The sequence below is a fragment of the Quercus robur genome, chromosome 5, assembly GCF_932294415.1.
Source record: "Quercus robur chromosome 5, dhQueRobu3.1, whole genome shotgun sequence".
NCBI lineage: Eukaryota > Viridiplantae > Streptophyta > Magnoliopsida > Fagales > Fagaceae > Quercus > Quercus robur.
The window spans coordinates 23676396-23748484 of NC_065538.1; the positions used below are offsets into that span (position 1 = coordinate 23676396).

At 33.7% G+C, this 72089-nt stretch overlaps 3 protein-coding genes, 1 long non-coding RNA gene, 1 other non-coding gene and 2 pseudogenes across 15 annotated transcripts; 3 read left to right on the forward strand and 4 right to left on the reverse strand.

The window, feature by feature from the left end:
- Window positions 1-3103: 3103 nt before the first annotated feature.
- LOC126727997 (probable disease resistance protein At5g63020) lies at window positions 3104-8882 on the reverse strand (annotated as a pseudogene).
- LOC126725556 (uncharacterized) lies at window positions 6305-8047 on the forward strand. Its single transcript, XR_007655501.1, has 3 exons — window positions 6305-6475; window positions 7083-7134; window positions 7603-8047. It is a non-coding gene; the product is annotated as an uncharacterized LOC126725556 (long non-coding RNA).
- Window positions 8874-26865, forward strand: LOC126725555 (uncharacterized). Of its 4 annotated transcripts, none has more exons than XR_007655499.1 (4): window positions 8874-11628; window positions 16215-16279; window positions 25981-26089; window positions 26664-26865. XR_007655499.1 is itself a non-coding variant. In XM_050430338.1 (3 exons), exons 1-2 carry the CDS (start codon window positions 10161-10163, stop codon window positions 16247-16249), a joined length of 1503 nt encoding a protein of 500 aa, XP_050286295.1. In that variant the 5' UTR covers window positions 8874-10160; the 3' UTR covers window positions 16250-16279; window positions 19245-19541. The 4 variants fall into 4 exon arrangements, 2 of the variants coding, with proteins under 2 accessions (XP_050286295.1, XP_050286294.1); XR_007655500.1 differs by having other exon boundaries at window positions 26667-26865; XM_050430338.1 differs by lacking the exons at window positions 25981-26089; window positions 26664-26865 and adding an exon at window positions 19245-19541.
- Window positions 20233-23217, forward strand: LOC126727998 (probable disease resistance protein At5g43730). The gene is made up of 3 exons (XM_050433887.1): window positions 20233-20371; window positions 20488-21709; window positions 22771-23217. Exons 1-2 carry the CDS (start codon window positions 20233-20235, stop codon window positions 21387-21389), a joined length of 1041 nt encoding a protein of 346 aa, XP_050289844.1. The 3' UTR covers window positions 21390-21709; window positions 22771-23217.
- Window positions 26866-29730: 2865 nt separating the features above from the next.
- On the reverse strand, window positions 29731-31162 carry LOC126727999 (F-box/kelch-repeat protein At1g15670-like; annotated as a pseudogene).
- A 2698-nt stretch (window positions 31163-33860) lies between these two features.
- On the reverse strand, window positions 33861-33932 carry TRNAW-CCA (transfer RNA tryptophan (anticodon CCA)). The gene has a single exon. It is a non-coding gene; the product is annotated as a tRNA-Trp (tRNA).
- Window positions 33933-39142: 5210 nt separating this feature from the next.
- Window positions 39143-52014, reverse strand: LOC126725557 (pentatricopeptide repeat-containing protein At5g01110-like). Of its 8 annotated transcripts, none has more exons than XM_050430344.1 (7): window positions 49379-52013; window positions 48274-48369; window positions 48042-48176; window positions 41291-41461; window positions 40721-40761; window positions 40313-40383; window positions 39143-39364 (listed from the first exon to the last, which is right to left on the reverse strand). In XM_050430344.1, exon 1 carries the CDS (start codon window positions 51648-51650, stop codon window positions 49413-49415), a length of 2238 nt encoding a protein of 745 aa, XP_050286301.1. In that variant the 5' UTR covers window positions 51651-52013; the 3' UTR covers window positions 39143-39364; window positions 40313-40383; window positions 40721-40761; window positions 41291-41461; window positions 48042-48176; window positions 48274-48369; window positions 49379-49412. The 8 variants fall into 8 exon arrangements, with proteins under 8 accessions (XP_050286301.1, XP_050286296.1, XP_050286304.1 ...); XM_050430339.1 differs by having other exon boundaries at window positions 41264-41461; XM_050430341.1 differs by lacking the exon at window positions 39143-39364 and adding an exon at window positions 42206-42274 and having other exon boundaries at window positions 39947-40383; window positions 41264-41461.
- Window positions 52015-72089: the final 20075 nt, after the last annotated feature.

Here is a 72089-nt window from a genome sequence, read left to right on the forward strand (position 1 = left end):
TAATGGCTGTTTATTACTTTTAGTTTACAATGTCGTTATTTTTCTTCCTTTTTGAAAATGTATGTCTTTAATAACTGGTTATGATTGTGACGAACTGACTCAACAAACAATTTCGGTAGGCAACTGCTTGAAGATTGATTCAGGAAGATGGCTTGCAAAATGCTGAAGTATTGGATGATGTGTTCAACAATAAAAGAAGAAAATGGATGAATGTTTGTGTGAATAAGTGTTAAGCTTTCTTCTCATGAATTTGTTTTTGGTTTTTCCATTTGACCATTCCGTCTTTTTGTTTTTCATTTTACTTTTTTGCCAGTCGTGAATTGTATTGTATTTGTTGGTGTTTTTTCTTCTCATGCAATCAGATTTTTTTTTTTTTTTTTTTTTTTTTTTTTTTTGCTTTACTCACATATGACATTTTTATTTTTATTTTTATACTAGATAAAAATTCTACTCTAGCCTAATCTAAGTATATATGTGTGTGTGAAGCTCCTTTCTAGAGACTTGAACTCCGGCCCTTACCCTCCATACCCTACAAGCACTTATACTTGTGAAGTGATTATCGCACTAAGGGTGTGCGGTTATATGATGATGATATTAAGAATATATTAATTGATTTTAAACTAATAACTTGATGTGAAAAAATACTATGTGATGAATACTTAAGAATATTGATTTTGTAATAATAATAATAATTTTCACTGTAATTCCGAAACAGTACGTCGAATTAGACTAATACCAGAATATATTTTTTTAATAGACATACCAAAACTTTCACTGAAACAAAATTGACAACTTTAATAAGTAGTTATAGATAAGTGAGTAGTGCTCCCAATTAGTTAGTTTGTTAGAGTTTTTACTGATTAGTTACTAGTTGGTCTCTACATTGGTCACGACATTGCAAAGAACTATTCTTTAAATACCTATAGTGCAATGCTGGCATATAAGAAATCTAATGCAAATTTCCTTTCCTTCTCTCTTCCCTTATCTACTTTCAACATTCTTTGAGGGTGACTACCTCAAAACCAGTTTAATCTTAAATACTTCATCTTCCATTGTCACCATTCTCTAAACACTTAACACCTCAAAATCGTCCATTCCTTATTAGCACAAGAAGGTTCACTTCAGAAATCCGTATTTCCACTGAGAATGCCAATTCCACTCAATGATTATTGAAATTTGAAATCGCATAACGACAGTGTTTAAGAGAAATGTTACCCATAATGTACGTAGACTTGAATTTCTTGAAGTATCATTGTATCAACCCCATCGTTCAGAAGAATGGAACATCTTGAAGTCATTTATTGTGAAGCATACTCAAGAACTAGCAAAAAATCAAAGTGAAAACAAATACACAATACAGTCCAAAAAAAAAAAAAAAAAAAATACAAATACAAATACAAATACATGGAAAGGCAACAGGTCAGAACACCTTTACAAGATCGATAACATAACATTCATTCAAACAAACATTCTTTACTTCACTTATTGTGAAACACAACACTCGTACTTCAACACTTCACAAGCAATTTTCTTCAACAATCTTTGAGCACTTTTCCTACAAAAATTTCATAGCTCATCATATTTACAATCAGTTATCAAAACACGCGAATATTTCATAAAGGGAAAAAATAATAATAATAAAAAAAAAAAAAAAACTAAAAGTTAAAACAAAATAATAATAATAATAATAATAATAATAAAATGCATATTTCCAAATTATGTGTAGCTGAATACAAGTAAATACAATACCAAATCAACTGCAAAATTTGCATGGATATCAAAACAAGCTCACAATCTGTTGGAACTGATACAGTTGCACAAGAACTTGAGGACAATGGCAAAAGAGAGCAACAAATAAAAGGGGAAACGACAGCAGTTAGATGGAAGGAACAGAATGAAATTAAGAAGAAAACGGCAGCGTATTGTTTAATGAAGGCACGTGAAGATCATGTGAGTTGCTGCAAGTCAAATTCAGTTAAAAGGATTCCAGGTGTCGCACATCCAACGGTGCAGTTGAAAGTCCTTTAGATTAGGAAGTTAGTTAGGACTGTTACAGTTTCCCGCCTCTGTTTTGTGTATCTATAGGAACAGAGCTTAATTATTTGTACACTTTTCATTCTTCAATTTTATGAATCAATAAGAATTTTCTTTCTCTTCCAGAATCTTCATTCTTTTACACAATCTAAAGAAAGTAAATCTCCATTCAGCAAGGTTTCCATGGATATCAAAACAACTCAAGAAAAATACCAAAATTATGAGCAGCCAGAACGTAAAGATCGATCGTCCTCTAGGCACCCTCACAAGCTAGACATGCAAGCAGCTCATGTCAATAAGATATACTGATACGCAAGCAACAGAAGATTTGCTAAAGAATCTAGTAAGTAGTCTACATTCTACAACACAGGTTTAGCCTAGGGAGAAATAAAATCAAATAACTCGATATAAGGTGAGATATAATTATAATAGTGATATTATAGTAAATGAATAATTGTTTCGAGACAAATTATATTCCCTTGGGAGTTGGAAAATAAAACAATGTCAAGTAACTAGGAGATACCAATTTTCAAGCTCAATCATCACCAAGAAAGAGAGAATAAGTGATCCTTCACAAAACAGAATCATGCTCAAAAGGCAGGTGTATCGTCGCATTAATCTTAATAAGAACTGAAGAACATTTACGATTTATAGTATGATGTCTTGTGTATTGGGCCCCAAAAAGGAGCACAGTAACAAAATGTATAGTCATCAACATTTACAACCCCCATTATGAAAACCTCCACAATCCACCAAAATCTCCGTAACAATATTTCCCTTTCTGTGCCCCTAAGGAGTATCGTAAATATAATATGGCCAATATTAAAAAACTGATACAATTCACCTATTGGGCATTGTGGGCCAATGCAAAAAAATGAAGAAAATTGTAAGGTAAGTGTGAGGTTACAAAAGCGTAAACAACTGAAATTGAGGAAAGAGTAAGTTCATAGCTGTATAAGCAGTCAACAACATATGAGATATAGCAAAAGATTGTAAATGAGTATTTAGAGGAGAGCATATTGAACAGTTCTACTTACCTTAAGCTCGTACAAACAAGTGAAATGAAATCTCAGTACGGTGGGCGAAAGTCCCCGTACCTGGAGCAAACAAACACAGCAACGCTTAATATGTGAAATGCCTAAAATGAATTATAATGAAAAAAAAAAAAATCTTATTTTAATATATATATATATATTTTTTATATAAGATAAAAATTCTACTCTAACTTAATCTAAGTATACATGTATAAAATTCTCTCACTTAAAAATTTAAACCTCAATCCTTGTCCCCAGCACCCCACAAGAATTTATATTTGTGAAATGATCACCACATCAAGATGCACGATAGTCATCAATAAATTTCAAAATGATCTTGAACACCAACTTCACAAAGATATGGACAATATAGGGAATTTAAGGCCAAGTCATAAAAATCTCTATTTAGGAAAAGAAGTTTTGAATTTCCCACAAAGCCTATATCAAGAAAAATAAATAAACTGGGGCTCAATTGGAAGTGCAAAATTCCTCCTTCCCAGAACCCTCAGTTAAATAATCCGAAATTTCCTTCCACCTCCCCCAACTACAGGACCTAAAACAGTAATTAGGGACCCAAATTGATCGAGTCAATGAAGTTAGTATTTTGGTCAAGGGTTATTTTCTGGGTTTTTCATCAATTTTATACAATTGTAACAGTACGGATTCAGAATAGACAAACTTCCATTGTAAAATGAATAAACATGGGTATTAGTAAAGGATCTGGTTTAGAGGAGTAGGGCTGTCTTGGTGTAATCTTAGGTAAAAATGATCTTTTCAGAACATAGTTTCTAGTGTTGAAATTGTGTTTTGATTCTTGAATACACGATTTGAAGAAAAATGCTAGATTCACAATACCAAGTTAAATATTTATTATTAAAACAACATTATTTTCCAAATTAGCACCCTTTAATTTGGCTAAGTGTTTTGAGAGTTAAAAAGGACCAGCCCATAAGAGGAGCACAAAATGTTTCAGATACTAGCCTACAACTTGAATTGGAAATTCTTTATTGACTTACCAATCCTTCGGGTTCTGGTCAGGTCTTAACTCTCGAAATTTTGAGCTGAAAAATAGCTTAATGGCTTCATCATCCCAATGCAAGCTTTCCCACCAGCTTTCCTCTCCGCTAATTAGCTTTAGATTGTTCCTTGCACTGTTGGAATCAAATGGCAGCTTCTTAAAAAGTGGGCAATCTTGTACCTCAATCTTTATTAGGAAAGGAAAGGGCAAGGCATGCCGGCATATTCTTTTTAAGGTTGGTAGGGAAACCAAACGTAGAACCAAAAGCCTTGAGAATATCTCCATATTTTCTTCAATTTCTCCAACTCCCAATTCATCTCCTATTATTTCACCCAATGACTCACTCACAGAAAACTAATTCAAGAGTTTGAAGTCTTCGAGCATAAATGAGCCACCTCACATCAGAAAAGGATCTACAACCTTTAATCATTACCTTGCTGAGTTTGTCGAAGTGCCCTGTTCCACGGGTAATCCTCAACTCTCGTAAATTATCACAAGAACGTAACTGAAGATCCTCCATTTTTCTCAACGATGAGGGTGATAGCACAAGGGAGGTTAAATCATTGCAGTCATCGAGTGTGAGTTTTCTTATGCACCCAAGTAACTTCTGCGATTCCAATAATCTTTGCAGGGAAAAAGTGACCTCATGAATGGCGATATAGATTTCTCTTATGTGTTGCAAGCGCTCCAATTCCTGTAACAAATATTGTACGTAACCACCAGGCACCAGGATGTTTGGGTTGAAGAAATTCCAACTTACTAAATACTTCCAGAAACTTAAAGTTTGATATCATTGTCTCTGGAATTTTCTGAAGATTTGTATAATTTAATATCAAACACTGCATTTTTGTCAAATTTTGAAGTGTAGGTGGTAATTCGATCGGGTATAGCAGTATTAGAGAGATTAAGGTATTCCAAGTTGATTAATTGACCAATCTCCGTAGGTAACTCATGTAAGACTGAACTAGTACTAGTAGACAAATCCAAAAGCCTCAGAGCAGACATCAATGGAAAGAATGTAGCATGCAATGTTTTTGACATAGGATCCTTACAAATTAATCATAGTCCGGAGATTGGGTAACTGAGAGATATTTCCAAGGAGATCCTCTATGGATGAATATGGATGCAAGACTTTTGAGAGGAGATTATGATCCCACAACGACATTCTTTCAACTTCATTCCATTTACTCAATCCACATGCAATTTATTAAAAGTGCAATTTTCTCTTGGCATTCCACAAAAGCCATGTCACGTACCATGCCATGCATCCCAATGTACTCTTCTGATTCACCACTTCCTAATAAGCATGCTCGCTTTAAATCTTCAATAATTGGTTCTCCTTTAGGGCGTAATTCACCATTTATATCCGCATCTTCATTATATTTATCTAGAAACCCTTCTCCTATCCAGTATTCAATAAGTTCTTTCCTGATTTCATAGTTTTCTGGAAATAGACAACAATACAAGAAAACAAGACTTATGGTTAATACTCGGCAGTCCTTCATAACTTAACTTCAAAAGCTAAAGAACGTAGTCCATGCCTTGAAATTGTGATGGGGTGTTTCTCAATATGTTCAACCCATATACCCATTCATGACGATGATGCCTACTAGCCATTGTGCCCCCAACAGTTATGAGTGCTAGTGGCAAGCCGTTGCATTTTGCAGCCATATCTTTTGCCAGTTCGGATATTTTTGGATCAGAATTTAGAATGGCTTCACCTACCTTCATCCGAAATAAATGCAATGCTTCATTCGGTGCTAAACATGGAACCTCAATTATATGTTTAGCTTTCATGTTGCCATAAACTTCCTTTGATCGCGTTGTAAATACTACTTTGGACTGATTCTGACCGTTTGGATCAGGAACCCCTACAAGACTAAGATCAAGTTTCTGCCATATATCATCTAACAACAGCAAAAACTTTTTTCTATGTAGCTTATCAGATATCTTCCGAGCGTTAATCTGGTCACTATCTGGATTCCCTTCGTCTCTAGTGAGGCCCAATTTATCCATAATTGTTTTCTGAACCATATCTTGTAACGTCCCAGTTATACAAAAAAAAAAAAAAAAAAAAAAAAAAAAAAAAAAAAAAAAGAAGAAGAAGAAGAGTAGAAAGTCAGATTTTTATGGGTCTCACGTGCTCCCACCTACCCCCACCCTTCCCCACCACTCATTTTTCACTCTATCTCTTTATATCTTTGACCGGCCAAAGCTCCTCACCTCACCTTTCTTTCTTTTTCTTCTTTTTCATTTTCTGTCTCACACTCCTCTCCACTGCCTCACTCTCCCACCGGTATCTCCATACCACATTTTCACCATCATTTTTCCGGCAAGATCACTGGAAAATCCTTAGTAACCTCTAAGCATCTTCATCCCTTTAATTGAGGTAAGAGTTTCTAATCTTTTTAGTGGATTTTACACTTTTGCTTGAGGTTATTTTTATCTAAGTTTTAATAATGATATATACCTATGTAATTTATGAGCATTGGTCGTGATATTTATGTGTTTATATATATGGGTTTTGTATTGGTGGAATTATTTAATGAGTGGGTTTATGGTTTGTACCAATGGTGGTGATCTAAGTGGTGAAGATTTGGAGATCTTGGCTTTTTAATGTGAAATAAATTGTGAATATAATTTTTATTGATTATTTGGAACTAGTCAAAGATTTAGATTATTTGTTTTGGAGGATAGTATGATATGATTTTGATATCATGGATCTCTTGTTGATGTGGTGTAAATATTGTGGGAAGTACTTATAAAATGTTGAGGTTTTGATGTTACAGATAATACCTTGAATGATTCATGAGTATAATGGGAGTCTATGCCTTGTAAATTAATTGGTTGAGAAACTTTGGAAGTGGAAAATATTATTTGTGAGGCTAAATACTAGGCTTGCCTAATTAAGTGATTATTTGACAATTCTTAAATTGTGACTAGATGCAATTTCAAGCTCTATATTTATTGTGATAGGTTTACTTGATATTGTTTAGATTCTAGCTAATCTCCTTGAAGCTTGGAGAATTAGAATTTTGCGGTTACGAGGTAAGTAGCTTTTTAATGGGATTTTGAAAAATAATCATGTTACATAAATGTTGTTTTTGGGTTAGACACACTTTTGGAAACTACCTATGAAAACTATATTTTCCTAAAAATTATTGTGTCGTAACCTTAACGTAGATATATATATATATATATATGATTATATATGAAAATGCATCATATTTGGTATTGCATTTGGGGAAATACACAAATTGTTGATATGGAAAAATGAGCATCTTTTATTTAATCTTTGATAAAAAAATCATTGATTTTATGGTATATTGAAAAGCTTAAAGATGCTTATCTTGTCTTATATTATTTGGAAAATTGATAGAAAATCTTTTGATAAGAATGAAGTTTGAAAACCTTACAAACTTTGTAGAAGTTAGATTATTTAAGGTTTTCTGAAACTACTTGGATATGAACTATGTGTTTCAAAGTAAGGTAACCTGTGAGTTTATGTGATTTTAGCCCTATGCCATGTGTGATTTCCCGGTGATCACCCGATTTAGTTTCAGTAGTCTTTGTGACAACGGAATCAAATTCAGGTCAGTGTCCTTTCACTTTGGATGACGCGTTCTTCCCTGCTGTCCATGGGGGGAAGAGGTTCCTTGATTGTGTGTGGGTGAGGCTGCTGCCCATGGGGCCAAGAGACCACATGCAAGAGAGGTCCTATTTGACGCGCTCTCTCTGCTACCCATTGGGGGAGAGAAAAACCTTAAGGGTATGGGTGAGGCTGCTGTCCATGGGGCCAAGAGTCTGCATACCAGAGAGGACAATATTATGCCAGTTGTGAATGGGTGGATCCCCTGACCGGTTTATCTGGTAGTATGGTAGATTTGTGATAATTTATCTTATGCTAGATATTATGGCCTTGGAAATAATATTATTGATGCTCACAGATTATGGTGTATAATTTCAAGGTATTTACTTTGAGAAATTTTGTGTTTTATTATTAAATCATTCTTGTCATATTATTATTATTGAAGATGAAACTTGCATTTCCCCCACTCCCATTAATTATGCTACTTACTGGGTTTTAGCGCATCCCAATCTTTCATAGTCTTACAGATTAATGAGCTATATCATGGGAATGGAGCTTTCCTTATCAGTAGTGATTGGAGTTTTATGCTGAATTGGGAGACTTACATTACTAAGGGTTGGTGATTCGATCTAGTTGTTTTTAAGGGTGCTTGCAGTAGTTAATTTTATTAGAAGTTGGGCTCTTGAGGCTTGTTAGCCCAAGAGTTTTGTTGGTATTGCATATTTTAGAGAGCTTTGAGACTTTCTATTTAAAGCATCGGAGTTTTGCAATATATTCATGTATTATGTGGAGGCACATGATTTTTAGTTATTATTCGTAAATGTGTTATAGAGCTCTGACTTACTTTAAGAGTATATTCAACGAAATTATTATGATAATTCTTGATCTTGGTACTTGATATGATTTATGTGGATTGGATTGTCAAAAATGAAAAATCTATAGGAACTTTGAGATGTCTTTCTCATGCTTTGGACCCATTTGGGGTTTGGGGCGTGACATATCTACTTTTGGATCTTTTGATACCACAACCAAAATCACTTCATTAAAATCATGTCTTAACTTTGAGGAACTTGTTGTTTATGCTGTAGAGAAGGGTAGTCTTTCCAACGCCCCCAGTTCCGTATAATCCAATAATTCCCAAATTTTGGTCTTCAATACATCCCCAGACATTTTGAAGCATGGAATCTAAACCAACGGTCTCATCCATAGGTATCTTCTAAACTGGAACATGAACCTTCTGAACTACAGCATTGAATTGAATTCCTGTCTTCAGTTTCTCTACTTCTTCGAGCTTTTTACTTGTAATCGCTCCAAGTTTATAGCTCGACAGACAGTTTTTGGGATAAAAACCTCCGAGATACTTGTTCTAGTCTTGTTTCTCACCATCTTTTAGAATTCAACTCACATCTTTTTCCAATTTCAGTACTTGCTCAAGCCAACCAGAAACTTGGATGGTACGCTTCATCTGTGGTTCCTCTTCATTTTCGACCCTTTGCTTCACTTCTTCATAAGTTTCCTTCAGTTGCACCACTGCATCTTTTAAGGAGTCCAGCTTGTCTTCCAGATTGCAAACCTTGTCCACAGGACTTGACACAAAATTCCATAAGCACAAACCAACGTCTTTAATGATTGAATACACCAAAGTCGTTATCGCCGCCGTTGGTTTGTCTGTAAAAACATATTCAAATGAAAATAAAAAATCAGCTAAAAGGAGAAAATGTGGGAAAAAGATAAAGTAAAGTTATTTGTAACAAGTATATGTTTAAATAATTAAATTTATCATATTCTAGTAATTTAAGCTTGTGGACAACATTAACTTAACATGAGAATAGAGCACTGACTAATAACTCTCCCAAGTAGGAGCTTTCTCTCACACATTCCGTGTGGATTCTTCCTCCACCTCTATGTGGTCTCCACCATCTGTGGGTGGGTTTCTCCACCACTGTGTGGACTTTTCTCCACCATTACGTGTGGGTCTTCTCTACCCGTTCTTTTTGTGGTCACTTTACTATTTTTCTGAAAATCCCTAAATCTAAATCCCAAAATCTCAGTTACATATCAACCATCCACCATCCTATATCTTTCTCAATTGTCGCTTATCTTGTCTACTGGTTTTAGTGCGGGCAACACTAGGGAAGAAACTCAATCATTGGATTCAGCAAGGAAGTGGGTCGGCATCTGATTAAACAAATCCCGGTTTTCATTTTAGAGGTTTTCTCTCTCGCCGAATGAGCAAAGTTCTTCTGGAGAGTGGGTCTTCTTGGTCTGGGTGGGTTTTGATCTATTGTTGATCGATACTCGATGGCTTTTCTGTCTGATGCAGCTGCTGCAAAGATCATTTGTAGGGCGATTCACTGGCATTTAAGGGTAATTCTGAATTTGGCGTGATTTGGCCAGAGGCAGTGAGTTGTTTTTATGATTTGTATTTCTTTATTGCTTCTAGGGTCTGAAATTTGGGATTATCTCTTTGTTTGGTTCTGTTTGGATGTTTTGCTTGTTTCAATGGGCATTTTTACTCCTGGTTGGATATGCTTTGTATAGACTAAGATATGAAAAATACAGAAAGGTCACACCACTGAAAACAATGAATTCCCTTTGTTGGAACTGTTGGGGAATTGGGAACCTCCAGACAGTTTATACGCTTCGCGATTATGTGCAACGCTGGAATCCTAATTTAGTTTTCCTTTCGGAAACTAAATCAAAATGCAGACGTATGGAAAAAATAAAATTCAAACTTGGTTTTACAAATGGATTATCTGTATCGAGTAGGGGCCGAAGTGGAGGGCTTGCTCTTCTTTGGTCCAGTGACACAAAGCTGGAGATTAAGAGCTATTCTAACCATCACATTGATGCGATAATTACAGAGGCAGACACTGTTCTTGTTTGGAAATTCCCCGGGTTTTATGGAAACCTGAAGACCCACCTCAGGGAAGAATCCTGGAAACTCCTCTCCTATTTTCATAGTCAATTTAATTTACCTTGGTTTTGCTGTGGTGATTTTAATGAAATCCTTTCAATGACTGAAAAAGCAGGTGGAGCTCAACATTCCCAAAATCAAATGGATGGCTTTCGTCTAATTGTAAATCACTGTGGCTTTAAGGACCTAGGATACTGTGGCCCAGATTATACTTGGTGTAACATGAAGGAAGGGAGTAATAGGATTTCGCTTCGCCTTGACAGAGCTTTTGCTACTAATGAATGGCTCGGACATTTCAAGGACCCTACTGTTCACCATTTGGCTAAATCCACATCCGACCACTACATTCTTGCCATCACAGACTCTCCTCCTCCATCCCGTAGAGGTAAACGTCGTTTCCATTTCGAAGTTATGTGGGTCAAAAGGGAGGATTGTCATGATGTGATTGAGGCTGCATGGCACTCCGATACTCTCTCTGTCACTCCTGAAGGGGTTGCTTCAAATCTCCAAAAATGTGCAAGTGTGTTGGTAAGCTGGAATCAGAATGTAGTAGGCAATATTCCAAAGAAAATAGCTGAGAAAAGAAAAGCTCTTAACTCCATTACAACTATTGATCAGCAAGGCAGCAAATGGGCTAAAATTAATCAGCTTAAAAAGGAAATAAATGACCTTCTGGACAGTGAGGAGACCATTTGGCGACAACGTAGCAAAGTCCATTGGTATAAGGAAGGTGACAAAAATACGAAATTTTTTCACGCCCATGCTTCGGAGAGGAGGAAGAAGAATTCCATTTTGGGGCTTTGGAATGAGGATGGTGTTTGGTGTGAAAGTAAGGAAAGTATCACAGCCACTGCTATAGCTTATTTTGAGAAAATCTACACTACATCTTCTCCCACCGGAATCAATGAAGTCACTAATGCAATCCCTAGGCGTATCACAGATGAAATGAACTCTAAGCTCACCAAAACTTTCACAAGTGAGAAAGTCTTGAAGGCACTTCAGCAGCTCTACCCCACCAAAGCACCTGAGCCTGACGGTATGTCCGCGATCTTTTTTCATAATTATTGGGACATTGTTGGACCTAGCATTATAAACATGGTTTTAAATTTGCTGAATTCAAATCTGCCCGTGACTGAAATAAACAAAACCAACATTTCCCTCATACCAAAAACCAACCAGCCAACCAGAATGACAGAATTCCGCCCCATTAGCCTCTGTAACACCACCTATAAAATCATTTCTAAGGTCCTTGCCAATAGGTTTAAAGACATTCTACCAAACATCATATCCGAAAACCAAAGTGCATTTACCCCTAATCGCCTGATCACGGATAATGTTCTTGTTGCCTTCGAGTTGATGCATTATCTAAACCATAAAAAAGAAGGAAAAGAAAATTACATATCTATTAAATTGGACATGAGCAAGGCTTTTGATAGGGTAGAATAGAGCTTTATTAAAGGTGTGATGGAGAAATTGGGTTTTGTGGAAAAATGGATTGATATTATTATGAATTGTGTCTCTTCTGTTTCTTATTCAGTGCTTATAAATGGGGAAGCTTGTGGGAACATTTCTCCCTCAAGGGGCATTAGACAGGGGGATCCGCTCTCCCCTTGCCTCTTCCTCCTTTGTGCCGAGGGCTTTTCAACTCTTATTCATGAAGCTGCTATGAATCAGCAAATTAATGGATTTTCCATCTGTAAAGGCTGCCCTTTAATTACTCACCTTTTCTTCGCCGATGATAGCCTCTTGTTTTGTAACGCAAAGGAGCAAGAATGTCATACTCTTGTCAGTATCCTCAACAGATATGAAGAGGCTTCAGGGCAGAAAATTAACACTGACAAATCCTCAGTATTCTTTAGCCCGAACACTTCCCAAGAATCAAGGGATGGCATCTTAAACATCCTCGATCCAATGCAAGATTCCAGGCATAACAAGTATTTGGGGCTGCCTTCCATCATTGGGAAATCCAAAGCACAGGTGTTTGCTGAAGTTAAAGACAGAGTGGCAAAAAAGCTTGCTGGTTGGAAGGGTAAACTCCTTTCAATTGGTGGGAGAGAGATCCTAATCAAAGCGGTGGCTCAAGCAGTGCCTACATACAATATGGGTTGCTTCCAACTCCCCAAGACTCTTTGCCAAGACTTAGAAAGTATGATGAGAAACTTTTGGTGGGGGCAAAAGGACAAAGAGAACAAGATTGCGTGGGTTAGTTGGAGGAAGATGTGTCGATCTAAACTCCATGGAGGTATGGGAATCAGAAACATACAAGCCTTTAACCTTGCCATGCTAGCTAAGCAAGGTTGGAGAATTCTCACAATCCCCGACTCCCTAGTGGCTCGAGTTTTCAAAGCAAAATACTTTCCTTTTGATGATGTCCTCAATTCCAAAAAAGGGAGTAACCCCTCATATGCTTGGCGAAGCATCCACAATAGTCTTGAGGTTATTAAAAGGGGCACAAGGTGGAGGGTAGGCAATGGCCGGCGAATCCATATTTGGGATGATAGATGGTTGCCAACACCATCAACCCACAAGGTGATTTCCCCCCAAGCTGACTATGGAGACTTTCCCTGGGTGTCTTCCCTCATAGACAATGACACTAGATGGTGGAAAATTGATGTAATTAATGCCACTTTTCTGCCCCATGAAGCCAGCACCATCCTTAAAATCCCACTAAATTATAATTTGCCCGAAGATTGTCTTATTTGGATAGGCAACAAAAGGGGTGATTTTACAGTTAAAAGTGCATATCATATAGCTTCAGGTATTATGGATTCAATTGAGGAAGGTGAAAGCACCTCAAGCAGCTCAAGGACCCTTTTGTGGAAGCGGATATGGCAGCAAAAAGTCCCTCCGAAGATCAAAATTTTTGCTTGGAGGACTTGTGTCAACGGTCTTCCAACTATGCAAAATCTAAACCACAAAAGTGTTCATTGCTCTAGCTTCTGCCCACTATGTGACAAAGCCATTAAGACCACAGCCCTTGCACTTCTTCATTGCAATCATGCAAAAATGACTTGGGCATTTTGGTACAATTGCCTTGTGGACCTCTCTACTTCTTATTGTGACTTGGTGGATATTGCCTTAGATTTTATTGCAAAAGGCTCCCCGAATGATTTAGAGCTCTTCTTTGCTGTTGCCTGGTCTATTTGGTGGAATCGCAATCAAGCAATCCATGAGGACTCGGGTTCCCCTCCAATTCATGCTTGGGAAATGGCAGGTGGATTCTTGGCCGAATACAAGGCAGCTTGTTCCTGTCCGAGGTTATCTCAGTCCATTCCTCAGTCCAAGTGGAAAGCTCCACCTACGGGATTCATTAAAATTAACACTGATGCAGCAGCTTTTGAAGATGGGAGGAAATCGTGCATCGGTGTAGTCATTCGCGATAACATGGGTGAAGTTCTAGCAGCTTCAAACAAGGTTCTACCTGGGTCATACTCGGCTGAGATCTCAGAAGCTCTGGCCATGCAAGATGGTGTGCTTCTCGCAGCGGAAATGGTAGTCTCTCACGCTATTTTTGAGTCCGACGCCTTATCCATTATTCTAGCAATTAATAGTGGAATCCATGGTGGTGAGCTTGGGCACATAATCAGAAACATTAGAGAAGTGGCTGCTTTGTTTTCTTGGTGTTCTTTTAAACATTTGAAAAGGGAAGGCAATAGAGTTGCCCATGAGCTTGCAAAGGTAGCTGAGAATTCTGGTGTTTCACAGGTTTGGAAAATGTCTTTTCCAAGTTTTCTTAAGCATCTTCTTATTGAGGATCTCTGTTTGTAATGCTCATGCTTTGTCTCTCTTTTGTAATTCATTTTCAGATGAATGAAATTCTCTTATTTCCCATCAAAAAAAAAAAAAAAAACATGAGAATAGAGCAAGCATGTGAAGAAGGATGACTTAAGAAATATGTAGTTAAATAATTAAATTTAATTTTAATTCAGTAACTTTTGGGACAATCGAAAATTAATAAAAGAATTTAGGCAAAAATACATAACTGACCCTCTAACTTTCAATCTTTTTCATTTCAGTCATTTAACTTTTAATTTTTGTCAATGCAAGACTCCATTAGAACTCAGTTAGGAGCTGCTGTTAATTGAGCCAAAACAACGTTGTTTTGGCTATTTTATTTTTTAATAAATTTTGGAATTTAAAGAAAAAAAAAATCTGTTAGAAAAAAAAAAACACAAAACACAAACACAACAATGGTCTCATTAGATCAAAACCTCTTTTCACTACAGCCTCCTAACTCTGTACCTCATAGGGCCCCCAACCTTCATCTCCCTCAAGTTCCTCCGAGCCCCATATGGCAAACACAACCGTCCTAGTTGGGGTCCCACCATGTCCCCCTTTCTTTTCCACTATTTCCACAAAACTTGCATATACCCACTTCGCCTTCACAACAACAACAATAAGAGTAAGACCAACAATGGCAACTTCCCAGTGTTAGTGGCAATGATGGCTTTTGTGTTCAATCTTTTGAATGCTTGCTTACAAGCCAGATGGGTGTCTCAATATAAGGATTATGAAGGTGATGGGTGGTTCTGGTTAAGGTTTTTTGTTGGGTTGGTGATGATTTTAGGTGGTATGGGAATGAATATTTGGTCAGATAGAGTTTTGGTGGCTCAACCGATTCAGGTGATGGAGTTCTAATGGAGTTCGGTGATGGAGTCCTGAATCGATTTCTTTGTTTTGATTTCAAGGGAAGGCCCTTAAATGTTTTCTTCTTCTTCTTCTTCTTTTTCTTTTTTTTTTTTTTCTTTTTTTTTTAACAGATTTTCCTTTTTTCCTTTAAATTTCAATATTTATTAAAAAAAAAAAAAAAAAAGAGCCAAAACGACGTTGTTTTGGCTCAATTAACAGCAACCCCTAACTGAGTTCTAACAAAGTACTGAAATGACAAAATTTGAAAGTTAGAGAACTGAAATGACAAAACTAAAAGTTAGAGGACTGAAATAAAAAATACTAAAAGTTAGAGGGCCAATTTTACATTTTTGCCAAGAATTTATGAGAACAACTAAAAGCAATAGTTGTGTTATAAATTATTTTGGGTTTAGAAATAAGTATGGAATGTATTAAATAAGGGGTAATAAACGAGATGAATTAGAATATTAGCATTAATGATGGTCTTTTTTTTCACTGTTGGATCTACTTGGTTTAAAAAATGTGTAAATCTTTAAAGTTACACAAAGTATAACTTGAACCTATCTCATATATATATAACAGAAAATTATTGTGTACTCTCAGAATACCATAAATGCGTACTCTCTCCTCTCACATGAATAGTAGATCCTACTAATTAAATTCATGGTGAGACCTATCATTTATATAAGAGAAAAAAATACACATTTATAGTACTCCGGAAGTAACTAATAATTTTCCAATAATAGCATCCCAAATAACAATTTTCAAAAGCTAGAGGGCCATGCCCCCCTTCCCCCCTTATCTATTATTAGTGGAAATAATAGATAGGAGACAAATTGGCAGAAAAAGCAAGTTTGAACAACCTGCCAAGCCTAAAGAGAATATACCGTCCTGCATTAACCTTTCTGCCTTTCTGCCTTTCCTTTCATGATACAGATTGAGTTACAGACTACAGAGTAAACAATTAACAGAGCTGCCATTTGATTCCTACAGTGCTAAGAAGAGCAATGGAAGGGTGCATCCACTAATCAAGTTTTCAGTTCAAAATTCGTCCCTTGGTAAGTCAAAAAATTGTTCAAATTCTGATCCTTAGCTTAAACTCTTTGTGCTCCTCTAAACAGTATGCTAACGCCTCTGATTTTTCCCAAAAGTGCTTAATTTTCGATGTAAATTCCTTTCACAATTGAGAGTTGACTAAGTCTTGACAGAAACTATTGAGCTTATTGTTGGAATTTTGGCCAGTTTTGAGTTTATTCATTGACAAAATTGGACTTTTCTTCAAATGAAATTAAGACAGTAAAGAAATTGATGCTTCAATCAAGTAGCTGTGAGTTGTGACTTTTTTCTTTTCTCCAGAAATAGTAGTTGGAACTTGATACCTTTAACTAAAATTGGTTTGAATTTGATTAATTTAAGATTTGACTGCTGATACTAAGGTTAGGCCATTTTGGGGTTTCAATGTTTTTTTTTTTTTTTTGTGATTGGCGCTGATACACGCCAATCTGGGCCAAAATCAACCCAAACCAGCCTAAATCGGCCGAAACTGGCCAAAATCATAGCTGAAATACATGTTAAAAAATTAACAAAAATAAACTTGTGGGTTGTATTCTATTTTATGAATATCATGTTTTAGTTATTATCTGCTATTACTCTTAAATTGGTATATATTTACAATTATATAAAAAAAAAAAAAAAAAAAAAAGTATGCTTAGCAATATATAGAAAATATAAATAAAAATATTTTTAATAATTTTTTTATCGCCGCACCCGCACCCGAATCCAGAAACGCATCCATGCTTCATAGGTTCTGGGATCTTTGGATTTTATCCCAAATTCAGAAACTTCAATGTGTAAAATCTAAACACCTCCAAACTTTAAGCAATTAATCCAAACACCCCTAAATTTTAGAGGATAAAATCCAAATTCTAAAATATTAAGATGTAAAATACAAATACTCTCTAAATTCAAGGGGTAAAATCTAAAATTTGAAAATTCAAGGGGTAAAATCTAAAATTTGAAAATTCAAGGTGTAAAATTTAAACACTCCCAAACTTTAGGGATGTAGTTTGCAATTCACCCAAAAATTTTAGATGAGATGAATAAACATATTGAAAAAAAAAATGAAATGAGAGTGCAAAAATTAGTTGTGGAGTACTCATCAAAAAAAAAAAATAGTATAACGGATTTTCTCTTTGGTTTTCGGTTGTTATTTTGTGTGCTCTCTTTTTTTGAGAAACATCTTTGTGTGCTATATGGGGACTTTAGTTGCAACAACAGTACCATCTTTGGCGGGAAACTCAATTTTGTGATTATTTATATTTTTTTTTTAATATAAAATCATAATTCAATTGTTACAAAAAAAAAAAAAAAAAAAAAAAGGGAATTTAAAGCCTGAATCTCCTTATAGAGGAGATCAAGCAATGCCGCTCTACAATGAATAGGTTCATAATGCTATGTTTTTATCATACTTTGCATTATATGCTTTACCCCTTTTGATAAGTAGTACACCCCTTTCAATTCCTTTGATTATTGGTTAAATCACATGATTGATGATTGATGTTTGATTACATGGATATAACTTGATGGTGCTTGCTTGAATTTATGCTTAAAATCTCCAATCTACCTACTCTTGCATGGCTTACCCATTGTTGCATGGCCAATCTACATTCTGTCCTTACCCATTGTGATGTCTACCTCATATATTTTGTCCTTGAAGCATATAATTGAATAATATGACTATATGAACATGGTGATGTATATTTCATTAAATCTATGCTTGTACTATTTGGAGAACATAATGCATATGTCTTTAATTAGCATAGGATTTTTACATGATAATTGGTTATGTTGTCGGGATTATATTACTACTGTTCATGTGGTTATATATATATATATATATATATATATTTTTTTTTTTTTTAATTTTGTCCTTGAATAAAAATGGGTTTTCATGTGCTTGCTAGCTAACATTGTAAATTTATAACCCTAAAACAAAATGGCTTTGTGTAACCATCGTTTGCAATAATTTCAATAAAATTTTCAAAAAAAAGTTATTTCAATTTTTTCTTTTTCAAAATGGTTTCCACCAATAGAAAAAAGTGTTTCCATTGTTTTCAAAAGAGCTTTCCAAAAAATAGATCCATAAAGTCTCATTTTCAAAACCCATATGAATTTTTCAGTAAAAATCCCTAAGGGAAATTTTCCATCCAAAACTCATGAAATTTTTATTAAAATCCCTTTATGAAATTTTTCCACAAAAAATTCATGAGTTTTTTTTTTTTTTTATTACCCTAAGGGAATTTATCTCCAAAAAAAAATCATGATATTTTTATTAAAACACTCATTTTCCAAAAACAAAAATCTTTTTTTTTTTGTTTTTTCAAAATAAATCTTCATTAAGCCAATGGACCTATGGTTTTAAAAATCGAACTGATCAATAAACCGGACCTTGGGCGATTTTACCGGACTGAACTAATACTTGATTTTTGGTCTAATTTTTAAAACCAAGGATAGACCATGCAATGAAGCCAAGAAAATTCCTCCCTCCCCAAAAAAATAACTGTTTACTTTATTGTCTATTTTGCACGAGTATTTACATGGGATTCAATTTAAATTGATGTCTTTTTATAAATAAATAAAAAAGTGAGTTAAACCACACTTGACTTCAGGCGTGCTTAATTCCTTTAAAATGTACTATAAAGTTATATTATATCCACGCACTTTAGATGTCATTTCCTAAAATAAGTTATAGATACTCACATGCTCTTAAAAACTATAATTTCAAAATAGTGAAATTTAGGATTAATTTCAAAATAGCATATCTTCTTAGAATCTTGGTATCTAAACAGTCAGTACTAGCCTCGAGTTAATCTGCAAAAAGAGAGGGGGGAAAAAAGAAAAGAAAAGAAAAAAGTAAGCATCTCTTCTATTCACAGCAACCCTTTTTCAGTCTCTTTTCGGTTTCTTTTCTCATTTTCCACCTCCTTTTAGCTGACCATTTTTCCTTAAAATTTGTTTTCGTAGTCACCCATAGCCATGACTTGTGGCATGTTCGTGATCCCAGTCATTAAAGAAATTGGGTTGTGCCTATGGCATTCTGGGTTCAAGCGTGCAGTCCTCATTTGCAATTTGAAAGAAAATCTCAATTCCTTGCGAGTTACTATGGAGCAACTCATGCAAATCTATAACGATGTGCAGCAAAGGGTCCAAACTGAAGAGTTATTACTACTCACGAAGCCTACCAACCTATGAAGCACGGGTGCGTTTCGAGACTCGGGTGCGGGTGCGGGACTCGGCAATTTTTAAAAAAGGTGGGTGCGGGTGCGGCAGGACTCGGCGATTAAAAAATTATTAAAAAAAATTTTATTTATATTTTTAATATATTGCTAAGAATATTTTTTCACATTATATAAACATATACCAAATTTAAGAGTAATAGTAAATAATAACTAAAACATGATATTCTTAAATTTTTAATATATTACTAAGCATACTTTTTTTGTACTTTTTTTTATTAATAATTTTATATACATATATTTCTTTATATATTATTGGTCAAAATTTATATAATTTATTGAGAGTCTTAAAACTATAAGTCCAAATTTCAGATAATTTATCAATTTCAAGTCTAAATATCTATCCAATAATTATAATAATACTATTAAAACAATTTTACTATTAAAATATTCTTTAAAAAATTACTATTAAAAACGCAATATAAAAGCTCAAGTTAAATATTAAAATAATTTTATTAATCATATATTACGTGTGGCCCGTAAAAATAAAGTTTTGTCAAATCTCTTTATCATTTCTAACATCCACTCACGTGCTAAGTTCACAAACATAAAACAAGGCAAGGTCCACTCACGTGCTAAGTTCACAAAACAAAAAGAAAACATAAAACAAGGCAAGGAAAATTTAAAATAGAACTGAAAGGGACAGACAAAACGAAGAAAGGAGAAGAAGAAGAACGAGCGAACAAAACGAAGAAGAAGCAGCCGCCGCCTCTGCCATGCCGGAAGAAGAAGAACAAAAAGAAGAAGCAGCAGCCGCCGTCTCTACCATGCCGATTTCGCCTCTGCCATGGCCTGAATCGGCCGTTTCGCCCGATACGGCCCGATTCAGCGCGAATCGGGCCAAGTCTAAGCCGCGTCGGCTAAAAAAAAAGAAAAGACACGTGGCCGGACGCGCGGGCAGCAGCGTCGCTCACGCGTTGCCGCGTCGGACGCGGGTACGGCTCCCCTAGAACCGCGTCCGTGCTTTCCAGCTACCAACAAAGTGGCTGGCTGGTTTGACGAGGTACAGAAACTGAAAGAAGATGTGAGCAAAACTCTTCAAGATGTTGAGGAACAAGAGCAGAACAAGTGTCTCGCAAGTTGTTGTCCCAAAAACTGTTGGCGAAGCTACAAGCTAGGAAACAGAGTAAGCAAAATGCTCGATGAAGTAGAAAAGCTGAAGAATAAAGGTCGATTCGACGTTGTGGTTGCAAAGATGCATAATTCCGTTAGCAAGAAGCCTATGGATGAGACCGTGGGTTTAGATCCCAAGCTTCAAATCGTCCAGAGATGCATTGATGACAAGAGTCTGAGAATCATTGGCTTATATGGAATTGGGGGTGTCGGAAAGACTGCCCTCCTTGAAAGAATAAACAATCTGTTCTTGAGCCGAAGCCATGATTTTGATGAAGTTATTTTGGTTCCTGTATCAAAACAACCAGACGTGAAAAAAATTCAGAGAACAATTTTACAAAAATTAGGTCTCGAAGAAAGACTTCGTTTGGTTTCTATGGGGTATAATGCCTTACAAATATATGAGAGGCTAGAAGAGAGAAAATTTTTGTTATTGTTATATGATGTATGGGAACGGCTTGATCTCAACCGTGTAGGAATTCCTCTTCCAAATGATCAGAATGAGTCCAAAGTAATATTTACAACCCGATCAGAGGAAGTTTGTGGCCTTATGGGAACTCAGCAAAATATCAAGGTAGAGTGTTTAAAACAAGAAGAAGCCTTATGTTTGTTTCGGATGAAGGTGGGTGAAAACACTTTTAATTATGATCCACGTATACCGAAGCTTGCAGAAGTTATGGCTACAGAATGCAAAGGCTTGCCGCTAGCTCTGGTCACTGTTGGGCGTGCAATGGCTAGTAGGAAGGATCCAGCTGACTAGGAGTCTGAAATAGCCGCATTGAGGAACACTCCTTCAGAGTTTCCAGGCATGGATTCCGTTCTGCTTCCTTTGAAGTTTAGTTTCGAAAAACTGCAGAATGCTACCCATAAGTCTTGTTTCTTGTATTGTTGTCTATTCCCTGATGGATATAACATCAGTATAGAAGAACTCATTGAATATTGGAGAGCAGAAAGGTTTCTAGATGAATATGACCGTGACGGAGAATATATAATCAGAAGTTTGAAGCGTGCATGTTTACTAGAGAGTGGTGAATCAGAAAAGTTCGTTAGGATGCACAGTTTGATCCGTGACATGGCGTGGTGGGAATCTATGAAGCACGGGTGCGTTTCGGGACTCGAGTGCGGGTGTGGGTGCGGGTGCGAGACTCAACAATTTTTGAAAAAGGTGGGTGCGGGTGCGGCAAGACTCGGCGATTGAAAAATTATTAAAAATATTTTTATTTATATTTTTAATATATTGCTAAGAATATTTTTTCACATTATATAAACATGTACCAAATTTAAGAGCAATAGTAACTAATAACTAAAACATGATGTTCTTAAATTTTTAATATATTACTAAGCATACTTTTTTTTGTACTTTTTTTATTAATAATTTTATATACATATATTTCTTTATATATTATTGGTCAAAATTTATATAATTTATTGAGAGTCTTAAAACTATAAGTCCAAATTTCAGATAATTTATCAATTTCAAGTCTAAATATCTATCCAATAATTATAATAATACTATTAAAACAATTTTACTATTAAAATATTCTTTAAAAAAATTACTATTAAAAACGCAATATAAAAGCTCAAGTTAAATATTAAAATAATTTTATTAATCATATATTACGTGTGGCCCGTAAAAATAAAGTTTTGTCAAATCTCTTTATCATTTCTAACATCCACTCATGTGCTAAGTTCACAAACATAAAACAAGGCAAGGTCCACTCACGTGCTAAGTTCACAAAACAAAAAGAAAACATAAAACAAGGCAAGGAAAATTTAAAATAGAACTGAAAGGGACGGACAAAACGAAGAAAGGAGAAGAAGAAAAACGAGCGGACAAAACGAAGAAGAAGCAGCTGCCACCTCTGCCATGCCGGAAGAAGAAGAACAAAAAGAAGAAGCAGCAGCCGCCGTCTCTACCATGCCGGTTTTGCCTCTGCCATGGCCTAAATCGGCCGTTTCACCCGATACGGCCCGATTCAGCGCGAATCGGGCCGAGTCTAAGCCGCGTCGGCACGAGTCGGCTAAAAAAAAGAAAAGACACGTGGCCGGATGTGGTCGGACGCGCGGGCAGCGGTGTCGCTCACGCGTCGCCGCGTCGGACGCAGGTATGGCTCCTCTAGAGACGCGTCCGTGCTTTCCAGGTGGGAATGTAAAGACAAGGTTGCAAAATTCATCAAAAGAGATGTTGAGTCAGATGAATAATGCGAATTAAGAATATGGAATGAAGTAGAAAGGTTGTCTTTGTGGGATTATAGTATAGATGATGTCCTCATAAATTCTTCACCGTCATGCATAGAACATTTCTGCGAAAATGTCACGCAGTTACCGAATCTCCGTACTATGATTTGTAAGGTTCCAATGTTAACAACATTTCTAGCTGGTTTCTTCCCTTTGATGTCTGCTTTGACACTATTGGATTTGTCAAATAGTTTTCTCTTACGTGAGTTACCCCAGGAGATTGGTAAATTAATCAACTTGGAATATCTTAATGTCTCTGAAACTGCTATCACTGAATTGCCGGCTGAAATTCAACGTTCGGAAAATTAAGATGCTTGATATTAAATGGAACAAAAATTTGGGAAATACAAAGGGGATTGATATCAAGCTGGAAAGCACGGACGCGGCTCCAGAGGAGCCGTACTCGCATCCGACGAGGCCGGACGCGGCGATGCGCGAGCGACGCCGCTGCCCGCGCGTCCGACCGCATCCAGCCACGTGTCTTTTCTTTTTTTTTAGCCGACTCGCGCCGACGCGGCTCAGACTTGGCCCGATTCACGCTGAATCGGGCCGTATCGGGCGAAACGGCCGATTCAAGCCATGGCAGAGACGGCGGCTGCTGCTTCTTCTTTTTGTTCTTCTTCTTCCGACATGGCAGAGGCGGTGGCTGCTTCTTCTTCGTTTTGTCCGTCCCTTTCAGTTCTATTTTAAATTTTCCTTGCCTTGTTTTATGTTTTCTTTTTGTTTTGTGAACTTAGCACGTGAGTGGACCTTGCCTTGTTTTATGTTTGTGAACTTAGCACGTGAGTGGATGTTAGAAATGATAAAGAGATTTGACAAAACTTTATTTTTACGGGCCACACGTAATATATGATTAATAAAATTATTCTAATATTTAATTTGAGCTTTTATATTGCGTTTTTAATAGTAACTTTTTTAAAGAATATTTTAATAGTAAAATTGTTTTAATAGTATTATTATAATTATTGGATAGATATTTAGACTTGAAATTGATAAATTATCTGAAATTTGGACTTATAGTTTTAAGACTCTCAATAAATTATATAAATTTTGACCAATAATATATAAAGAATTATATGTATATAAAATTATTAATAAAAAAAAGTACAAAAAAAAGTATGCTTAGTAATATATTAAAAATTTAAGAACATCATGTTTTAGTTATTATTTACTATTGCTCTTAAATTTGGTATATGTTTATATAATGTGAAAAAATATTCTTAGCAATATATTAAAAATATAAATAAAAATATTTTTATTAATTTTTTAATCGCCGAGTCCCGCCGCACCCGCACCCACCTTTTTCAAAAATTGTCGAGTCCCGCACCCGCACCCGAGTCCCGAAACACACCCGTGCTTCATAGGTTGTGCTCTTCTAGTTCTAAACCATATGCTGTCAGTTCAAAATTGTTTGTGAAATTAGGGTTTATGAATTGACAATTTGGTATTTTCTTAAAATTAAATGATCTGTTTTAATCAAATTCATGCTTCATCTAAGTAGTTGAGACTTGAGATTTGTCACTAATATCAGTATTGATTTTGGAAGGATTTTGATTAGTTTAAGATTGGTGATCGTTGGTACTAGTTAAGGTTATGCCATTCTGGGGTTTACATTGTTTCAATGCTTTTCTTATGAAATTGAGGATGAAGTTTAAGTAAGTCCCTAATTACTGGTTGGGACCATTAATAATAATAATTGGACCAGGTGAAGGAAACTTGGGATTTATTCAAGTTAGAGCTTTATTAATGGTTATTTATCCTAATCAAGGGATTTTGGACATACAATTGTTTTTATTTTTTTGGAAATTGTGCATATATATACGTGTCTCTTAGGGCCACTTGGGTGGTGAGTTTAATGTTGATGAACTTAAAGGACATGCCATAAGTCTAGAGTTTCCAAATTTCATCTATTGCACTATTGATCGAAGAATTTTTTTTGTGTCTCATGGGTAGGAAATAAAATAGTTTAAGCAAAAGCTAGAACGTAACTTCCTTTTATATATAAATTGTGTCATCCATTATAGGGTAACTAAGGCCCTCAATTGAAGATGTAGCTCTTTGTTCCTTTTTTTTTTTTTTTTTAATTCAATAGTTACAACAATGAGAAATTGAAGAAATTGATACTTTTGATCACAATTCCAAATATCAAATTTAATAAAAATAGCTATGTAATTATATGGAAATGAAGGTTGTAATTTTTTTTTTTTTTTGGTTAGTATAAAATGGATGCTTGAATTGACATATGGATGTTATTCCCCCCCCCCCCCCCCCCAAAAAAAAAAAAATTACATATGTATCTACCTTTGTTGTTTTATGGGATTTATTTTAAGTGTAATTCAAGAATGACTTGGGATACTATTGATTAAGTTTTAAATGGAATTTTGTTAACAAAAAAACATTATTTATGTAGTTGGACTTATATATATATATATATATGTTTAGTTATTATTAATTATTTTGATGAATTGTTGCTCCTGCTAACCATATTGTTGCTGGTTGTGGTCAAGTTTAATTAGTTGCTCTGTCATTGATTAATTTGGACCTTGGCCCTAATTAGTGGTATTAGGACTTTTTAAGACCTTAGATTTGAGTTTTGCACATCATTGTTTTAATCTTTTAGAGTTAATAGGTAGTAACAAAGTTTCAAGCTTTGGCTATGGAGGCCATAATACTGAGAGAGAGAATTGATATTTGTGAAAATGCTTCATTGAATAATGATCAGAATAAACTCTTTGAGTTTATATAAACTTAACAAAGCGGGAAAGATAACATACTATCCTAACTAACCAACTAATAAATTGGAACCAATCATCAACTGACATCTGTCAACTAAAAACTATCTAATTAATTAGAACTAAACTATAAGTAGTTTTACACATATTTACACTAAACGACAGTAGCATATGCAGCGGTATTTGATCTTCAACTTAAACCTCTGTCCTCATCTTCTGCATTTGTTCTTCAAGCTACAGATCACCTTCACAACACCTTCACAGCTTCTCATATTTCAACATATAGAACTGCATTTCAATTCGGGCATTTCACTTTCCCTCAAAAAAAAAAAAAGAATTCTGTCATTTTACTAATTTTTTGCGTGTTTATTTTGCTTCAAGGGACGATGATGTATTATTGTATAGGCATTCGGAAATAAATTTAGCAGATGTTGGGGCAAGTTCTTCTAGTGCGATTTGATTTGCGCTTTCTTGCTTTTGTGTACTTGAGGTAAGTAGTGCTTGTGTACATTACTCATTTATGTTCCCATATTTTATATGTTGAGAATTATGTCAGTGTTTAGTCTACAATTAGTTTCGACAGATAAACTCCTTTATTTAATCTTACTACTATATATATTTCTCACTTTGTATCGAATTTTTGTTTCTATTTTTACCTAAACCTGACTTTTTAAGCCTAAAATTGTCCACCCCAATTTGATTTTATTTTTGTTCAAAGGAAGCAGGAGCTGTCAACTAGCATGAGCTATAACTGCAAGACTTTAATCAATATTTTTATTAATTTAAGTAGTGGGGGTTTTTCTTTTTTTCTTTTTTAATGTTTTTCTTATGGAATCGATGGTTCTAATACGAATTCTAAGTCCCTGGTTACTGGTTGAACTATTAATTGAGCCGGGTGAAAGGATATATGTGATTCATTTATGTTTAGTTTATTGGGTTGAACTATTAATGGTAGTTTGTTACTTTTAGTTTACAATCTCATTTTTTTTTTCTTCCTTTTTGAAAATGTATGTCTTTAATGACTGATTGTGATTATGATGAACTGACTCACTGCACAATTTCAGTAGGCAACTGCTTGAAGATTGATTCAGGAAGATGGCTTGCAAAATGCTGAAGTATCGGATGATGTGTTCAACAATAAAAGAAGAAAATGGATGAATGTTTGTGTGAATGAGTGTTAAGTTTTCTTCTCATGAATTTGTTTTTGGTTTTTTCCATTTGACCATTCCGTCTTTTTGTTTTTCAATCTACTTTTTTTTTTTTACATTCGCGTGAATTGTATTGTATTTGATTGTATTCTTAAAATAATTAATTTGCACTAAACTTAATGTGTTATGTAATCAGAATGCGTTTTTTTTTTCTTTACTCACATATGACATCTGTTTTTATCTTTTTAATTATTAAGAATTTTTCTTCAATACATATCCGGACTTTTTGAAGCGTGAAATCTAATCCAACAGTCACGCCAATAGGTTCTTCTCAACTGAATCATGACCCTTCTGAACCATAGCGTTGAATTGACCTCCTGTCTTCAGTTTCTCTACTTCTTCTAGCTTTTTTCTTACAATCGCTGTGAGTTTATAGTTTGACCTTGACAGACAATTTTTGGGACAAAAACCTCCGAGACACTTGTTCTGATCTTGTTCCTCACCGTCTTTCAGAGTTCTGCTCACATCTTTTTTCCAATTTCAGAATTTGTTTAAGCCAACCAGAAACTTGGTTGGTACTCTTCATCTTTTTCGACACCCTTGCTTCACATCTTCATAAATTTTCTCCAGATGCCAAAGCACGCAAGGCAAGTAGATCTGTAGATAACAATCTGAGTGCATCAAAATTATATTGAGGCCTCAAAAGGCTAGAGGCGAAGAAACAGACTTAGCAAACTTTTAGAATGATTTGGAAATGGAGGAAGTAGACGACAAAGCCTACTTAAAACTCTCTCTCTCTCTCACTCTCTCTCTCAGACTTGGCAAACTTTTAGAATGATTTGGAAATGGAGGAAGTAGACGACAAAGCCTACTTGAAACTCTCTCTCTCTCTCTCTCTCTCTCTCATAGCCCAACAGCAACAAGGAACGTCTCAAGGAAGAAGAAGACGCAAGAAAAGTTTCAAAAACTCACCCAAATGACATCATTTGCAATGGTCCAAAGATTCGAGTGTTGCTCTGGGATCATGTCACCCTTTGTGAAACGATGTCGCTCTGCATCTTCCTTGCGATGTCATTTCGGTTAATGAAAATGGCAATCCCTCCACTCGCCCAAACAAATTTGTTTTGTGCCAAATTTCAAGCCCAATAGAGAGGCCCATCCAAAGCTTGACCCCATGGCCACAATTTCATCCGGTTAATTACCCGATTTGTAGCCTGGTTTAAAGGTCAAACTTTAGTTGACTTGGACCTAAGATTGGACCAATGAATAGAGCTGGCATATTATGATTGATGGTAATAAATATGGTATCAATAATAGGACTATGTAAATATCAATAATTGTGAGAAATTATGTCCAGACATTACTCTTTTCATTTTTGTGTTTTTTTGGTTGAAAGTCCCTGATGTTACTCTTCCTATAATGATAGGTGCTATAGACCTATAATAAATGATACATGGTTAGTGATATAATTCCTTTATTTCACAAAATTTTCAAATATTCATAATCTATGTGTATAAGTGATAATAAAAAAAAATAAAAAAAAAAAAGGAAAAGGAAAAGGAAAAGAAAAATTAATTAAAGATATGAAAATAGAAATTATAATAAAATCAATCAGGCTAAGGCACAAAAATCTTGCTTTCTTTACGGAGATTCTAGCCCTTTCTAATTGACAAAGTCCCCAAATTGAACTCTCATTAACATCATTTTTTTAATAAATAGCATTGTTTGTCACCTAAAATTTATAGTGAAATTGCTGTGAAAATGTTATAAACGTAACATTACTCGATCTATTGTTATAAGAATAGCCCTATCTTACAATTTGGGAATTATCAAAAAAAAAAAAAAAAAAAAAAAAAAAGTCAATGATATCTTGATTTAACGTCTATTGCAAACTGACTTTAGGTGTTCTCAATGTATATTGTTTATCTAAAGGAAAATTGCTAAGTTATTATCAAATTTACTATAAAGTAATGATTGTGATTAGTACCACATCAACAAAAAATAAATATTTTATTGAATTTTTTTTGTGTTTGTTTAAAAATTGATGTGTTTGTAAAGTAGATATAGTAAAAAAATTTGTAGTAATCTGTATATTACTGTTTTCCAAGGAAGATTGGTTGAATACAAACATTATCTAATTATACACCAACTAGTATGTAACCCGCATTTACGCACGAGAATGATAAATTATAGTGGTGATTGATGTTAGCTTGAGTTATAAAACATATAGAATATTAGTTCAACCAAGACATTTGAAAGTACTAAAATAGTTTTTTCTTGCAATTTTCATGACATTGGCTATGCCAAGTTTCTCATTACACTACTATTATGTATATAGTTTTGAAAATCACTATTAGATACTACATATACAATATCAATTCACAATTACTGTTCGTGAAATTCTACTAAATACAACACAAAAATAAAAGAATAAATTAATCTAATCGTATCTTCTAAATTGAATGAGAATAGAATCATGAGATCATTCGGCTCAATTATAATTTGTTACGTTCAAGATCCTGACATACAAAATATCTAAATAGATACAATATAAAAAATATGCTCATTTGTATAGAAAGCTAAGAAAAGCTAAGTATTGGAGAGAAAGAGAGATATATATATATATATATATATAATTAGGTTTTTTATAGTTTATTTATATTGAATCCCTCATTTTCTATATTGAAATAACTTACTTGATACAAAAATTTAAAAAAATAAATAAATAAATAAAAAACTAACATTAGATAAGACACGTAGGGCAAAATTAAACTCTAATTGAATTCTAATTTTTAGACTGAATTAATTAACTTGACACAAAAATTTAAAAACTTAGATTAGATGAAACACGTAATACAAAATTATATTTTAATTAAATTCCAATTTGAAATCTAATTGGATTTTCTCTCAACTTTACTTATTAATATATATATATATATATATATATTATGCTACAATTGAAAAAATAATTACATTAAAATTTTCAAATCCTCAAATAGCTGTTGGATTGAACATAGCCAGAGTATTTCTTAGGCAACTCCACTTTTGTCCACGTGTAATTGATCAATTCCAACATGTAAGCCAAGTGGGACACACCAAAGTTTGAAGTCCCAATCACCATTAACTTTTCCTGCCATGTTGTCATATAAGTCACATCACCCAACTTAGCAGGCATCTCCAAAGTGTCTTTCTCTAGTGTCGCCACATCACTTGCCCGACACATGTACAACTTTCCATTGTCACCTGCCACACAAGCCTTAGGACACGTGTTGGCTCCAAAGTAATCCTCCTTCACTTGATCCCACTTCCATGTGGAAAAATCAAAGGTTTCAACTCTTCCTTCAAATCCACCTTGTAATGCCGTACAATATCCACCAACTACATGATACTTGCCACGATGGAATATTGCTTTCCACTCCGTTTGGATATAGTTGAAAATCGAAAATTGAAATTGAAAACTGAAAAACATTGTAGCAAAATAATTTTTGAATGTGTGAATAGTACCGTGGGACCCATTTTTAATGAAAAAGTTGCTGAAAAGTAAAATTTGTGGATCCGTAAACAGTGCACGGTGTGCACTGATTGGTTAAAAAATTGTTTAACAAGTCAAACTTTGCAACTACTGTTATGAACAATGTATGAACAGTAACCGTAACAGTAAACTTTGTACCAAAATGCGTGAAAAAAAAAATCAGAAAAACGCATCAACCGAACCCAAACGCACACTAAGTCACGCTCCTAAGCCATGTTAGGCAATGGAATCCACTCATCTTTTGTTATATCATATACTATCACAGATTTCAGTGCATTTTTCTCATCATCATGTCCACCTACAACAAACACCATTCGATCGTCATCACATGCACATCCAAAGAAAGATCTCCGCACACCTGGCATAGCTACACCACAACGCCACGTGGCCGACACAAAATTATAAATATACACATTATTGGACACAATCCAAGTTTTTGGGTCCCACCGACCTATCCCCACCAAATCCGACCGACAAAACATGGGCAGGCCATTTGAAAGCCCGGGAATCGAGGGCAACTCGGTCCAAATACCTGTTTTGGGCTCATAAACTGAGAGCCCATAAACCGGCGTAGGTGGATATTTTGCTGACAGGCAATCTTGGTTCCCGTTAACCCGTGCTTGAACCATTACAATGATGGATTGGCTATAGCCAGCAGCCTTCCTATGCTTAAGAAATTCTGGTAACTCAATCTCTACCTTCCAACCTTTGCATACAAATGCAGCCTTGGATAAGTGATTGTATGGAATGCGTAAAATACATTCATGGGCAATGTCATTTGGAAGACCCGGAATCAACTGATCATTCATATCTAAGAATATAGTTTGCAAATGAGTATGAGAATTTTTGGGATGTCTAAAGGTTTAGGGCCTAAGAAAGAGAAGAAGAGAATAAATTGAGGTGACCTTCTGTAGAGGCAATGTCTTTCTTTTTATATTGTGCCTCCATATAGAAGCTTTGGAGAGTCAAAGAGAAATCAAAAGGTACGAACGTGCGTGTGAACGTTTGCTGCTTGTGCGTGTCTGCTCCAACATAACACATGCTATAAAGGAATCGGATTTTTCAATGTAGTAATAACTTATAATATCATTGGTTGTGGCTCCACGCCAACTCAGATTCCCACGAAGCCAAAATTGTTTAAAGTTAATCTAATGGTTATTTTGGATGATCTTTTTTGGAACCATTATGTCTTTTGGAGACTCCAATGTTCGCATTGATTTTGGAAAACCAATCAGCATACATTGTTCTTGTTGAGTTCTAGGGAAAAAAAATATATAATAATAATAACAGCATATGTTGAGCTACGTTAGCTTTGCAAGTGTAGCCCCCACCTCACTTTTTTATGATTACCAACATCACAGCATCTAGCCACACGAAAAATATAAGTAACTAAATGTAGAAAAAAAATTACTGCATGTGTTCAAATTCCTCTGGAAAACTACCTGAACCTCAGTGCGAATTCTATTTCTACTAGGCTTCTCCATGTATTAGTACGAAAAGATATACTGATTAATAAGTCCGAGAGCCTTGGTAGCTCAATTATTTATCTTCTTGCAGAACTTATTCTTTTTAGATATACTGATTCTTGCAAATTGAAGGTGAAACATTAGGATCTAATATTCTTTTCCTTTAGTTAATTTGTACCCACAACTTTGTAGTTTCACTGTCATTGGTAATAATTAAAGGATCTCTTTTATTTTTTTGATAATTCAAAAAATTATATTTGCATCAAGAGATCGAGGCTAACCAATTGAGTTACAAAGTTTTTGGCCAAAGTTTTCATTTTATGTAACTGTTTCTTGTCTTATAAGGATGAATTATATTTGAAGAATAAATGACAAAAATGTATGGGTTTTTGTTGGAAAAGTGTCATTGAGTTTCTGGGCACAGGCTGCATTCAGTGATTGGCAAAAAAAAAAAAAAACACTGCGTGGGACGAAGAACAAATTTGGTTACAAATTTAAAAACGTAACGACTAATGAACCAATATCAATATATATATATATATATATATATATAAACAGAGACCTCATGCGAAAGATCACGGCACTTTTTGAAAAGAGAATTGAAATACTTTTAAGTCATAAGATAAGAATAAAAAAATAAAGACTTTTTCTATTAAAGAAAAAAATTCATTGTATAATTTTTTGTTTTCTTTGGTTCAATGGTCCAAGATAAACATCTTGCATTTCCACTGCTTTATATATAGCTCACAACCCTTTATGTCATCTCATCTGAAATTCATCCAAATCAAAAATGATGTTACTTATCTTTAACATATCAATGACACCTACCTAGCTCCAACTTCGTCGTTTCATCTAATCTTAACCCATATGAGTTGGCTATAACAAAGGAAAGATGGTTTGCTTTTTTTATTGAGATGACAGATTAATGCTTTGATGTTGAGGTCAAATGTTGTGGATTTTGTAAAGCATGTAATTGCTTTGGGTCTTTGGGTGTTTGGTGTGGGAAAGCAATAAATGTTTTTTTTTTTTTTTTTTTTAAAGAACTAAAGAGAAATAGAAAGAAACTTTCTAATAGATTATTGATGAGACTAGTTACTTTTTTATTATGTTTTAGAACTCATAATTTATAGGTTTTTTGTAGTTTTTAATTGTTATTTAGTGCAATATCGATATGAGCCATGACAATAAAAGTAAAGTTAATGATGCATTTAGGGTTTTTTTCGTGCTTTATTTTTATTCTTTAATGTGGAAGTCTTGCTAAAGGCAATTAAATTTTGATAAATAGAAATGTATTTAACCTTTTTTTTTAATCACATTCTCTATATGCCAGTACTTATAAATAATTTCCTTTGTTGAGATACTAAAATGAGTGTTTGAAATATGAGGCTTAGTATTTGGTTGTGAAAATGGAGTCTTGTGAAAATGGAATAGTTGAGGAAGTATCTAAGAGGTCTCTTGAATTTTTGTAATTTTAGATTATGAAAGTATTTTATACTTTGAATTTAAATTTCTAAATTTCAAATTTCTAAATCATTTAATCAATTCAAAAAATAAAGTCTACAAATAATATAATATGTTCGTCTCCTACAAATGTCAAAAAACTTGACTGCTCCAACTTCAAGATTTTAGATTAGTAGATCAATTCTACCTAATATTTGAAAACCAATTCTATGACAATTTTTTATATAAAATATAAATTAATAAAATTGAGATTCAAAGCATTTAGCAATATTTTGGTAAAACATAAATATTATTATACAAAATAAGTATTATAAATAGATCTTAAAAAACATAAAAATTGTTTCAAATTAATTTGCAAAGTATTCACACATCGGAAATTATGGATGAGTTGCTTTTAAGTTTCGTTGAATGTCAGGAGGTCAGGTCAAGTGGCAATTAGTGATTGGCCCAAAAAAGAAAAAAAAAAAAAAATTCGCTGAAGTTCTGGAGGACAAGTGGAATTAGTGATTGGGCTTTGGGCCCAAAAAATTATCTAGTTTGTTTAAATGGGATGAGTTGCTTTTAAGTTTCGTTGAATGTCTGGGTATTAGTGATTGGGCTTTCGGCCCGAAAAGTTTTTTTTATTTTTAAAAAAGGTTGGGACCATAAGGGACTTGAACCCGACGTGAATCGAACACGCAACCTTCTGATCTGGAGTCAGACGCGCTACCATTGCGCCACGGATCCCTTTGGTTTTAATTGACGCCAGGTAATATATATTAATGATTCTATTTGGAACGTAACCAAAAAGTAAAATAAGCATGCACTTTTTCTTTTGAAAATGACTAATGACATTTCCCAAAAATGTTGTTTCTTTCCTTTTCGTTCAAGCTTTCACACTTATCATTTTTGTCTTTCCAAGTGAATGCTAATGAATTGCTATAATAAAAATAGGTCATGATTATGAAGTTTGAGTAGTGTGGATCCAATTTATTTATTTATTTTGGCAAAAGGTGTGATCTATTTCAAGTTTTTTTAAAAAATAATTCCATAGTTGGGGGATGGAGATTAAATTTTGGACATTTAAGGGGTGTGTAATCAACTTACCAAAATCGATCCAATTAGATCCGACTCAACCTGGTTTTAGGGGTTAGTGGGTTGGGTGTGGGTCAGTAAATTCACAAATCTACCTAACTCAACCCAACCCACTTATAATATATATATATATATATATAGAGAGAGAGAGAGAGAGAGAGAGAGAGAGAGAGAGAGAGAGAGAGAGAGAGAGAGAGAGAGAGAGAGAGAGAGAGAGAGAGAGAGAGAGAGAGAGAGAGAGAGAGAGAGAGAGAGAGAGAGAGAATAATTTTATTATTTACTCTTGTTTATAATAGAACTATTTTTTGTTTTTTGTTTCTCAACTGAGTTGAGAAAGAATTATTTGATATCTTACTAACTAAATTCAATGTCATTTGATTTGATTATTTGTGTCGGTTTGATGCACCACCAATAGATTATTTCTGTTGGTTTTGAAATTTGAAGCACTAATAAAATATCTTGTGTTGATTTGGTGTTATGCTCAGGTTTATTTGGTTATAAATTTATTCTTATTTGTGTTAGTATTATTCTAATGCTCAATTATAAAAAAAAAAAAAAAAAAAAACTGTCCAATCCATAGGTCCAACCCAACCTAATCCATTCCAAGTGGATTGAGTTGGACCCCTGTAATGGGTTGGGTTTAGTTGGATTTTTTCCAACTTGGCCATGCTGGGTCTGATTGAAAAAATCCCTCAACCCAACTCATACACACCCCTAGACACCTCAGTTGAAAACACCTTGAATTTACTAATTGAATTATAAAACTCTTAACACTCTAATAGTAATTAATATTAATGAATCATGATGAAATTTGTTAGTACTACTTAGAATCCGTTTAGGATCCACTTATTTTGCTAAAACTAAAAACTTTTTGCTAAAAGTATTGTAGATAAAGATAAAAGTTAGCTGAAATAGTATAATAAGACTCATGAATAGTATCAAAAAGTGCAATGGGACGCATGAATAGTACCAAAAATAAGCTGAATTGTAAAATAAGTTAACAAAAATAATTTTTGTCAAACGGACACTTAGAGCATTAGCATTGGAGGGTGTGAAACCCCCAAATTACTATTTTAAACCATCAACCCACCAAAAAGAAGCATTACCCAGATCGTTATTTCTAAAAAAAATTGGCAACCCAGCTACAGTATTGTTAGTTTTAGAAAATATTGTTCATGGTTTGTAAATTTAAAATTTTTTATTTTATTCACTTCTCACTTACTCTCTCTTCTTTATACTATTCATGGTTGGTAGATTTATATTATTTAATTGAGTAATTTATATTATTTTAATGAGTTGTATGTTAAAATAAAAACTGAGATGTTTGGTGACTTATGAAATTGTATGTTAAAATAGATAAAATAACTTTTATGACGATAAATTGACAAATTTTTTTAAGAATCCAGATGATAATGCTCTTATATAGCTTTGGGTAAATTATATTAACATTTTCAAGGTTAGTCTCGTTATACTTCATTGTCAAGAAACGAAACTTTGTGCCAAATTATCAAAACAATTTTCCAACTTTAAAGACAATATTCTGAATCAACGGGAAATTGTTGATTCTATCATTAAATTTGTGAACTTTTAGGATTGCCATAATTGAATTTGTATACTAGTTCTTTCATAATAGCAGCAATGCAAGATTGGCAATTTACGGGTTATGTCAAGTTCTTGCAAGTTAGGAACAAAAGTAAGGAACATTGTTGCGTATTGAAGAACATTCCTAGAATCCACTTCTATTTATATTGTTCATCTTATTCATTCATATTTATTAAACTCGAACTAAATAGCCTATGACTTTTTAGGAATGACTATTACGTAAGTGCAATCCCAGCAAGGCTCTGAAACTAAGTTAAAACTCAGAAAGATGAAGTTGTGGGATCTGCATTGATCCAAATCCGAAGTTAATTGAGCAATGTTGAAGAGTTGAAGACATCTCCCACCACACCATCCCCACGTCACCCTAAAACAAGCAGAAGAAGGGCTCTGCTCCGAGTCAACTTGATCGTCTTTGATTACGAACTAATCGCCTTGTAGATGTGTATAGAGAAGAATACGCCTTAAGAAATTACCAGAGGCCTTGGTTGTACACTACAATTTCAGCAACAAGACAAAAGCACCACCATGGTTTTTGCATAATCACGTTTTTCTAAGTTGAGAATATAAAAGGTACTATAAAAATGCCAGGGGACATTGATCCATAAGTAACAAGTAAGAGCCTATCGTGTGATATTTGACCAGACTAAAGCGCACATTTCGCATGCTGAACAGACCTACAATAGAATAGTTATTCCAACTATTTAGTCATTTGATTGCACTTACATCACCAGGTATAAGTATTCCCTTATGGCTATTCCTCAGATTTAAAGGAATAAACATTCCTCCTCAAAAGGATTTTAATAGATATTACAGTACCCAATTAACAAATTTAAATAAATAAAAAGGTTGCATCACAGAACCCTGTCAGGCCCAATCCCACTCCATCGCCTCATCTGACTTGACCAAGTCTTCTGACTCCAACCACATCTCATTCACCTCCAAAAACACTCTAAATTTGGGATTTATGAGCCACCTCAGGCTGCGACTGGTTGAGTCCGGCCTTACGCAGCCTTGCCCGATTGGTTTTAGACCTCATAACTGGCTCATAAGAGCAGAGAAGGGAGGTTCAATCCTTAAAAGAACTGACAAGCCAAGGCTCTTTCAGCCTTGATCTGATCCACTCAAACCAAGATCATACTTATTTGAGCTTTAGTCAAGCTATAATTAACTGGCTTAGTCAAAGTTCACCAAAAAGCTACCTCACTCACTACCCTTGACCCATCAAAATCTTTCTTGATTTCCAACCTGAAAGCATTGGATGCATAATCCAACCTGAAAAATCACATTCTTATTGCGGCCATTGACAATTTAAGTGTTTGTCAAGATATAAATCTTTTGTAATTGATAAATTATTCTTAATAGAACACAAAGAAGATGGGGGTTGTATTTGCAAGCTTCATTGGAACTGAACGTAACTTCCATGGATTTTATGACTAACAATGTTTTTTTAACAGGACATTGGGGGCTTTATTACAATTTTCCAACCAAATAGATGGATAAAAAAATTATTTCATTATAGCTTCTTCTGTTATCAGTAAAACTGCTTTTTATTCCCGGTATAATCACCATTCAGCATATGAAGTGGCACTGGCACTCTTATGTTAAGGTAATTTGCAAATCATTATTTCTCATAGGGTAAAACAAATAAAATAATAATAATAATTAAAAATAAATAAATAAACAAATATGTTAAGGTAATCTACACACTATTATTTCTCTTAACGGCAGAAACACTTAAAAACAAACATTTATGTATGTCTAAAATGTGATTCTTTGTTGCTAAAACCTTAGTAGTGTCTCTTGATTAAGAATTTTTGAGGTGGGATTTTACTTGAAATTGTAATTTGAGAATTAATTATCATTGTTAGAGCATTAGCATTGTATGTAAGGTGTATTTGACATTTTAAGCTTCAAAACGTACTGCATCAGGGAATACTAAAGGCAAGTATTGCAAATTTTTTTGCAATACTGCTACAGTGCTGTCAATGCAATTCTATCTTTAGAATTACACTGTAGCAGTATTGTAAAAATAATAATAATATTTTGAGCTGCTTTTCCCCCGAAATTTCTCTCTCCTCCCTCATTATTTCTGTTCTCTTCTCTCTCTTCCTTCTCTCTTTCTCATCTGCTCTCTCCTCTCTTCAGACCCAAACATCATCCTCCTCCCAACATCAACAACACACATCACAGTGGAGGAAACATTGATCTGGGTTGATCAACGATGGAGGAAACGTTGATCTAGCGGCGGCGGTGGCAGCAGTGTCTAGGTTTTGATCGGGGTTGATATGGGTTTTTTTTTTTTTTTTTCCTGTTGTGATCGGGGTTGATTGGCGGTGTCTGGGTTTTTGTTCCGAGGGGATTTTGGTGGTTGATCTGGGTTGATCAACGATGGAGGAAACATTGATCTAGCGGCGGCGGTGTCTGGGTTTTGATCGGGGTTGATCTGGGTTTTTTTTTTTTTTTTTCCTATTATGATCGGGGTTGATCGGCGATGTCTGGGTTTTTGTTCCAGTGGGATTTTGGTGGTTGATCTAGGTTGATCAATGATGGAGGAAACATTGATCTAGCGACAGCGGTGTCTGGGTTTTGATCAGGGTTGATCCGGGTTTTTTTTTTTTTTTTTTTTTTTTTCCTTCCTGTTGTGATTGGGGTTGATCGGCGATGTCTGGGTTCATAAGTTCCTCTGCATTCATCAATGGCTGCAGGCCTACTGAAATAGGTTTTGGTTTTCTAATTGTGTAATGTGTATGATGAGAGGCTGAGGCATTTTGGTGATGGTGGTGGTGGTGGTGGTGGTGTGGTGATTGATGATGGTGGAGCCGTGGAGGTGGTGGTGTGGTGATTGATGATGGTGGAGCCGTAGAGGTGGAGGTGTGGTGTGGTGGTGTGGTGATTGGTGATGGAGCCATTAGAATCATGCCAAGTCTGAAAAAAAGTGATGGTTGGAAAGAAATAATAAAGAAAGATTAAAAAATAATATTTTAATAAAAATAGAGTTTTCGGATATGGGAGGTATTATAAAATAGTATGGTATAATGATGAAGTGGCTTTTTGAAATGGCAAAATAGAGTAGAATTAGAATTTTCCAATGCTAATGCTCTTATGACAATATTCTAATTTCTATATATACTTTTTCTGAAAAACGAAACTTTAAATTGATTATATTGAAAAAATTGATTATATTGAAATTCCCATCAATTTAAAAGTTAATATTTTGAAAATTCTACGAATATTTTCATACTTCTTCATCCCAACACAGCTTAATCGGAAAGATATAAAATGGCTTTCATACTCAAAATAAACAGATGCTCCTTTTCTATGTAAAATGGCTTTCATATTTCACAATTCCAAAACCTCAAGCTTTATCTCCAAAGAGAAAGGAACTAATAAATTTTCATGCGGCACAGGGTAGATAGAGATAGTTGTTTTGAAAACTTTACAACTTCTTCCCTCGTTGATCCATTTCCATTGACACCTAGTTACTGCAAGAATAGGAAATCTCATTAAAATAAATAAACGAGAGATGTTAAAAAACATGTAGGTGTCACTTGAGCAAAAAAAAATTAAACATACAAGAAATATGCTAAACTTTTAAGAAAAAGATCTTCTCGAATAGTTGCATTAAGTAGAAGACTCTCCAAATCACCTTACATTTGAATCATAGAAATTGAACACACAAGTGCTCACTACAAGAAAGTTCACTATTTTCAAAGGTTATTTCCATTGAAAAAGGTATTAGAAACTGTCGAAAAAAGAATTGTCGACAGTTAAAATGACCATTGAAACCTTTCAACTGAAAACTATGTTGAGAATTTTTTTTCTACATCCTATGTGGCCATAGCCACATAGAAAAATATGATTCACCTTTATCAACGATTATTAAACATCAAAATATTATTAAAAACCATTTGAAACATATGTTACCTTGAGATAAGTTTCAACAATTAGAAACCGTTGAAATAAGCATTTGTTTTTTAAAAAATAAATAAATAAACAATTTTGAATTCACTCCTTCACGTGATCAAAATTTAATAACCTGATTCAAAATATAAATACAAACACAATTGTGCAATTCCAAATTAAATTTCACTCTCATATAAAAACAAAAACACCCTTCTAATTTTCAAATATTCAAATAGTTCCATCTTCCATGCTTTCAAAATGACTAATTAAAAGAAAAAATTGAAAACCATTGTGCTCCATCAATTATCATCAAGTAACATATATATGGAGAAGTGTCACTTCCCAACAAGAAGGCCAGGTCCATGACAAAAGCTAGTATCATTGAAAAACAATGATGCATCCTTTCTTCTTGTACTTCCCTGAAGAGGACACCCCATCCCTCCTCCCATATTTTCCTTACTCCATAAAATACATACAGACATGCATATTGCAATTTTTTTAACAGAACGTTCAATATCAAGTCTTACAAGTGCATATCCTCCCAGTTTGCTCCAAGTTTCATTGTAGATATTACAGCATTGTGTGCATCAAGGACAGCCTGCAAAACATTATAATTAGAAAAAGAACCACTGAACAACAAACTGTGTGCATTTTTGTTTGGTATCTATTTAGTAAAGTAGTGATAGACAGTGATTAGGTAAATTTTATATATATAAACAATAGTTTGAGTAAATTATATTTATGATTATAATCCACAGATTTACTGCAAATGTGCTCACAAATCTCAGAACCAAAACTTAAAAGCAGGTTTGCCACATATGAATTCAATCACCTAGCGTCAGCCCTTCACACACACACACACACACAAAAACAGGGGAGAAGAAAATTAAGTCCAAATGGTTAGGTTGATAATGCTCTAAGGAGTAAGCACTTACACTGTAAATGAGCGATTGATCACTAGTGAACTTCCATTCACCTGTACAGAAAACAATTCAGATATCAGAAGCATACCTTTTCACAGTTAAGCATTGAATGAGGGCATTCAGCACCAAATGGGGATCAAATTGAAAAAGAATACAAAGAAACAGAACAAAATGCAATGTTTAGAGACCATGAAACAAATTCAACCACCATCAATAGAAAATTCCAGTTAAGTTAAATCTCAGTAAAGTTAAGAATTATGGTTATCTATATGTGGCCTGCAATACATGCAAAACAAGAATTCTTAGTTGAACTATTAAAAGCAAGCAAGAGTGACAGTTCTATGCTATTTAACTAATGAATTGAGAAGGAATAATGGAGACCTGTAATTCACTTTTTTAAAATCAAAACATAGCTATTTAATTTTTACTTAAATAGCTATAAGTCTTAATTATTGAATGCTAACAGGCATAGAAAAAAAAAAAACATGAAGCTAGAAATTCAGTTTATTTTTACTTTCTAAGGTGTATAAACAACAAGATGCAGAATCTCCTGACCTTGTATCAAGCAGTATCTTGACTTACACCGGGTAATGGGCAACCACTCTTTACAATATCAAGACCTTGTTGCGTAAACTTAGTGAGGATGGTCTAGAATGAGTTGTTTGGAGTAGGAATATTGTTGTTAGAACCGCTCAAGCTTGCACTTTTGGAGTCTCTTCTGCCTAATGGTACCTCCCAGCTAGGGCCACCACTCTGTGCATCCAAAACATGGTCAGAATTCAGTATTGACTAGCACCCAGCTTTGAAATTCATCACAACAAATCAACAATGTATTGGACATTAGGATCCCTCAACTGCCTTTAATTGGTGTTACATTGTACATCGTACAAACTTGAAAAAAAAAAAAGGGTTCTTCAGGGTATAATGTATGATGGAGTAAGAGTTACAGTAATCAAGAAAATGAAAATTTAACAATTTTTTTATTTGTAGGATGAGCTAGGTCCGCAGTGTTAGAGTAGATTTCTTTTTATTTCTTCTAAACAGTGTATTTGACTAAACAGTGGAGACTGTAATTCAAATTCTCATACAGGGAAACCATGTCAATGGGCTCTAGCTAACCTGGCACCTCCTCCCTCAACTTAAGAATGGGTGGAGGGTGCAAGCAAGGATTCAAGTCCCACTAGCTGTAATTTAACACTGAATTTTTTTTTTTTTAATTTAATTATAAAAATAAAAAAAATAAATAAATAAATAAACCACTTTTAAATCAATCTAAGATCTGGACGAGCTACATTACTGCCTTAAGAAGGTACCAACACAGCACTAGTGTAAGAGTCATATGAGAAGCCCAAAACAAATACAACAAAGGGCAACTATAATTGCTTAGTTCATATACTCCATTTAACATAAAACCTCTAGATACTAAAGTATCCCCCTTCAAACTTCCAACTTTGAGTTAACTTATTTATTTATATATTTTTATAAGTGAGTTCTCACCCAAGGGGAGGGAGGGATAAAGAGGAACTAGTGACCTCTGCTCCATCAGGCGTAGTCCTTATAATCAATCTAGTAAGCTTACCCATAAAAGAAGAGTTAGCAAATATCCAGCTTGAGATCTACCAGCACCAATGGAACAAACATTACTTTAAATTATGTTTAAAGTAATTTCCACTACTCATCTGCCTATTTCAATTATGCATATATGTATATGGTTTCAACACAATGCTGGTGGGCTATATGAATACTGAACAAACATTACTTTAAATTATGTTTAAAGTAATTTCCACTACTCGTCTGTATATTTAAATTATGCATATATGTATATGGTTTCAACACAATGCTGGTGGGACTATAAGAAATCTATCCCATTAATTGAATATTATAGACATCAAATTTTATTATAGGCATCCTGACCAATTTTGATTTAAGAATAATCCTCATAGATGCATACAACTGACAACCTGTAAATCGCATGCCTTGGTGAGAGGCTGAGAGAACACAGTCAAACACCAATGTTAAGTTAGAAATATAAGGGTTGGAATTTTCATAACTGAAAAGAAGACATTTGTAAGGGTCAAGTAAGAGATAGGGACTAAAATTTATAAATATCCTTACGAAGGTTGTCTCCAAATTTATATACATCAGTTCACAAGACAAGTAAGAGTGGACTAAAAAAATACTTTCGGGTTGGGAAGTTGGTTTATTGAAAAAGCTGTATGATGAAGACTCTGTCAAGGCCATTCTAAATATTCCCATCAGGCCGCAATCAAGAAGACAAGTGGGTGTGGGCCAAAACTATGAATGGCTATTTCTCAGTAAGATCTGCGTGTTGGGAAAGTTTTACTCTAGAGGCATCAAGTAGGGCCACCTCCAGTGTTTGGAAGGATATGGAAATCAAAGATTCACAAAAGACTTAAAATGATGCTTTGGAGAGTAGCTTTGGACATTCTTCCCACAAAAGAAAAACTGAGCAGGTTTTCTATAGAACCAGATTTATCTTGTTCTTTGTGTGGTCTCTCTCCTGAATCCTCACTACATATTTTTGTTGAATGTCATATATCTAGAGCCCTGCCCTCTGGTTTGGTAGCCCTTGGGCTTTTAGAATTGATAGAAATCAGGAAAACTAACAAATTACTACCTCAAAGATAAGGCCTGAATTTTTATTTTATTTTATTGATTGGAACTTGGAAGTATGTTGCAGAAAATTAAAAAATTACTACCTCCTTATTCCACTTCATTTCTAGATTTTCCAATGTGAATCCCATCATTCTTATCTGTCCAAATGTGGTAAATCACTAAGGGCCTATTTGGTTTCAAAAAGTGGTGTATCCACTTTTCATTTTCTTTATTCTATATTCAAATCTTGAATTTGAATATAGAAAAAAAGCAGTTATTTTCACATTTTGTAGTGTTTGATAAGTTGTTTTGAATGCATAATCTGGGTATAGAATACATCATACCCAGGTTTGGTCATTGTTTTTTATTTCAAAAAAAAAAAGTAACTTTTCTCACTTATGCACACTCACATTACTCAAAAAAAGTAACGTGTTTTCACAATATTTACGAATATGCTACTATATTCATATTCATAGAAACAAAAATGCTGAAAAGTTGTTTTCATTTTTTGTATTCAAATCCAACTTTTAGGATACTGAAAATGAAAACTAAGTACGAATGTTAAAACCAAACCAATTTTTTAGTGGTGGGTCCCACAGAAAACTGAAAATGAATACAGAATATTGCATGTTTTTCAGCTATTCAAACAGTCCCTAATGTTGTGTATAAATTCCTTTAACTACCCAAATTAGCTTAATTATATCAGTCTCCAATTTACCCGTTAAACAAATACTTTGTCATTACTTCCATACGAGCACTGAGTAGTGGACCATTGGCTACCTACTGAGTTGCGCAGAAAGCATGCATCTTATGAGTACTGATAGTCTGAGACCAAAGACAAGAACACAGGAACAATGGCCTATCAAACCCTGTCCCGGTACATACAAATCAACAGCTAGGATTTGGGGAATAGTGGTGAAAAATCTTCAGTCTCATATATATTAAGACAATATATGTTTATTGCATTCTAGAAACTAAGATGAAGTAATAAGGACATCCATTTTATGCAAGTAGGTATGTGTGACTCAGTTTCCCTTTCATCTCCTACTTGATTTACAATTATGGCAAAAGAGGCTCTGCATCAAGTAGTACTAGACCACCCTAAATACCTACATCTGATTTTTTTTGCTAAGCAAGATTCAAACCTGAACCTTCCCCAACCACACCCCAGCCCACCCGAACTTTTCACCTCTTAAACTAGTGGCAAGTGCATGCTTGCAGGTGGCCCAAAGTACTGAGAGTGTTTTATTGTCCTACTAACATAAAATTGACAAGTTCCTTTAAACTAGGCAGATATCCATCAAAAGCACACAAGCAGGAATGACAAAAGGCAGGACCATGACTATATTACATCATTGGATCTATGTAGCTAACTGCACACATGATGAAACTGCAAGAATAATTAAAGCCTTCAAATGAATTATTGCTTTTAATATTAAAAGCCACCAAATTCCAATTTCTACTCGTCCTTGAAACTTGCTCCCCCTCCTTCCAAATACACTGGTATATATATGCATGTTCAAAAACATAAAGACTATTAATTTAAAATTTTTGATAAGAAATTTAAATCACGGGTTAATATTGCAGCCTTCCATTGACCCTCAGGCTTGACCATTAAGACTGTATCTTTCATCTACCAAATCCAACTTCCAGTTACTTCTAGGAACCAAAGCCCATTCCTCTCTCTCTCTCTCTCTCTCTCTCTCTCTCTCTCTCAAGAGATAGAGAACACAAAAAATTGATCGCACCTAAAACACTCATAATTCAAGATAATATAAGCAAATTTGCCCAGAAACAAATCACAGAACTTGGATTTCATGGCTAACTTCATAAAACACTAAATACTCAAATATGCAAATAACATGCCATATGAATAAACACTTGAACTTGAGAAATCAACACTACATGCCTCCATATTTCACTGCATTCCAAATAAGTTGACTAAGCAGTTCCCAATAAATTATAGATGACGATTTCACCAAAAACGCTCCTTCAGCCATCCAAGAAATTCAGCCCATCCTACCCATTGACTAACCACTCCACAGCACCTAATGGTCTCTCTCATTGAAAATTCTAGCTATGATTCTAATTAGTCCCTCACATTTGAAGCCAACCCAGACATGCCCCAAAAATTTCTATGTGATACAACCAATCAAAAAATGCTGTAAAAGAGAATGCACAAGCACTTACATTCATAAAGAGAAAATTCAATGCTCAATTCAAGAGAAAATTCAAACAAATTCAATCATATTAATGGCTGATTCCAGGAAGTCAATAAGATTTAGCTCATCACCACAATCAAATTCAATACTCAATTCAAGAGAAAATTCAAACAAAAACCATAGAGTTCAAAATCCTCTGAGTGCTTTAGGTTCTCAATCAAGTACAGAGATTTTAAAATTGGAAAAAAAAAATAAAAATAAATAAATAGAGGAAGAAGAAGAAGAAGAAATCAACAACATTGAGCTCCAACAATCACATAATATAGATGAGAAAAGGAGATCTTTGCAAGCTAAGAGAGAGTTGAGAACCTGTTCGCTTCAAAAATGCGAGTGAAATTGCTTTGTGAGCTTAAAAAATTCGAGTCAAAGAAAAAATTGATCAGAAAATAAGTTTTTGAATCGATCAAATAGATGAGAAAGTCTGAGAAATCATGTGGAATTCAGAGATCTAACCAGAAAATCACTTACCGAAGCCTTGAAATTCAAGAAATTTTCCAATCCGAGTAGAAGAAACCAGATGAAATCAATCTACTAGGAAAAACGGACTTAGGTTTTTCTGAGAGAGATGAGAGCATTAGAGAGTAAGTGAACAAATGCTACTGCAAAAATAATAAGGTAATTGTTGTTTTGAGAAAAACAAAATTTCAAAGAGTGAGAGCGTAAGTGGATTGTGAGATGTGTTATTGATTTTCTACATGTTTACAAACCATTGATAAAAAAAAAAATTAATATATTTTATCAATGTTTATCAGCCCGTGGATAAAACTTTTCTCAATTAAAAAATTTTTAGGGGCCCTTTTTTTAAGGGTGAGGAATAAAAATAAGAAAAATTTTAGGAGGGAAAAACATACAGGAATGGGAGCCCTTTATTTTTCATACATATCTCAACGGTTATTTCAACTGTTAAAATAAGTATGCTAATTTCCTTGCTTTTCTCCACAGTTGCCTACAACTGTAGAAAATTAAGGTTTATATCAACATTTTTTAGTGACTGGATAAAATTACGTTGAAAAAGCTCAAGTTGTTTGTAGTGGCTTCAACGTGTATGCAAAGGTCAAAGCTGAATAGGATCCATCACTAGAAGCAATATGAAAGAGAGTGACAGAAAGAGAATAACATACTGAACCCAGACTGGATCAATCTTTGAACAGCATTCAATAGTAACAGAGAACATCACTAATGATAAATCTCTAATTGGGAAAGTACTCTGCCTCTGAAAATTTTCAGAAATTGTTAATGGGAAATCATTAATTGGTTAAGAAGCCATTCATTACTAAGCAAGCTTGATGAATAATTCAAGGGAAAAATTCAAAGTGAACTTAATGTGTAAAACTATGGAGAAGTAAGCATATCTTGCCTTTTTGGAGACTTAGAGAAACAAATTCCAGGAGTAAGCATTCATCTGCAAGATTCATCTAAATCCAATTACATGGGACAACACATATAAGAAGAATGCTTTCAGTCAGTTCTCCATTATTTTGATGCATCTACATCTTTCAAATCGATAAACCAACCAAGGCTGGATCAGCACTTAGTTTAACAGACAAGATGGATAAAACATCATGAATGTGGTTGATAGGCAAAAGCTACAGGCCAACAGTTGCTATAGTTTCTCAACAGCTGAACTGTCTAGTTTTTCAGGGGAGTACATAAAGGAAGGTCAGGACTAAAGCCTCAAAGTACTGGAGTTTTACAGAGCAACTTGGTTGTAAAAGATAGTGTCAGTCGTACAAAATTGCAGAAACCAAAGACAGAATATAAAAAGTAGAAAAATAATTAATACCTAAGACTGTCAATTAAGCCTCCTAGGTTTCTCAACTATAAAAGCTAATGGAATTTAACTGTTAATAATAAATATAGTCCAAAAGTTGCTACAGCTTTTGCTGTTACTGAACCTGTTCCACACTAGGAAATTTGCCTGTATATTAGCAAAGTTAAGAAGAAAAAAAGGAAAAAGAAACCCTCTAAATTACATGCTCCTACTCAGACAAGGAAAAAGGTTTTCTAATAAGTAATAACTAAGACCTAAACTAACCCAACCAAATAATAAAATTGATAAACTTCATAAAAAAAAAACACCTACTTTCTTACTTATCAATAAATAAATAAAGAAACACCTACTAACTTTGACACTGAACGGCTCAAACATGTAAAATACCTCAAATTGAGAAAAAATCATATTGTTTTTAATTAATTTTGATCATAGCAAGAAGGATTAGAGTTGGTTCAACCAAAACCCCACACTGAAACAGAAACCAAAAAAAAAAAAAAAAAAAACAAAACAAAAACAAAAACAAAAACAAAAAACAATAAAAATAAAAATAAAAAAAACAGAGAGAAAAGAGGCACAATTTACTCACAAGTTATTTTTTTTCATGCCTTATTATACCAAAAACTATGCAGAATAATGTGATGAGACATAGAAGATGCTTGCCAAAAAAAATTTCAAAATTAGTACAAAAGTTTTAAATGAAATGGGGCTTCAGAATCCATACCATGGTGGCCTTTGCAATGCTATCCAACTCCATAACCAATCCAATTGTATACTAATGAAGTTGTATTATAAATAAATAAATACGTCTTCAATCATTAAAAAGCTGGCGTCATGAGCATTATCCACTTCACTGATTCTGCGGCACAATGTGAAAGAAAAAGACTACCATCATAATTTATTCAATAAATCTAGAATTCCTGCAGACTTATTTCCAGTCATATCGAATAACTTACGAGGTGGCATTTGCAAAATGGAAATAATTAGTACCCTGGTCAACCAGACAAGGTGAGCAGGCTTTGTTCATTCAAAACTTTTGAAGATCCTTTGAACTGCAAAAGCAGAAAGCTAGGAAGTTCAGTTCTAGTAGACCCTTTCAAGTTTCAAATATGAAATTTCCTGTAAAAGCAGCCCGGCATCATTCAAAACATTTGACATTAATAAAGTTAAAGAGACATAATGTAAACCAGCCTTGCATGAATTTCTGATAGTGCTTTCCATAACAAAAACATTGACATCAAAATCACCTTAAGCAGTCACCTCATCAGGATCAAAGTAAATATTTTTTTGTTGTAAACTTTTTGCATCAAACTCATGCACAAGTGAAATATTTTTTGAAGAAGGTTGGAAGCAATAAAAATTACAAACTCTAGATAGAATAAGGAAATGGGAATAATTTAGACAAAATAAAAGAATAAAGTATACTATTGAACAAAAAAGAAACAACTAAGCAAGACACACGGCATGCTAAGGCATACTAAACCTTCCAAAATAACAAAGAGACATGCAAGAAACTTCACATGATCAACAATATACATGATTTACATTGAAATTCACAAACAACTATTGACACAGGACAGCATCAGGTTATGTATTTCAATTTAAAACTAGCAAACTTTTTGGAAACTCACAAAATTGTTTAGAAAATTACAACAGAGGGACCTCAGTGTGACAAAGATTGTTTATCCAAATAGAAAATAATGCACTTATATCGTCCCAAGAAGTCAGACTTTGGATTAAAGCACTTTATGGTTCAAATCTCAAGTCTCCACAACAAACCCCCAACCCCAAAAAAAGAATAAATAAATAAATAACACAGTTCACATTTCTTGGTTATGAATGATAGATCTTTCAGAATATTAAACAATGTGGATCTTCAGATAATTGCATTTTTGCAAGTATATGAGCAAAGGTATCCCTTACGGCAATATATTTATAATTGTAGATGAAGTTTGGAAGATTGATTATAATTAGCTTCACAATAAATTTTTATGTATTAAACCAGTATATAAAGTTGTAAATACTAAACTACAAAATAGGAAGAGAGGAACAGTAATATACCTTCTGGTCTTCAAAAAATCACTCCAGTAGCTTCCTAGCCTTCAGAAACTGCACCAGCTTTATACCCCAGTGCAATATGTGCAATATCATCTGGAATGATACCACTTTCCTTCATTTCATCGAATAACTCATGTGCCTTTTCAATATTTCCAAGACAGCGGTACCCAACAATAAGAACAGTGTAAGTTACCACGTCCGGGGTCACTTTGTTTATCCTCATTTCATCAACCAACAATTTGGCAATATCCATGCGTTTCAACTTGCAAAATCCATGAATTAAACAGGTATAAGTGACAACACTGGGCATATGGCCTTTCCTCAGCATTTCATTTAACAATGCCCAGGCTTTCTTCATGTCCCCCATTCTACTAAATCCAGATATCAAAGATGTGTAAGAAATCTTATCAGGAAGGACACCCTTTTCAGTCATTTCCTTGAACAGATTATACGCTTCATGCATTTCTCCCCTCTGGCAAAATATGTTAACAAGAATGGTATACATGACTGTATCAGGCATGACCCCAGCTTTTAGCATTCTTGCGTACAACATCAAGGCCTTCTTAAAATTCAACTGTTTAGCAAAGCCATCCATCAGTGTACCATAATTAACAACTCCAGGGAGTACATTCCTCTTAAGCATTTGAGGAAAAAGTTCCCATGCTTTTTCTGATTTTCTTACCTTGCACAGGCCATTAATAACTGCATTATAGGTATACGAGTTAACAGAAATGCCCAGTTCTTGCATTTCACCCATAAGTTTCGTGGCTTCCTCAAAGTGCCCTACCTTGCAATATCCATCAATTATAACATTGCAAGTGATGGTATCAGGCAAGACACCATGTTGTAGCATGTTATTGAAAACTTCCAAGGCCTTATCTAAGATCCCCATCTTGCAGAACCCATGTATCAGACTGTGGAAAGTGAAAGCAGCAGGAACCAAATTATTGCTGATCATCTCCTCCAAAAGTTTATTGGCTGAATGCATATCACCCAGCATACAAAATCCATTGATTAAGATTCCATAAGCAATATGATCATATACATAACCAGTAGCCCCAAGATTATGGAACATATCTAGTGAGATGTCCATCAGTCCACTCTTACATAGACCATAGAAGAGTGAACTATAAGTAACCAGCGATGGCCTTAAACCATAATGATCCATTTCCTCAATAAACTTAAGACCTTTCTCAATATCCCCTTTCTTACAAAACCCATCGATCAGAATGCTGTAACTGTAAACATCTGGAAGTATTCCATTGCTCTTCATTTCTTCCAAAATTTCCAAAGCTTCATATGCTTTATCTTTTTGGCAAAAGGCATAAATAATAGCATTATAACAATAACTATTGAGAGGTTGGTTTCTACATCTCAAATTCCGAATTAAGTCCAAGGCAAACTCATCACAACCAACTTTACAAAGTCCATGGATATATGTACTGTATGTCACAACAGTTGGGATTTCCCCACTTCTCTCCAATTCTTCTAGAATTTCAGTTGCTTGTCCAATATCTACATCCCGGCCAGTATCCCCTTTACAGTAAAAATTCATCATAATTGTGTAGGTGTAAACAGTAGGCGGCGGCCCAGAATTTTTAAAATCTTCAAATAAACTTCTAACAAATTCCACTTTATTAGCTTCCACCAAACACTTCAACAAGAAATTACACGAACAAACATCGGGTTTAAGCCCAATACTCTTAGCACGCAAAAACACATCCACAGCATACTCAAGCATTGAATTGGCAGCGAATACTTTTATTAGTACATCAAATACAACAAGTGATCTCACCGCGTGGCGAGGTGAGTCCAGCAAATTCGGGAACAACTCAAAAGCATCACAATTAACTTCATTATAATATCCAACCATATCTCTAAGCAAAGCATACACTTCCATCCGCATCCCACATAACGCGAAAATATGAACCACCATTCTAAACGCATTGGTTGCATGAGCAAATCCATGCTTCCCCACCGCGGTCGAAAATCTTATTTCCCTTGCAACCATCCAATTCAAAGACTTGAACACCCTACCAACTAAGGGAAACAGTTTGGGCTCTTTCCGGATACTTCTAAAAACACTAACTTCATCAGTAACATTAACTTCAAGTTTTGGTTTAGGGCATTCATCGAACACATGGTCTACTTCGGAAGACAGTGCTGAAGCAGCAGTATAGTAAGCTCTAAAAAGACATTTTTGACTGAAAATGTGGCGGGGTTGAAGTACATACGAGTCAATTAAACATATTCTTGAACATGAGCGAATACCCATTAACTATGGATGGGATGTCGGTTTTGCCATATTTTGAAACCGACACCGATTTGTAAGGAAGGAACGGGGCCGAACCAACCAGAGTGCAGTCGGGTTTCTCGGTGTTTGGGATATGAGAAACAAAATCAAAAAGAAAAAGAGAAGAAGAAGAAGAAGGTGGTTTGGGATGAGAGAAAGAACATCAAGAAGAGAAAGAGAAGAAGACGTACCATGGACAAGTCATGATTGACAGTAGCATCTCCTGGAGAGAGAGAGGGAGAGCAAAAACATTGGGTGGCTGGAGGAAAAGAAAAGAATTAGGGTGAGAGGGAGAGAGAGCCCACTAGTTCTTTTTTTTTTTTTTTTTTTTTTTTTTTTTTTTTTTTGTATAGCTTATTAACGGCATAGTACTTGTTTTCTTCTTTCTTTTGGGACTGATATGGTCTTTCTAGGCTAGGCGGGCTGGTGTTTGCAGCTGGGCCTTCTTTTTTGTATACTTCCTTGCTTATTTATTGAAAATACTTCTATCTTTAATCTCAAAAATAAAAAATTAATAAAAAATAAATAAAAAATAAAATAAAAAAATGAAAAGTGGTACTCTATGATACTAATATTTTAGGAGCTTCCTGGTAATTTTTTGATTTGATCAACTTTTCATCTTTTTTTTTAACCTCATCATTTGTTTCCTTTTTCTTTTTAAATATGATCGTGTTTAAGAAATAACACAACAATTATTTCCAAATTATCATATTTTGAAACTGGCCCTAAGCTCCTAAACAATTTTTTTTTTTTTTTTTTTTTTTTAGAAACAAACACACATACACACACAAGAGAGAGGGAAAGGGGTTCTAACACAAAAATATATCACAACTCCACTCAAAAGTCATGGCAACTTTTACAGGAGGATGAAGCAAGTTATATTATACGCAACACATTCTCTTAAGTAATGTGGGACGATTACCCATTCTTTTTTTCTTTTTTTTTAAGAAACAAACACTCAAGAGAGAGGTAAAAGGAAAACTTAAACAACTTGGAAGTTAACTAAAACAACTTGTAGAATAGTATGGATAGACCGAATATTAATTAAAAATAATTTTAACAAGAATTAAGATTAAAGTGGTTTCACTACTGAACCAATGGCTTGCCAAATTCCTAGTACATCCAAGAAGCCCAAAATCCTTGATATGGCCAGGAAAAATTGAACTACTTTGGGCCCAGGAAGAAAAGGGAATGAGCTTGAGCCAACCCGAACCATCTTTTGTTTGGCTGCGGGTAAATTTTGGGTAATGGCAATATTGTTACCCATATTGTTAGGCCATCACTTTATGAATCAATTGATAAATAAATAAATAAATAAATGAAAGCAATAAAATTGGAACCTGGAGCTTCCAGGTCACAAGACTGTGTTTAAATGATAATAATTATAATAAAAAGGATAATAACAGTAATAATAATAACTAGTTGTTAAATCGTGTTATACACGGGAAGATTATAAAAAATGAGGTCTAATGAAATGTTTGTTTCATTTTCTTCTTAAGTTAAATATTTATTTTCATTTTTTTTCTTTATAATTTGCAGGCTAAAATCCAAAATTGACCTTCTAAGTTTCAACTTTTGTCATTTCAGTTCTCTAAGTTTCAATTTTGTCATTCCGATCTTCTAAGTTTTAAATTTTGTCAATTCAATCATCCGTCACCCTTTAGTTAAGTGTTACCGTTAACTAAACCAACGTGCCTTGTGAGCTTTGAGGTCAAGCCCCCAATTTACTTGTATAACATGGGTGAAGAGTTTCCTATAATGGGATAACCCCGTGAGGCCAACCTAAGAGCCCAAGTGAGAAAGCTTCTGGCCCAGCCCATATTCCTCTACCCTATGTTTGTTCCCTGAGGAGGCTCAAGCTTAGAAGTGAGCTTCTCCTCTGTAGTTGATCCTCATAGTTTTCTTTTGTATGTCTCTCTCACCCTTATTTTTCCAACCATCTTTCTCACTCTTATTTATAGACTTCCCTTAGTGAGATTGTCATGATGATGGGGGAGGTTTTTTATGTTGGTGGGGCCCCTTTGGGATATATTCCTGACCAGATGGAACCCACTTCTCAAGACAGATGTGACTGTCTTGAAACTTGCACTCACTGCCAACTAGTTCTCGACAAGCAATTCCCTTAAGGCATTATCGTTACTGACCAACCTAGTCCCCGTTCTATAGTTGATTTTTGAACCGTTGTGGCCCACTACTTGTTATTGGGCTCATAGTTCTCGGGTATGCAGAAGTTAATGGGTTGGGCTTATATATCATGCTCATATAAGTATTTATAGATAATAGTAATTGTGGGGTGTCCGAAGACCGAGAAGAATAAAAGGCAAGGTGTCATGCACCAAATCATTTATAAAAGCACATCTGACCCAAGGAGTTGGTCTAACCGAGAAGAGGATGGGGAAGAGACTTAGCATCTTATGAGCGCCCGACTGGGAGGAATGGAGCTATAGGAGAGGATCAGTGTGGTGGAAGGAAGTTTCCTAAAAGGATATACCTTCCACCCCCGCATTGAATGCTCTGTAATAACCTATCACCTACATTAATGAGGAAATAACCCCTAAAAACTGTTTTCACAGTTAGCAACCTCTTCTACCACCTTCAGCAGAACCCTGATGGGATAAGCATCCAGGGAAGAGCTATGGGGCGTACAGGTGGAGGGCTAGGATGTCAAGAAGAAGGATATATAAGAGGAATGAAGCTCTACAACAAGAGGGGGGATTTTTTTTTTTTTTTTTAGAAAGAGAGAGAAAGAAATAGACAAGTGAACAGTGTATAGCTTGATAAAAACCAAAGTAAGACATTTATAAGAACTCTCTCTTGGAAGTGACCAGGGAGAACTTTTTTATCAACAACTATTTAGTTTGTTCTTCCTTATCTAAGAACCACTTCACTGGCCTTAGGCCTAGCTTGCAACTATGCCGTAATGTCTTCCCACCTCTATACAAAACAATTCTATTGTTTGGACTTGGGTTATAGTGCAAGGTTCTACTATTCGAAGTGGGCTTGGGCTGGGGCTACCAACTACAACCCTTAAAGTAATATACAAATATAATCATAAACCAGAGATTATATAAATTTATCAAACAAAAACAATAAATAAATTTTGTACACAAGAAGAAATCTAAACTATAATTAAATAACTCACAAACTAGATACATGAAGAATGAATTATCCAAAACTGATCAAGTATTGTGTTTGATATAATCTCCTTAAAGCACTACAATTTTTGTTTGGAATTCTCATTTTTGTGGTTTTAAATTGAGACAAAACTCAAGGAAAAATCGGTATAAACACCTCTCTAACTCCCACTTAAAACATGCCCGACAGAATCATAGCACTATCCTGTTAGTTTTTGAAATTGAACTTAAGATGTATTTATATTGTTTCTTTCTCAATTCCTCTCAGGAATGTTCCATGCATCTATCCTCACACAAACCGTTCCCAGAGAGAAAACCCCCAAACAGACTCCACTCCACCCTCTCTCTCTCTCTCTCTCTCTATATTGTTATGCTAGACATTCTTTCTCTCTTTTTAATCTCTTTATATATTTTTTTCTTAAGGATCCGTGCTTCAATACTTGATAGCTTAGTTTTGTTGCCTTGGGTATTTGTTGAATTTTGTTTGTTACTATTGGGTTTCACACAGCTTTGTTAATAATTTTTGTTCTCGAAACCATAATGTCTGTTCTTGAAAACACAATGATGCAACAAAAAAATGGTGCTCCCCCAAGAAAGAAGATGAGGATTTGGCAGTTCCCTGCCTAACGGGTTTGGTAGGTCACTCTCTATTTTTTGGCTTTTCATTCTATGTTGTTTGCATTTTTTTTTTTTTTAATCTTTTAGGTCTTAGATATACCATACTCACTATAACTGTGATTATGATTCTGCTTACAACTGAATATTTGTAATTTTTGGTTATTGTGCACCTTTCAAACTAGGCGGAAGAGTGTCCTTTTTTACAATCAGTGGTTAATATCAATTGTGTATATTTTTTGTATTCTTAAGAGAGCTTGAAGTTAATGTTTCGTGGCCTTCACTTGGCCAGGTATCGTTCTGGTGGGCAGCAAGTCTTTGATGAAAGTTCTTAGTATTGGCACTTTGCAGCAAATGGTTTGTAAAAGTTTTAAGTGTGATTTAAGTATTGGGATTAAGGCTATTTAAGGTTCATGTTCTTCTTTATTGGTTCTTTGGAAGTCTCAATCCTTTTTTAACATTCTCTTGCAAGCTTTGTTCTTAAACGTTGGTTTGTCTCTTCGTCTCTTAATATATTGCATTCTGTTGTGGTGAAATTTTGTTTCATTCCTATTTTATGTGTCTCCATATGTGAATGATTTTTAGTTTTCATTTTTGGCTCAAATAGTTCTGATTTGTGGAAATTATTGTATTTGGTGTGTAATTAGCTTTTGGGATTTTATTGTGAAATTAGACAAATTTATGGTGATTATTTGAGTTTTGATGCTAAGATTCATGTGGGTGCTACAAAGGACTTGAGGCATTTGAAGTCTCAAAGAGTATAACAAAGAGAAAATTCGCCTTCTGTCAGTGATAAGATTATGGGTCCACAATCCAAATTTCATATGAATCAACCAAATATGTCTTGAAAAGTTTTAATAGACTTTAAAATTCCACATTGAATTCTACTTACAATTGTACTCTGGTCTATTTTTATTAGTTTTTTAATGAATTATTTTGTTGTTTATACTATTGTATTCGATCCATCTTTTTAATATTTTTAATTGTCCTATTGTTTAGCAGACTTCATGTGCAAGTGCACAAATTTGGAATTGATACTTGAACCTGTGATAGGGCAAATTTTTCCATTGGCTTCAGTAGTTGTATATAATCATGCATATGAGTGAGTGAACCCTGTCCCATATTTGTCTTTGTGCATGTTAACCTTTGGCATTCTTAGGCTTCGCAATTATGGGCTGCCGATATGTACGATTTTTTAAAAAACTTTTCTATCACCTCTATAGACTTTTCCATCATAATACACCTTTGGGATGTACTCATACTGGTTTGCAAAGTTGTAGTGGGTTATATTTATTGTAATACACCTTTCTATCTTAATGCTTTTCTAAGAGTGTTGCAGATGCTCCATTAGATGGGTAAACTCACCCCAAACATCAATGATTCTAAGGATTGGTTGGACATTTAGATGTTAGGATTAGTGTCCTAAAATCCTATTATATAATATTGTATATGACATTATGTATAACATTATGTTATAAGTGATAAAGTTGTTTTATTATTTAAAATAATGGTAACATGAATATTTGGACATTATCATATAGTTCTTAAGATGCATAGTATGTGATTTACATGATTTAGTCACAGAATATGTAAATCACAAGTTTTTTGTAAACTCAGAATCTTAGTTCATAGTTAGTGATGAAATTGGATATTTCATCTGCGAAAACTATAACATGTCAACTAAGATGATTTATCTTGATCATGGAAGTAGAAACTTCTAGTTGATATGTTAATATATTTTAAGTATATAAGACATATTGAACTGGACTGCAATGAGATCTATTATTCTATTAATGACTGTCAAATAAATAATAAATCTCTCGACTTTTATCTATATAAACTCTTAATCCTAAAAGAATAGTGAACCTGATCATGAAATGTAAGTTGCTTTAATATATTAGAAGTGGGATCTAATATAATGGTCAAAATCTCAATATGTTGGGCAATCGCACGTAGTGTTAAAGAAACACATATTCTCAAGATGGAATTCATAATATCTTTATAGAGATATAAAATATTCTCTCAAAATAAGTTTAATGGGTATGTTTATTCATAGTATGGGTATGCAAAATATCTGCTTGACCCACCAACCTGCCCGACTTGCAGCCAACTCGCCCACCCCATGTGGGTCATTAAGTTAGGCAGTTTGGGTTGGGTGGGTTAGACCCCCCAAAATAGTGGATTGTGTTGGGTAACGGATTGAAAAATTCCCAACCCGCTACAACCCAACCTGCCCGCTTAATTATACATAAACATATATATATTAGTTCAAATTGTTCTATCGTATATTCTGTATTTAACGTTAATCAATTCACCTAATCAATATTTACAGCTAATTAGTAATCAATTCCTTAAACAAAATATAAAAAGTCAACATTGAAACCCTAAACTCACTTCAGCCAAATATTACACTTTGTATTTAGCTTTCACCTTCAACCACTTCCTTTGCCTTCCTCTTTCTTGTTGTTTTGTCTATTTCTTCCTTAACCTTTTTGAGAAGCTGGAGGTCATTTAGTTTCTAATAATAGAGCTAGTTATTCTGTTGTGCATATGCATGTAATATTCTTAGTGGTTCTTATAGTTTGTAATACAGTTAGTTTAGGAACCAAGGTTGGTTCATTGTATGTAAGTATATATACTCTATGGTTTATCAAAAGTATATATATACTTTGTATTCAGTAACTAATTGTAGTTTGTGATAATTGTTTTTAAGAACATGCATACCATTATGAAGTTTATTTGTTATGTTGATATGTTATTATTTTGAATCATTGATGTGACTTTGGGAATGTTAAGACTTTGGATTTGTTGATTAATTTTTCTCAATTGTAAGGCAGTAGCCTACTATTTTTTTTTTTGTGGAGACAAGGTCTGTTAGAAATGATATATCTCTTTTTCATTAACCCTATATTTGTGTTGGAATGAAGATTATTCAATAAAATCTACCTTTAATTTTTTGTGTGCATTAGTTATATTTTGAGATTATTCAATAACAAATTGTGTTTGTGATAAATTTTTTTAAAAGAACATTGTTAATACCAACACGCCCACCCCACCTAACCTGCTAAGTTGAAACTGTCAAAATTTGTAACCACTCCATCGGATTTGGACTTTGGTGGATTGGTGGCAAATTAGAATTTTTCAACCCACTAGTGGCGGATTAGATAGAAATATTGGCTTTTACCCGCCCAATCCAACCCATGCACACCCCTAATTTAGAGTGTTAGGCCTAACCACTTTAATAAAAAGTTACTAAAGTTTATATTTTATGAAATTTGATTTCATAAATGTATATATGAATAACTTAAAGGATTAAACCGGGTACTCAAGGATTAAGAGGTAGTAATTTTCAAAGTGACAATTATACATTATGACTTTGTATTACTACAAATATTTTAATGAAGGGGTTAAATGTTTACATAATAAAATCTTAGGTTACTAATAAAGTTTAGAGTGCAATTATATTTATATAATGGTATCAAATATAATTAATAGTAACCTTGGGCTTGTCAAGAGTTGACAAATAAGCCCAAAACCCATTGGAGTTAGAGTTTTATTTGTCCCTTTTAGTCCCACCTCAAGCCACACATTAAAACCCAATTAGATAATCGGTTATTTATTTAATAAGAGTTATTAAATAAAGTAACCGCTAAGGCAGTTAAAGATATACACGTATAATTAAAAGAGAAACATACATACTTCTCAAGTTACTCTCTTATTCTCTTGAACAAGTACATATAGAACTGATTGAGAAACCACACATTTTGGGCATATCTGGAATTTGGGTGAAGATTGAAAGTCTTCCCAAGTTCAATCTTCATTTGTTTTGAATCTCACTGCATCAAGGTACACCTTCCTATTCTTTGTGTCTAAAATATAGATGTTCCATGTTATCTTACATGATTGAATTAGATCTGTTTATTTCCACTGCATGTGTTTGTATGAGATGCAAAACTGTGTTTTCCAACATTAGATACATCTAAGTTTATTGGGCACATGGGTGAGAGAAGTAATGGCAAATGAAAATAAAATCAAATATAAACTTTCTAAATAAAAACATTCAAATTTAAATGTTAAAAAATAACTCGAATTTAAAGGGTCAAAAGTGTAATTTAGTCATTAATTTAAATAGCCTTTGAACATGCACTCTATTTCAATTTAAGAATATACATCAAAGTTTGATTGTTTACTATATTTATATATGATCTCTTTTATGAACATCATGTCATTGTTAAGAAACACACACACACACACACACACACACACAAAAGGAAATATCATCTTTTATTTTGAAAAGCCGTTTATTTTGGTAATGAATTGTTAAAAAATAGGCCTAAACCCATAATTTATGCCAATTTCATTGATATACTTTGGTTCCTTTTCACACTTATGAATGTTTCTCATACACGTTTATAATTTTAAATTATATGCTTTTAACTCTACTATAACCAAATTATTTTGACATGTACTTGTTATTTGATATTAAATTTTTTTTTTTTTAAATTATAGAATGCCTCAACAATTTATCTTTCAATTCATTTGCATGCAACTAAATAAAGGCCTCAATTGTTTTCTTGAGGTCATTGTGTGTGTGTGTGTATATATATATACTAGTATTATGCCCGTATGATGCACGGCTTAATTAAGAATCATGTGCATACTAAAAGAAAATATTTTATTAATTTAGTAAAAGTTAAATTAAAATAGATAATAAAACTAAAGTAAAGTTTTTCTATTAAAAAAATCATATATAAGTCCAAAATTAATTGAATGGAAAATGGTAGATAATTATATAACTAATATAAAAGGAGATGCCAAATTGAAAATAACTTCATTAGCATTTAGATATGATGAAAATTAAGAAGTGATACCTTTTAGTAAGGTTATGCATGCCCAAATATATATATATATATATATATATAGAAAAGTAGTTGAGTCTCCAACTTGCTAGAAAAAGGTTATAGAGTATAAACCATATATTAGGGCATCCGTACCCACCAATATAAATCGAGTCCAAATCTTCTATCCTACTTTTCCTGCTCCACTCTATACTCCACCGATAAAAGCTTGCCACATGTTAACATAATTAATTAAATACTACCATTAATTAATAATGCTAATATTAATAAGTCAATAATGATAGTATTTAATTAATTATGTTAACATGTGGCAAGTTTTTATTGGTGGAGTATAGAATGAAGCAGGAAAAGTGAGACAAAAGATTTGGATTCATATGAATCAACATAAATCATAGCTAACATATACTAAATTTGCAAGACATTAAAATTTAAGATTCGAAATATAAAGGGAAAGTCCTTATAGACTTGCATGTTTTCATGATATTGGCAAAAAATAATATACGAAAAAAAGACATAATCACCTGATGCATACCAAAAATTTTAAAAAGTAAAATGTTCTCGTATAATAGAAGTAGAAGTGCAGAACATATAGTTTTTAATTAAACGTGAGATGCACAAATATATTAGCAATAAATATGTAAATTGTGAACAGGTTAATCTAAATAATTCTATAGTTATTCATGTGATGTCAACAGCAACAATTATTTAACAAAGTATAAAAATAATCATGTGATGCTGCAACAATCATTTAACAAAGTATTTAGAAATAATCAATAAATTCATTTTTAGGAATATACTCTAATAAATTAATATATTTCTATTGAAAAGGCATACCTGTAGCATTAATACAATATTTCATCTAACCTGCAACTGCATATTTAGCAAAAACTTTGATCAGAATACAATATTTACAAAAGCAAGTAACAAAAAGCTTTTAAACAAACCACAAAGATAGGATGTAATTGTGCAAATCACCCAAATCAAAACATAATGGTAAGCCAAAAAAAAAAAATCAAACATCAATCAACCATGTTTTCAAACGGTTTGAATTTTATAATTAAAAACCGCAAGAAGCTTGAGAGAAGATAAATGCATACCAGCTATGTCCTGGGGATTCAGGGATTTATATATTGGCATGAGTTTCTCTTCTCCAAAAAAAAAAAATACTCCATAGATGATATATTAACTTAAAAGAAGTCTAACTAATGTAGGATTTTAAATTATAATGAGATTAAGATTTTTAATTAATTTAAAAATAATAAGATAAAGAGAATGTATGTAAATAAAGAAATTGGAAGTGAAGAGGAAAGGCTAGTAAAATACTAATACTAATGGAGTAAAAACATAAGTGTGTATAGTGTACTAATTAGAAAACAAAATAAAAAATTATTGATAATAAATAAATGAAAAGCCGTGTATATAATAGGAGTAATATATAAACTTATTGATAATAAATAAATGAAAAACCGTGTATATAATAATGTATAAACTTACTAAACGTACTGTTGTTGCCTTGGTGGATAGAAAAAGAAGTGAATTAATTGATAAGAAGAATTTTTATCAGAAAAGATAAGACAAATTAAAGTAGTACGTATGGCAAATTGATAAGTACCCAATTTTTTTTTTATCAATTAAGATTTTTTACTAACTTCTAAATTATATTAATAAAAGGATTAGATGAAGAATTTGAATTGTAATCAAATTAAGATTTTTATTAACTTAGAAATTATAGGAGAAGAAATTTTTTTTTTTAATCTAAAAATTTTTTGCGATTTGATGAAGCCACTTGGCGCAACTACCGCTTCTAAGCCCAACTTTTATTTTATTCCATTTTTTTATTTAAATTATTGAAGAAAAAAAATCTAAATGTATACTTATATAGAATTATATAATATTAATTTAAATAGAGTGTATGGATATAATGGAACTACAATAGCATAAGATTTTGTTGACAATAATCTATATATATATATATATATAAAACCGAAACTTTTAAAACTCCCACAATTTTCCGTGTTAGCAATATTAAAAAAAAAAAATCATAAACCAAAAAAGAAAAAACTTTTAAACCCAAAAAAAAATACTTAAACGCAAAATCACAGCCCTAAGCCCCTAAAAAAAAAATAAAAAAAAAAACTTTTAAACCCAAAAAAATAATTAAACACAAAATCAGAACCCTAAGCCCCTAACACGCTCTACCTTCTCCTTCCTCCAAAACGCAGACAACGCTCTGTCATTCCCCCACACGCAAATCGCAGCTCAACAGCTCAACGACTCCATCTTCTCCGGCACCACCCTTCTCCAGTTCTATATTTGTCGACTCCACCGTTTGATTATCTCTTTAGCCCTCAAGTATACTCATCCAAAACCTTCTTCTCTCTAACCACTTCACCCCTTCCTAACGCAGACCTCTGGGTTTCATCCTCTGGGTTTTAAAATCTGGGTTTAATCCTCTCAATCATTCTTTCTAAGGTATTAGCCCAAACTGCCAACTCTTCCAAAGAAGGTAACTCTTCTCTCTCTTTACGATTAAATCCGTTAGTACGAATCGCATCAGATATCTATGAAACATATTAACTTTTATTTATTTTTACTAATTCATTAATGTTTGAATTACTTTCAGTTTGATTATTGTTGATTTCAATTAATTTACACCTAAGGATTTGTTAATTTTTTATTTTTTATAATTTGATTTCTTTCTCTGATTTCGTGGTTGATAAATCATGTTCTTCTTCTTCATCTTTCTCCTCCAACCCAGGTTAGTTAACTTTCCTAGAATCAAAATAGTTTCACTTTTCATAGACACACACCATCTGCTTGATATAAACCTTCCAAAGTATTTTCACGATCAGACAAACTTAACCAAATTAAGCATTTGTTTGGGTGTTGAGGAAAAAAACGACAGTGAAGCAAAAGTAAATGGAAGCACAATCAATTGTGAAGGTTCCTTTTAGATACCTTTGTGAATTATGAATTTTGCATTGTTAATTTGCCAATTGTGAATTACTTTATGTTATTTCTACTAAGATTTTTCTATGGTATTCTATTTTATTTCACTTTTGTTGCAGGTGCTTGCATTTTTCTTTTTTCTTTTTTCTTTTTTCTCATGTTTGTAGCTGAACATGATTAAGGAGGGGTTACATATGATTCTTTGTACTATAAGACGAGGACAATCAGGTATTTACCTTTCCTTTATTATGTACTGTATATTGCGTATTTATTAATAATATGTTTCTAGAAAGAATTTGAAATTGGAATGTGATTGCATATTTAAGTTTCTTGGTTATCTCAAACGGGGGGGTATTCTTGAGTCTGTTGACTTTGTTTTGTATTTGTAGTTTTAGCTGTCGTTGACTCACAGCTAAACCCGATACCAAAACCACCAATCTCCACTTTTGAGAGAAAATGCAAACCCCTTCACCTTCCTCCACCGTTCCCCTTCTCCTTCTTCCAAAACAAAGACCCACAGCCAAACCCGCTCCCCAAACCACCATTCTCCACCTTTGTGACATGAAATCAATTTTTTTTAATGATTAGGAAGAGCACCAATCTGTCTGTAACCAAAAGAAAAAGAGAATTAATTCGTGCGGATGGTTTCTGATCTTTGTTTTTTCTTTACTTTATAAATAAATATTATATTTTTATAATTAAAAGTGTTGTATTTGAACAGGCACAACAATTGTTTCAAATACATGCACAAAAGATTACACCAAAAGCACTTGAGAGCGTAAAGGCTGCCCTTGCAAGAAATGAGATTGAGCACAAAGCAGAAACCAAGAAGAGAGTAGTTCCTCACAAAGCTGCTGGCCAAGCTTGGGAGGACTCGACACTAGCAGATTGGCCAAAAAGTACAAATTATTTCTCCCTTCTGTCATTCACTATGTGTTGGTACTTAATTTATATGATACTAAGGCCAGATCTGCTGGTCTATAATGGGTGCAGGCTAATATTCATAATTTTCTAACCAATTTTTTTTCACAAATTTTTTATAAAACTCAATTCCTTCAACTACCAGGTCTTACTCATGTTATCCTTTTATAACATTTGGTCTAATTCTCTTATGATGATACTATGATAGTAACATGGGAATTTAATAGTAAATTTTTTTGTCTTGATTCTAAGCAAAAAAATAAAGTTACTATGTCTGATTTTTATTTTATATAAATTGACAGAGTTTATGTTTGATTGAACTTGGATCAGTTGAAGGTTTTTTCACTAATTCAGTTTGCTGTGTATGTGCTATACTCAATTTTCTTTACTAAATTTAGTGTGAAAAAAAATGTTTTCTTACATGGTCTTGACATTGATTTGACTTAATTTATATTCAATTTATTTTCTCTTTTTAAATTATTCAATCAAGCTCACAAATTACAATTCAGACCCTGATATTAAATTCACTTACAAATGGTTTTTTTGTCAAGAAATGTTTTTTTGCTTGATGATTTTTTTTCCCTTATTACATTTTGTTATATGGATTGGTAGTAATGGTTTGCTGCTCGGTTTTAAACACACAACTCAATTTCTGAGATTATAAGGAAAACAAACACACATTCAAAATTGAATCTATATTATTGGTTTGAGAGTTTGGGTCTTTGACAGAGATATAATGATTAATTGAGAAACAAAGAGAGAGAGAGAGAGAGAGAAAAGCTATTTAAAAATTTTCATCAATTATTAATATACAATGAATCATTGGATGCTATTAAAAGAGAATTGGATGTCAAATTGTAGAATAAATTTCATGGGTTTGGTTGTGCTGAGGGTGTGGGGTTAAGTTTGAAATATAACAACAAATAGAACCCAACAATAATTAACTGACATTAGGGTGATTAGTATTTGTTTGTCTTCATTGGGATAAGTATTTTTTTCTCTTTTGAAAATTGAGACTACTAAGTTTTTTATATTGAAAGCACTGATTAGCTTAATGCCTAAGATAGTAATCAATATATAGTGTATGTTGGCTCATTTTTAAAATTTGATTTACAGTTCACACTATTGTTTTCATTACATTCCTATGTGTTATTCTATAGACTCTTACATTTATCATTTTCATTATGTTATGATGTTTAGAAATCATTTATTTTTAGGAGTGACCTTCTTGCATCAATTTATAGTGGTAGATGATGAATTTTGATAATTTCAGGTTTTGCTGAAGGAGCTTACAGGTATTGATATAAATTTCATGTAAAATTGTGAGTGGTGTTAATGCATTCACTTAAAAGTGATTGTCTATTCAGTACTATTAGAAATAATTCTTGTTGCTGGCTGGGTCATGTAATTAATTGGACATGGACATTAAAGAAATCCATTTATGAATGAGGAGGAGGAGGAATATATGTTGCGTACACACCTTTTTTAAGGGTTTAATTCATTCAACTGACTATCTACTATTGTAGTTTACTTTTAATTCTTTTTTCTTCAATTCTTTTATGATGGTTGCTGTTGAAAGGTAGAGGTAGAGCTAATTTTTTGTTTTTGTTTTTTGTTTTGTTTTTTTTTTTGTTTTTTTTTTTTTTTTTTAATTTTTTTTTTTGGTTTATAAATTATGCTCAGTTCTTTGATGTGTTTCTATACAGTTTTATAGGCTCTATTTAGTACTATTAGTGGAAGCAATTGGACTTGCTTGGTGATTTTGTTGAAGGAGCTTACAGGTGTTGATATAAATTATTATTATTATTTAAAAATTTTCGTCAATTATTAATATAAAATGAATCATTGGATGCTATTAAAAGAGAATTGGATGTCAAATTGTAGAATAAATTTCATGGGTTTGGTTGTGCTAAGGGTGTGGGGTTAAGTTTGAAATATAACAACAAATAGAACCCATCAATAATTAACTGGCATTCGGGTTAGTATTTGTTTGTCTTCATTGGGATAAGTATTTTTTTCTCTTTTGAAAATTGAGATTGCTAAGTTTTTTATATTGAAAGCACTGATTAGCTTAATGCCTAAGATAGTAATCAATATATAGTATATGTTGTCTCATTTTAGTGATTTTAAGCATTCTTTGTTAGAAAGGTTGTTTTAGATGGAGGCAAATAAACCTGAGTTTGAAAAAATTCAAACTGGAAGTCTTTCCGGATTTGTCATTGGCTTCTCACAAGAGTTTGATAGAATTCCTAAATAGTGTTCATATGGCATGATCTGTTTTCCCACATAAATTAGTTCCTAGATCCATACTAGAGCTTTCTACCTCCAATTCCTTAAACATTTAAATTCTAAGTTTGGAAAGATTCTCCCTCTTGCTAATTTTTTCAGGTTATTTTTTCAAGTCTTCTGGTACTGAAATTTATAATATAATTAAGCCTTTTAATCTCATATCTTGAGACTATGTACCAAGTTATACTTTTTAGGCAGTTATAAGCCATCATGAATTTATTTATCTTTTGAGACCATATAAGCCATCATGAATATTATTTCTTCTCAACCATGCTTTGGTAATCCAAAGAAGTAAATAAGTTCATTATACAAGACCTGTATAACATTTTTCCTTTAGGCAATGGTGTGACTTTAAATTTTAAGATATTTCATACTTAATTCCATCTGCCTTGATACTATAAATAAATTACCACTTATCTAAAAATCGTAAATTGTTAGAAACTAATAAATTTAATCATTCAATCAAAATTCTTAATTACTCTTTCTGAAATCCTATTGCAAGGAGGGGGGAGAATATTGTCCAAAGAATGATGGAAAACTAGCAGTTTATTCACGTGATTTCAAATCAATATCTAATCTAATACTATATATGTTAAAGCAGAAGCTAAGAGAAAGTAAGGACCTACAATCAAGGATGTTGGGAAAGGTAGAGATAGAGTTATTTTCTGTTTTTTGCTCCTATGCCTTGCTGCTTGCTTTGTTATATATGTTCTTGCTGTTGGTTGTGCAGGGTGAATGGGAAAAGAAGCTGGCTTTGCTGGGTTTCTTGGTTCAATAAGAAAAAGGAAGAAACTTTATATGTTTTTGGTCGTGCTTTCCTTGAGTTTCTTTGAGAGGTTGGTCTGACTGCTGTGGAGAGTTGTTGGTGGTCTTGGCCCTCTCAGGTATGTGGGGAAGGAGGGAACTTTTTGTATTTTTGGGCTAGGAAAGGATTTTGTTTATGGAGTTATGGAGGGCTGGAACAGTGGTACTTTTTGTATTTGTTATGTTACTTTTTTTCTTTTCTATCTCATTTGTCTATATTGAATTGTGCTTAAGAACAACCAATGCTATTGCCCATTATACCTAGATAAATAAATCACTTTGTTGTATACTACAGAATATGAGCAGCAAGATAGAGTTACAAAAAATTGCCCCCTTTTGTAAAATATGTTACTATCTAATTTTATAAAGAACATTTTTCTACCATTGAGTTGGCTTATTAAACTTGGAATATATATAGTTTCTTTTAAATCTAACCTACATATGTAAAGGGTTTGTGATGTTTCCTCCTTAGAGGTATAGAGTATGGGTATGTACACTTTATATGAAACTGTAATTTGTCTTTACACAAATTTTACTATTAATAGAAAATTTTCTGTTGCGATTGTTTAAATTTGAGCTATGAAAACAAGTTTGAGTAAAAAGTGAAGAAGAGGGTTAATTTTTTTTAATAATTTGATAATTCAAGAAGAGGGTGTTTGAACCTAACAAATATAACTATAATGTTGTTAGGTTCAAAAGTTTAGGACTTTATGTATTTAGAACTCTAATTTGTATTGTTGGCAAACCATGATCAAAACAATGTGTTTAGAAGTGTTTAAAGCTAGCTCAAAGTTGTAAGTCAATGTAAAGTTGGAATCGAGTGTAAAGCAGAAAGCAGTGTGGCTTTCGGCCTAGCTCGATCAATCGAAGCTTAGGCTCGACCGATCGAACGTCGGACAGATTGCTTTTCTGCAGATTTTTCCAACTCAGCCCTAGTTGTTTTAAAACGTTTTTAGGGTTTCTTATTTGTCCTAAGTATAAAAGGCAAACCCTAGCCACGTTTTAGTGTTGCTCATATTGCGGTTTGTGTAAATCTCTTGTGAAATCTAGAGGAGTTTTCCTTTACACAAACTTAGGGTTTTCAAGGAGGAGATATTCTCTAAACCTTGATGATCAAAACAGTTGCTGCCATTAAAGCTTAAAGAATACACAAGCGGGGGTGCTTGTAGCTGGTGGGAATCCAAAGAAAGAAGGAGTCCGTGGATTCGGAGCTTGCACGTGGTCGTGTCAGTAAGTTCTACTGGTTGGTAGCATTAGGAAGTCGAGCGGGGGTGCTTGTAAGTCCTTTTGTATGAACTTCGATTCTTTCTGATAGTGGATTCAAGTTTACCTTGAAGATAGCTAGGTCAAATCCTCCCCAGATTTTTACCGGTTTGGTTTCCTGGGTGATCATATCGTGTGTTATTTATTTTCCGCTGCTTTGCATGATTTGATCTTTATTATTGTGATAACCTAGACTTGTTTAATTGGACTAAGTAACAACTTGGCTAATTACCTAGGTTTAATCAATTGTTTAAGGGGTCTAAAAACTGACAAATGTTATATAGATTTTATAGATATTCTTTGTGCTTTCTCGTGCATCGCACGGGTTAGCGACTAGTAATAATGAATAACGAAACTTCCTTTTAATGCTTTGAAACTTTTGTTAATTGAATTATAATCTTTATTTATTTTTTTTTTTTTTTGTAAAAGGAAAGAAGTATTAAAGATAATGTATATATATGATTGTATTATTCATAGCGGAAATAAAAATAAGGAATAGTTGAATTAAAATTATACTATCTAGAAAAATAAATTTAATCTAATTATGCACATAAAAACATAACACGATTTTTTTTTTGAGAATATAACACAGCTAAAAACTTATAAATAATAATTTCAAATTTAATATTAGGAATACAATCAAATTTATTCATAATCTAAAAATTAAGAAACTAACACAAATCACAAGTTACGATATAAATGTAGAAAAAGAATAATATACCTATTTGTTTCCTTTATCACTTTGAGAGATGAAAATGTGAGTATGTAACGAAAAACTAAACCAATTATTGTAGAATAGAACAAATGAGTACAAAAGTTTAATATTTTTTTAATGCCGAATTGCCGAATTCATGAATTTAAGTACACATGAGAGAAAATTTTATTAATTTCTTTGAAGTTAAAGAAAAATAGCTTAAACAAAATGAACAAATAATAATGAAGAAAGAATGCATACCTGCGTTGTGATGGAATTTAGGCATTCACATATTAGAGTAAACTTCACTCCATATATATATATATATATATGGGTAGAGTTCCACTTGATATAAAATTTAAATCCTATTGGAATTAAGATATCTAATCAATGTGTTTTATTGCTATCCTATAAAAAAGTGGAATAAAAAAAAGTTCAAACAAATAAAATAAAATAAAATAAAAAGAAGGAAACATTAATATACTTGCATTATTTACAAATATATATAAATATATATATATATATATATGTATAAATTTGATAGGGGAATACATTTTCAATAAGTATTGTTAGGTTCTAAAGGCTTAGGAACTAATGTATTTAGAACTCTAATGTGTAATGTTGGCAAACCATAATTAAAACAGTTGTTAGTCTTGTTTAGACTTGCTCAAAGTGTGTGCGTTATATGTAAAGTTGGAATTGTGTGGCTGCAGAAGTATTAGTGACTTTCGGCCTGGCTCGATCGATTGAAGAATAGGCTTGATCAATCGAATCTCAGGCAGAATGCATTTTTCTGCAGAATTCCAACTCAGTCCTAGCTCATTAAAACGTTTAGGATTTTATGTTTTGCCTTAGGTATAAAAAACAAACCCTAGCCACGTTTTTGTGTGCTCATATTGTTGTTTGTGTGAATCTCTTGTGAGATCTGAGAGGAGCTTTCCTTCACACATACTTAGAATTATAAAGAATGAGATTTTATTGAGAGCATGATGATCATTCAGTTTCTGTCATAAAAGCTTAAAGATACGCAAGCGGGAGTGCTTGTACTTACTGAAGAATCCAAGAAAGAAGGAGTCTGTAGTCTCGGAGCTTGCACGTGGTCGTGTCAGTAAGTTTTCTACTGGTGGGTAGCAATAGGATGTTAGTGGTCTAAATCTTATTGTAAAACTTCGATTCTTTTATAGTGGATTCAAGTTTACCTTGAGGATAGTTAGGTTAAATTGTCCCCAGGTTTTTACCGGTGTGGTTTCCTAGATCATCATATCATTATGTTATTTATATTTCCGCTGCTATGCATGATATGATTGATTGATTGTGATAACCTAGATCTGGAATTTGGACTAAGTAATAACTTGGCTAATTAACTAGGTTAATCCAATTGTGTTTTAAGGGGTCTAAAAACATACAAGTGGTATCAGTGCAGGTAGCTCTCTTATTGTAGATCTTTAGATCTCTGAGCTAATCCTTGACCCCTGTTGTCATGGAACACGGACACTCTCTTATTATTCCACCTCACTTTGATGGGAATAATTATGCTTATTGAAAAGTAAGGATGAAAGCATTCCTAAAATCTACTGATGAGAGAGTCTGGAACTCCATTGAATACGAATGGGAGAAGCCCACTACTCCTGTTAGTGAGTGGCAAACTTTTCAAAAAGAAGCAGCCGCGTAAATAGCAAAGCTATGAATGTTATTTTTAACGCTGTTTCTATGGAGGAATTTAAGAGAATCTTTAATGTTGAGGTTGCTCACACTGCTTAGAATATTCTTCAAACTGTGCATGAAGGCACAAAGGCTGTTAAAATTAATAAGTTGCAGCAATTAACTTCTAAATTTGAAAGCATTAGGATGTTTGATGATGAATCTTTTGATGAATTCTATGCTAAGCTTAATGATATCGTTAATTTTGCATATAATTTGGGTGAAATCTATGATCAACCTAAAATTCTTAGGAAGATTCTTAGATCTTTAACTGAAAATTTTAGACCCAAAGTGACAGTCATCACTGAGAGTAAGGATGTGGACTCCATCCCTGTTGATGAACTTGTAGGGTCTCTTCAATCCTATGAGTTGGACCTACCTAAAACTAGCAAATCCAAATCAATGGCTCTTAAGTCAGTTGATGATGTTGATGTTGGTGGATTTGATGATGAGCTTTCTGTTACAGAGATTACTTACCTTGTCAAGAACTTTAGGAATTTCCTTAGAAACAACAACAAAAGGGCAAGAGATAAGAACACTACTAGACTTAGAAACTTTAGGAAGAATGATCTCATTAAGGTTAACGACACTGATAAACCTAGAGAAAAAGTAGGTCAATCTTCTAATAGTTCTATAGGTCCTCAATGTTTTGGATGTCAAGGGTATGATCACATGAAATCTAAATGTCCTACATATTTGAGGTCTAAAGGTAAGGCTATAGCTGTAACCCTTAGTGATGATGAAGTTTTTGATGATGAGTTTGGTTGTGACGAGGATGGAAACTTCATTGCTTTCACTACTACTGCTGTAGTCAATGAAAGTGTATCTACTAAAGAGAACCCTTCTGATAAGGAACTCTCTAAGGATGCAGAACTGCAAGAAGCCTATAATAAACTTTGGAAAATTGCTGTAAAGGATGCTATGAGTGTTGAATTAGGCTTAAAGAAAATTGCTTCTCTTGAGCTTGATAAAAAAAATTTGCTTGTGAATTTATTTGATGCTATTGAACTTTTGAATAATGTGAAAACTGAGAATATGTTTTTGCTTGAAAATGTCAAGAATTTGAAACATAAATTATCTGTTTCTAGAGAACAAACTGATAAGTCTGCTAGCTCTAAACTATATCACATGTTAAGTGTTCAAAAGTCTCCCTCTGACAAAACTGGCTTAGGTTTTGTAGAAAGCATCTCTG

What these genes read in the sequence shown, in the direction of transcription:
- LOC126725555 (XM_050430338.1), top strand. Translation starts at nt 10,161, where the DNA reads ATGTTTTGCTTGTTTCAATGGGCATTTTTACTCCTGGTTGGATATGCT. An exon ending in CAAAGCACCTGAGCCTGACG is followed by an intron (nt 11,629 to 16,214) that starts GTATGTCCGCGA and finishes TGATTCCTACAG; the next exon opens with TGCTAAGAAGAGCAATGGAA.
- LOC126727998 (XM_050433887.1), top strand. Translation starts at nt 20,233, where the DNA reads ATGCCGGAAGAAGAAGAACAAAAAGAAGAAGCAGCAGCCGCCGTCTCT. An exon ending in TCGGGCCAAGTCTAAGCCGC is followed by an intron (nt 20,372 to 20,487) that starts GTCGGCTAAAAA and finishes CGTGCTTTCCAG; the next exon opens with CTACCAACAAAGTGGCTGGC.
- LOC126725557 (XM_050430347.1), bottom strand. Translation starts at nt 51,650, where the DNA reads ATGGGTATTCGCTCATGTTCAAGAATATGTTTAATTGACTCGTATGTA.